We start from the raw sequence: 72,089 nt of genomic DNA, 5'->3' as shown, positions 1-72,089 counted from the left end.
ACAATTAATACTTTGTACAAAGAATTTTTGTTACAGTCTTTATGAAAATATCTGTATGTATATTTTCTTCAGATGTAATACAGATTTAATGAGTTAATAACATATTAAGCTTATTTGATTTTTGGCTTGAATTAGAAATGAATAATCTCCAAAACATTAGAGATTACCTAATCTTCGCGGAGTATTTCACTAATGAAATCAATACTTCATTATTTATTCTTATTGATATTCCTTGGTGAAGGATATTGATGCTCGTGGAATTTTTGCGAACCTTACAAGGCACAGATGACGTTTTCTGGAAAGTTTCGAGTACATCGAAAATGAAAATGTAAAATCAATTATGTAATTGAATAATACACTTGGTTTATTACGAAATGGAATTCATTGAGTTGAAACAGAGATTGTAGTTAACGATTGTTAAGTCATTAACGAAGGATGTATAGCATATTAGTAATATGAATTAACCGAGTAGTACCTACCAGTTAAGATTCACATGTAATAACTTGGTACGAAAAGATTTATTTTGATTTCAAAATTCATATATATTAAATATACATAAAATTCCTTCAGGGGAAATAAGTTAATACTTCATCGGTTATTGTTGCTGGTATTTCTTGGTAACTACGATGCGTATGACGTTGATGTTCAAAGTACATATTGTGATGTTGAGGCTTGCGGTGCTGATGTTGTTGGTGGTGGTAATGGTACTGTTGGTTTTGTTGTCGGTGGTACTGTTGATGCCGGAGATTCTGCTGGTGCTTGTAACCTTTGCACCATATTCTCCAAAGCCACTACCCGAGCGCGAAGCTCGTTGACTTCTTCTACTATATCGGGATGATTGGCGGTTCGGACGAGCGGATGAATAAGATCCAGAATTTGAGAGAGTATATGATCATGACGAGATATTCTGGAGATGAGAGAGAAAATGGTATTACGAATAGGTTCGCCGGTAAGTGCTTCAGGTTCTTCGCCAAGAGGGCAATGTGGTGGATGGAAGGGATCGCCTTCTTCTTGTCTCCAATAATTAAGTAGGCTACGAACCCATCCCCAATTCATCCAGAATAGATGATGGCTAATTGGTTGATCCATTCCGGTTACACTGTCTTCGGAATTCAGGTGAATATCCATATCGGAATAGCTGTCAGAGTTTAAGGAATTTAACTAGATACGGGATCCATCTTGTATAATTAGGGAGATGATTTTTTTTTTATTTATATAAATTAGATTATAGAATGTAGTTTGGTATTCTTCAATACAAAATTTACATATGTATATATAATACCAAATTCCATAAATCACGGAGAAATTTTCGGAAGATGTCAGGAAAAGTTTACGGTAATAGATACGCTAAGATATGAATTTTGTCTATACGCTATTCATGCAATCAATGCAGTAAAACGTGTCTAGACTAGGAATGATAAGCAGGTAATTTCCGACAAAAAATGATAAGCAAAACTTTTGACATGCAGACACGGTCGAAGTCCAGACTTACTAATGCATCCTAACAACTATCAGTTAGACACACTCATGCAAGACCTGGTTCGCTAGGACCAACGCTCTGATACCAACTGTGACGATCGCTCTAAATCCATATGGACGAACACGTCATTCATTGATTTCATTGCGAGGTATTTGACCTATATATGATACATTTTGTAAACATTGCATTCTTTTGAAAAGACACACCATAAATGAATATTTAAATCAAAGGTTTTCGACATCTGATGATTTCTACATATAGACAATCACCATAAATAATAGTTTACAACAGTATTTCCGTTGACAATGCAGTCAAAATAAGATACATGGTGATGATTTGGTGAATGCAACGTCTCCTTGAAAAATATGTCATGTAAGACTCCATGCACATAGCTTGTTTAACATCTAAGCAAACAGCGGAAGACTTCTAGGAAACCTGAGAATAAACATGCTAACAAGTGTCAACACAAAGGTTGGTGAGTTCATAGTTTTAATGTTACGCATAATCTGTATATAAAAGTGGATCACAAGATTTCAGTTGTTCAATCCAGAAACGTTTATCAAAATATTCTACGAAATTGAGCACCCTGGTAACTAAACTTAACGTATATATAATTTGTACCCTTTGTATAATCATCTTAATAATACACGCAAACCAACGTGTACGCTTCTCAAATAGCATACGTCCGTTAAAAGGCTAGTGCTCTAGCTCAGACGGGGATATCAAGCCCTATGGATCCATATACTACTACTTGCGCCCACCAGTTCTTATAACTGGCAGTTAACAGTTACCAAAGCTAAGGGATTTTCGGTTCAAACTCAGTGTAGAATTTAGTATGTACTTGTATCCATTGCGTTTAAAATAAAGTGCATGTATTCTCAGCCTAAAAATATATATTGCAAAAGCAATTAAAAAGGAATCAATGAAACTCACGCATATAAATATTGTAAAACAGTTAATAAAGCATTTGCATGTATTCTCAGCCCAAAAATGTAATGAGTAAAAAGGGAGTAAATGAACTCACCTTAGCAGCATATAAAGTCATTCACCAAAATGTGATCGAAACACGGATTACCAAATAACCGTAGATCTCAACCTAGAGAACATATGTTGGTCAATAAATGTCTATCAAGCTAGGTCAGGTCATAGTGTATCACAATCCTAATGCTCGATATTGACATACAAAAGTTATCCAATGTTGTTTCAAAAAGTCAATTTTGACGATAGTTTAACAAAACGAGACGTACCTTATATAAGGATTCATTTACTCGGTTGGTAATATTCAAAAATCCAATTTATCAATCTCATAAACAAGTTGTTTAAATCTTAATTGTAGATTCAAAAGTAATTTCAATTAACTTCAATCATAATTCAGTTGCTCATATCTTTTAATCCGTTCATCGAAATTATTCGATATCTAAATGAAAAGTTATTGATTTTTCGTCAGCTTTCCAAAAACATGTATATCATATATCTTTTACCAGTAATATATGTATTTAATTCGTGGTACATCATAAACTGTTTAACAAGAAAATTTAGCATACAAGCATGTATAGATATATATACTCGAGCACTAGACATGGATACACAATTATTATATAAAAGATAAAATATAAGTACTTACATATCAATATTGAGATTCAATATTGTAGAAAAGTACGTAGACGTAACGGAAATGATAACACTAGGTTTGACTTGCAAATAATACCCATGAATATTACCCATAACCTCCTTGGCAATAACCCATAATTTCCTTAACTCTGCCCCGCTCGTAAAACCCATTTTTAAATTACTCGAACAGCACTCCGTCGTAGTATTTTATGTATAATACTAATAATAATTAGATTAATAATAATGTTAATCTTAATATTAATTTTAATAATAATAATAATAATAATAATAATATAAATATTAATAAAATAAATAACAGAGGGAGGTATGTGTGTGTGTCAAATGCCAGAACTCGATCGCGTTTTATAATGTTTCCTGAATCTTGATCCCATGCGATCGCATAGGTAATGTGGGTTAGTGCCATGCGATCGCATGGCCAGCTGTTTGGCACCCAATCTGTTTTGTTTTCATTCTGTCGACATATTTATATATATTGTATATAATATATATAATTTAAATAATTAATTATATATTATATTAAATTCACGTGCATAGTTGACTTGTAATTTTCGTCCCGATAATTCGTACGTTGTCACTCGACTTATGCCCCGGTTCCGGTTTCTCGAACGCATTTTCGTATGCTTAGAAAACTATCACTTTACATTTCATGACTCGTACCTTTGTCAAAATATCGTCTTAAATTATCAATAAACTTTACCACTGTAGCAAAGTTACTGTAGCAAAGTCAATTTTTACTGTAGCAATTCACTGTAGCAAATAGTAATTTTCAAAAACACTGTAGCATTTTGGGTACTGTAGCAATTTGAAAATGTTACTATCGTTTACCAAATAACTTGAAATTATATATATGTATATATCTTTTTAATATATATAAATCAGTTTTTAAATACACATTGGAAGTTATTTATAAATAAATTTTAATAATAAATATTTCAACTTATCATATATATTCAAATAGATATTTAAACCAATAAGTTTAATGTACGGTATCAAATAATTAATACATTGTTACCTTTTCAAGTTATAGTATATATGTATCTATTTACATATAGTTGTTCGCGAATCGTCGAAAACAACCGAAGGGTATTTAAATATATAAAAGTAGTTCAAAAATTTTGAGATTCAGTTTTACAGACTTTGCTTATCGTGTCGGAAATGTTAATCATACAAAGATTAAGTTTAAATTTGGTCAGAAATTTCCGGGTCATCACATATCATAATCTCATGTTAACCATATGTATATCCATATATATATCGTCATGTCGTTTTTACAAGTTTTAACGTTCGTGAATCGCCGGTCAACGTGGGTGGTCAATTGTCTATATGAAACATATTTCAATTAATCAAGTCTTAACAAGTTTGATTGCTTAACATGTTGGAAATATTTAATCATGTAAATATCAATCTCAATTAATATATATAAACATGGAAAAGTTCGGGTCACTACACCTTACTTCTCAGACACATGACACACAGTTAGAGGCGTTGAAAGGAGATAACTTTGAAACCGAATCGCTTCGAGGAATTGATAAGAAGTTCATTACTCAAGATGTTGGAACCCGATATTTCATTGACAGAATTTGGGTACCGAAGTTTGGCGGATTAAGGAAACTAGTGCTAGAAGAGGCGCACAAGACAAGGTATTCTATTCACCCTGGATCCAACAAGATGTACCAAGATCTTAATGCACTGTATTGGTGGCCTAATATGAAATCTGATATCGCTACCTATGTTAGTAAGTGTATAACATGTGCTTAAGTAGAAGCAGAGCATCAGAAGCCGTCAGGACTACTAACATATCTAGAGATTCCCCAGTGAAAATGGGAATGTATTACTATAGATTTCATCACTAAGTTACCCAAGAATGTAGGAGGTCATGATACGATTTAGGTTATCGTTGGTCGTCTCACAAAGTCTTCTCATTTCCTACCGATTATGGAAACGAATAAGATGGAGAAGTTGGCACAGGTTTACCTAAAGGAAGTGGTTTCCCGACATGGAGTGCCGATATCTATTATTTTCAACAGAGACAGCAAATTTACCTATAGATTCTGGTAAGCATTGCAAGAGGCAATGGGAATCCGTTTAGACACGAGTACAACATATCACCCATAAACTGATGGTCAAGGCGAGAGAACCATCCAAACACTAGAAGACATGTTAAGGGCATGTGTTATTTATTTCGGAAGTGAAACAACCCAACCCATAACAATGCGGCAATTTTTTTTAAATTAATTAACCATTAGCTCCCAATTATACGGTTACATATAACCCATTTAAACAATATCACAAGTTTAATGTTTACAAACGGCACAAAGGCCCTTAACAAATGTAACACAAGTTCGACCCCTTCAAAATGATAGTTTTAATCCAAACGACACTTGAGCATGGTTTGGGGCTAAACAACCCGTAACACTAGGTCGACTTCCAAAAGCTTCATCCAAAGAATCCCCTATCCAAACAAAGCGGGAGGCCACTAATCCAAACGAATACCCTTGCCTTTATCCAAGCCGGAGCCTAAAAAGGTAAACAATGAGAGGGTAAGGAAAATGCTTAGTGAATGCAATAATTATATACATACATATATAATATACCTACTTGCAAACACTTACACACATACCGCATACATACTAGCAACACAATTAGCTTATCACCTCAATACAAAGCTATTAACCTCCAAAGCCCCAAGCTAGCATAACAATGGCATATATATATATATATATATATATATATATATATATATATATATATATATATATATATATATATATATATATATATATATATATATATATATATATATATATATATATATATATATAACTCGAACAATATAACATGCTTGCGCTACTACACAATAACCTTGGTTAACCAATCGTACAAGGGAATGGTGCTTACGAAAGGCCATCGGTGTTCATAACATCCGTTAGTGTACTTAACACCTCGTATCACTAAACCCTCGGGTGGCATCTTAACACCTCGATGCTTCACCCTTTATCTTACGGAGTGGTACCTTAACACCTCGGTACTTCACTCCTAGGTGGCATCTTAACACCTCGATGCTTCACCCAGAGTGGCATCTTAACACCTCGACGCTTAACTCGTCACGTGAAACGTTGTGTCTTAACACTTCGACACTTCACATCCCACGCTACAACAAATAAATACATTATATACCTACGCATATAATTATTCCACTCACTTTGTCACGCCGGTGGTGATTAAACACTTCCTTAAGCTTCAAAGCAAGTACCTAATACATTAAATACACATTCAACACACAACCTAGTTGGACTAACCACCAACATTTAATACTTGGGCATTTAATGACCCGATTGCATTAAATGACTCATCTATACCAACATTGCCCATTTAAGGTAAAGTCTCACCATAAATCATTAAAAGCTAGTGATTAAGGTCTACTAATCCCAACTAACACACTTTATGGGTATTTCATACTCATCTTACCCAACTAGGTCAACCATTACCCATTTGACCCATTTTAACATTTAGTCTTACAAGTTTTTGTCAAACTTAACCCATTAATAATCTTTCATCATTTTACAAGTGTATTAGTGACTAACAACACAATTAACACTTACAATTCCCAATATTCATGACCAAACCCTAGATTAACACCATTTGGATTTCCTTGCATCTAATTAACCCAAATTCACCTATTAAGTCCCAAAATGTGTAACACCCCATCAAAATCCCTTTGACAGAACGTTAACTCTGGTCCCAGTGCTTGGCTTGACTTCTACGTAACGGCAACAATTTACAGCGGAAGCAATTAATACCTGAGAATAAAACACGCAAAACGGATCAACAATAATGTTGAGTGAATCTACAGGTTTTAGGTAAACAATACGGTATGTTTAAGATATACATTTCAAAAATGTTTAATAGTGGAAGACCACCAAGGTTCAATGTTAAAAGTTTGTAAACAACTCCGTGTCCCGTTTAAAAAGTTTGTTGACACTATCATGTCAAGCTTCAAATATTTGTAGACAATACCATGACAAGTTTCTATCTCAATTATTCGTAAACCACAGTTTTAAATAACGTTGTATAGTATCTGAAAAACAGTTGTCATAAAATAGTTTAAGTTCCCTTGACCACGAGATTTTAACGTTTGCATAATCTGAGCACCTGAATACTTGCAATGACCCGAGTATAGAAGCCACTATACCCGCCTTTACCTCCTAAAATGTTATACACTTGTTTGAATATATTTAATGTTCAAAGTAAATGCACCACAGTTTTTATAGTGGGTGAGTTTGTCAACCTAACGGATCCGTCCATCTAAATTGTGCTTACACCGATGGTATTAAAAGTATTCAAGCTAGAGGCTTTTTGAACAAACTCAAAATGCATATATAGTTCTCATGTCAATACAAAAGCATTTGAAAATGTAAGTATAATAGCATGTATTCTCATCCCTGAAAACATGTAATAAGCGGGACTGTAGACTCACCTTTGAATAAAGCTCGGACTGAAAAGTGGACAATTAACTTGTATGGTTTATAGTCGAGTAATGCAACCTAAGTATACGTATTTAGGTTGGTCAATATATATATCTTAAATAAGTGTGGTTTCATAGTGTACGTTGTCTTATTGCTCGACTCAACGCGTTTCAAAGTAAAAGTCAACATATAGTCAAGTAATTCACACAAGTCAAACAAAGTCGACCGAAGTAAAACGAAATTCAAACTTGGTCAATTTGGTCAAATAAAGTCAACATCAGTAGGTTCATGTCAAATATTGGCCACCATGTCAAACCTAAGTCAAACAACATGTTTTAGGTCATGAATGATCATTTTCACAATTTCAGTTTATCGTTATGCACAAAGTTCATGAACACGTAGCATACTTAGCACATTATCTCATAGTACAAAATTTAAGTAAACATGAAAAACTCCAGATAATAAATATACTTAAAATAGATTCCAAAAAGTCTGGCCAAGGACTCATACGACAATTAAAAGTCAGGAATCAGAAGGGATGCATTTGGGGTTTGCCAAGTCAGTTTCTGACCGCGCACTGATATCATTTTGGCTATAACCGGAGTTAGGAACATGAAATTGATACAAGACCAGTGGCCATAGTTCAAAGACAAATCAAAGTAACACATATCAAAAATCTAGAAACTTTTGTTTAGCCAATTTGTACAGTTTATTCGTTCAAGTTGAACATTCAGTTTTTAGCTCAAATCAGAATTCACATAAAGTATGGCTCTATTGTGCCCAATGCATAAGGTTTCGGAGATTGACATAAACCAACAATAAGTCACATATCATGTTAAGTTTCATTTTCCAGAATCATACATGCTCAAGCAATACACACAACCCACAGAGTACAAAACAGTGAGCAATTTACGGATTCGATTCTCATTTAGTTAGTCACATTCGCACTTGATTATCCGAAGATCTAGATATAATTAGCCTATGATATCTACATGAAAGATGAATTAATTTTTGTCTAATTTTCAAATATGCAAAGATTTAATCACAGAAGTTAACACATTTTATCATACAAGGTTATTTTCATGCAAGTGTTGTATAAAACTACTTTTACACTAATTCAAGCATAACTCGGGCTATACATAAGCAAACAACATGATATCCTAGTCTAAATTGAGTGTTTTTAAATTATCTTTCCAGTGGTATAAGTTTCACATGCCAATTCATTGTCAAACAATACCAGATTTCTGATTAAGTAACAAAAACACAACGATAATTCAAATTGACATAACTTAATCATACGGAACCGAAATCAAGCGAATCCAAAGTCTAAACTCAATAGTTTTTCGCAAAGAATCTGATTATAACATAATATTTAACATTTGGAAAACTTAATTTTTCTGATCAAACAAAAACAAATTCGTTTTTAAACCCTAGGGCATCAAACAATCAAAATAACGATAACGATTAACACGTACTCGTATAGACTTGAGCAATTGACAACATAACTATGAAACTCTTATAAAAATTAGATTTTAAGATTTAGGGTTTATGCAATTATACCTTAGATCGCTAAAAGAATTATACCAACGCGTAGAGGAGATCGAGAATTGCAAGTTTGATGTTCAAGGCTTGAGCAAAAATTGAATTTTTGATGGTGGTATTGGTGGTGAAGGTCGACGGCCAAGAAGGGAGGGAGGAGCCAAAAAAAGTCGACTGGTATGTTGTGTTTGTGAGGGTTACAGTGTTTTAGGTTATCACTTAAGCATCTATATCAAGCCCTAACTCTCCTAATTAACACTTAAGTCCCTAAAGTAGTAAAAATTAACAAAATAAGGCTGGGAGGGGGTGTTCGGCCGTGGCCCACTTGGGATGGGTTCCCGGGCTCGTGTTTTGCAATTTCGTGTAATCGTGGTCCGTTTTAAGTGTCGTTTAGTCGTACCGAAAGCCCGGAACGCTAACCCGATCGTTAAACGCAACCAATCGCTTAATTTATTAAAAACCCAATAAATTAAATATTTTAAAAAGTTAATAATTAATAAAATTAATTATTAAAATAAACCCGAGCGTTTCGTTGCTCAAAAAGCTATTGTCAAAAATCGTATCGTTTTTATCGTATTTCATTATCCGAAATATTTATTTGAATTAATATCAACCCATATTAATTATAGTAACCCTCCGAAGATCAAGTATGTATTTATTATACATAAATGCATAAAAGTTAAATAATCGCCGTTAAATAAATTAACGGAAGGTTAACGGAAGTAACGAAAAAATCAGGGTTGTTACAAAATGGGTCTTACAAGTCTCAATTGACCAAAACCAAGCCATAATTTAGATAAAACTCAAAACATGGAGTTAAGACTTACCAACACTATTAGGTCGTAGCTAAGAACGAGGAGAACAAATTTACTTCTTGCTCCAAAGATCGAATCGCAAGTCTTTACCGTCGAATCTCACTTTTAATCCAATTGGGTTTTATGTTTTGGAAGAGAGAATGGAAAGAAAAGGGAAAAGAAAATGGATTAAATGAGATAAGTGGTTGATATTTGAGCTACAATCTGATCCAAATGCGAAAAGATGAAAATACCCTTGGAACACCCCTTTTAAAATCAGAAAAACGGATCAGCACACCAGTAGGGTCGCGGCACGACCCCCTTTGCCGCGGCGCGGCATTCAACATAAAATTCGAGTTGTTAAATCTGGTTCCTGACTCTTGATTCGCGTTATATGTCGCGGCGCGGAGGTGCCCGCCGCGGCACGGCCCAACGCCTACTTTTAACCAGCTTTTGGTTTACAAACCCAAATGTCATAACCCGACTCATACACCCCATTTTAGCTTCGCATAACCACTTAAACTACACGTATACATCCATACGCGTATATATATATACATTTATATATTTCGTATATATATATATATATATATATATATATATATATATATATATATATATATATGAAATATATATAAATGTATATATATGAAATATATATATATATATATATATATATATATATATATATATATATATATATATATATATATATATATATATATATATATATATATATATATATATCAACTTAACACTATAAATCGTTTAGTCACATAAGCAAACGAACTATAGACTTTCTAACGATCAAATACGTACCTTATGACATGTAAGGAGAAAATGGGATGTTACAACTCTCCCTCACTTGAATCGGAGCGCGTCCTCATGATCCAAGCCGCATGACAAGGCGGAAGGTACACAAATACAAACTCTTCGGGTTCCCATGTAAACTCGGAACCTTTACTACGACTCCATTGAACTTTAAAAGTTCTCAACTCTTTATTTCTCAACCTCTTTACCTTTTCATCGAGTATAGCAATCAGCTTCTCCACATACTCTAATTTATTGTTTAGTTCAATCTCGTCTAATGGCACTCATGAAGAATCATCCACAAGACACTTACGGAGATGGGAAACATGAAATGTATTATGGATCCCCGCAAGCTCTTCGGGTAATTCCAAACGATATGCAACTTCACCAACACGAGCTAAAACCTTAAAAGGACCGATAAACCGAGGAGCTAACTTTTCTCATTTTCGAAACCGAATAACGCCCTTCCATGGCGAAACTTTAAGCATTACCATGTCGCTTTCTAGAAACTCAATCGGTCGCCTTCGTTTATCGGCATACGACCTTTGTCTATCTTGGGCCTTTTTCAAATGAGCCCGATTCATATCAATCTTGCTATTCGTCTCTAAAACCAAACCGGTACTCCCGATTTCTCTCTGACCCACTTCACCCCAACAAATCGAGGTTTGACACCTACGCCCATAAAGCATCTCATACGGTGGCATTCCAATACTAGCATGATAGCTATTGTTGTACGAGAATTCCACCAAGGGTAGGTGCTTATCCCAACTACCACCGAAATCAATAATACACGCCTGTAACATATCCTCCAATGTTTGATTCGTACATTCAGTTTGACCGTCCGTTTGAGGATGGTACGCCGTGCTCAATTTCAATTGTGTACCCATATCTTCATGAAACTTTTCCCAAAACCGAGATGTGAAACGGGTATCTCGATCCAAAATAATAGATATAGGAACCCCATGCCTCGATATCACTTCCTTGATAAACAATTTGGTCAAGGTCTCTGATGATATCGCTTCCTGAATAGGAAGAAACAAAGCACTTTTCGTCAATCGGTCAACTATCACCCAAATCGAATCAAATTGGGTCCTCGCCGTCTTTGGTAGTTTTGTAATGAAATCCATGGTAATGTGCTCCCATTTCCATTTTGGGATTTCTAACGGTTGTAACATACCATACGGCTTTTGTTGTTTGGCCTTAACTTGCGAACACGTGACGCATTGTTCAACATACTTAACAACATCACGTTTCATGCCCGACCACCAATACTCCTTCCTTAAATCAAGATACATTTTTGTCGCGCCCGGATGAATGGAATACTTTGACTTATGTGCTTCATCAAGTAGCACTCGTCGATAATCACCCATTTTAGGCACCCACACTCGTCCTTGAAAGGATAACAAACCATGCGGGCCTAAGGTAATAGACTCCGTTTGCCCCACGATTCGTTCTTCATGCTTATTAATAAGCTTCAATTTGAATCTCACCAAGCTTTACAAGGAAATCGTTCGTAATAATCATGCGTAACGATCCTACTCGTATTGCCGGATGTTGACTCTTTCGACTCAATGCATCCGCGACCACATTCGCCTTGCCCAGATGGTAAAGTATTTCACAATCATCGTTCTTTACCACATCCATATCTACGTTGACGATAATTCAAATATCGTTGATCAAAAAGATGTTTCAAATTCTTATGGTCGGAATAAATCGTACACTTGACACCATACAAGTAATGACGCCAAATTTTCAACGCATGAACAACCGCCGCCAACTCAAGATCATGAGTCGGATATCTTGTTTCGTTTTCCTTTAATTGTCGAGAGGCATACGCTATGACTTTGCCTCGTTGCATTAGAACACAACCGATCCCATTTAAAGAAGCATCACAATATACCGTCATGTCTTCTACACCTTCCGGCAACACTAACATCGGAGCTTGACACAACTTCTCTTTTAATAATTGGAAAGCAATTTCTTGCTCGTTTTCCCAATTAAATCTAGCGTTCTTCCTCGTCAATTTCGTCAATGGAGAAGCAATCTTAGAAAAGTCTTGGATAAACAGACGATAATAACCGGCCAATCCGAGAAAGCTTCGAATTTCTGTAGGCATAGTCGGTTGCCCCAACTCTTCACCGTCTCTATCTTCCCCAGATCTACTTGAATACCTTCTTTATTCACAATATGACCAAGGAATTGAACTTCCCTTAGCCAAAACTCACACTTGGAGAGCTTAGCATACAACTTCTCCTTCTGCAACGTCTTTAACACACCGCGCAAATGATGTTCATGTTCCTTCATACTCTTCGAATAGACAAGTATGTCGTCAATGAACACGATTATCAACTTGTCCAACATAGGTTGGCACACTCGGTTCATAAGATCCATGAATGCCGCTGGTGCATTCGTAAGACCAAAAGGCATAACTACAAACTCAAAATGCCCGTAACGCGTTCGGAAAGCCTTTTTCTCAATGTCTTCCTCACGGACCCGCATTTGGTGATAGCCGGACCATAGGTCAATCTTAGAGAAATATGTTGCACCTTGGAGTTGGTCAAACAAATCGTTAATCTGAGGCAATGGATAACGATTCTTGATCGTCACTTTGTTCAACTCCCGATAACCGATGCACATCCACATACTACCATCCTTCTTCTTCACGAATAAAACCGGAGCACCCCATGGCGAAGCACTCGGTCGAATAAAACCATTCTCGAGTAACTCTTGGGTTTGATTTAACAATTCTTGCATTTCGGTCGGCGCTAAACGATAAGGAGTTTTAGCAATGGGAGTAGCACCCGGAATCAATTCAATGCGAAATTCAACTTTGCTTTCCAACGGAACACCCGGCAACTCATCCGGAAAAACGTCTTCGAACTCATTAACCACCGGAATTTCACGAATTGATGGTGGCTCTTCACGATTATCAACTACATGTGCAAGAAAAGCCATACCACCACTATTAAGAAAGCGACGTGCCCGTGCAAGAGTGCATAACAGCACAAGTCTCTTCCGTCTCTCGCCATGAATAATTAGTTCTCCCCCACTCGGGGTCTTTACCCGAATAGACTTTTCATGGCATGCAATATCGGCTCTATAACGATCAAGCCAATCCATACCAACGACAATATCAAACTCACCCAAAGTCATTGGAATGAGATCAATTTTAAAGGTTTTGGAACCAAACACAATATCACAATCATTACAAACATCAACCCCTAGCACCGTCTTACCATCCGCTATTTCTACTTCTACTGGATGACTTAACTTAGCTAGTGGTTTATCAAGCTTAGACACAAATCGCGGAGACACAAACGATAAATTTGCACCGCTATCAAATAGTATCCTTGTCGGATTAGAGTTAACCATGAAAGTACCTGAGACAACTTCGTTGGATTGTTTGGCCTCATCATTGGTCATTAAGTAGTTGGACCCCTAGCCGTACCAGCCGCCTTCTCTAGCCGCTTAACATTATCATTGCGCAAATCGGGACACTCCCACTTTCGATGCCCTTCTTTATTACAATTGAAACAAGTGGGCTTGTTTCCGGAAGATGGGTTCGGGCAATCACGAGCCATATGACCCGTTTGTCCACAATTGTAACACGTATAAGAAAAACCCCCAGAAGCGCCCTTCTTCACGCTATTAACACTTTCGGACCCCTTCTTGTTCATGTTCTTTTTGTTTGAAAAGTTAGAATGACTAGAACCTTCAAACTTTCTCTTGGAAAAAAAGAAATCACTTTGCTTTGGGACTTCCGGTTCGAAGCCCCAGGCTAACTCAAATAATTCCTCAAAAGACTTAGCCATTCCCTGACTAATCTTACGCTTTAACTCATCGCTTAGTGTACGATAAAAATCTAGCATCAACTTGTGATCATCGCCAACATACTCCGGGCAAAAACGAGTCTTTGCCAAAAAGGTCGACTTGAGGGTAACCAAGTCCATTGAACCTTGTCACAAATTATGAAACTCGTCCCGAATTTAATCAAGGTCAGAAGGAGTTCGGTATTCTTTGAAAAATTCATTTTTAAACTCTTCCCACGACAAGTCCATGCATTGTTCTTCACCATAAAACTTAATTTTATCATCCCGCCACAACTTAGCCTCCTCACGTAACATACTAGAACCGTATCTCGTCTTCTTCTCGGGAGGACACTCTGCGGTACGGAAAGCCCCCTCGATGTCGGAGATCCAACATGTGCTTTTCAACGGATCCCTTACTCCATTAAACATAGGAGGTTGAGCATCCTTGAAATTTTTGTAATGGAAGTCTCGCCTTCCATATCCACTATTACCATCACCCCCTTCACCATGAGGATAAACATTTCTAGCTTCTAATGCCTCTTCGATCGCGGCATTCATTCGTTCGTTTATTAACTCGGTTACTTGCCCATCAACCGATTCTTGGAAAACCTTTCGGACATCCTCAAGGAATTCCGCTCTTTGCTTTTTAATGATGGCCTCAACCTTGGCCGTGAATTCGGAGTCCTCGCTCGGGCCTCCATTTTCGGTATCATGACCATTTCTCATCTTCATTCTACAAAACAGAATAGATTAAACAACGAAACGAAGGACAAGTCATAAATATACCACACTGCTCCATCTAGCTCAACAATCGTAGTACATCGCTTGCGTGACACGACTTAAACCCGTAACAATGGTAGCTAATCATTGTTACGTGAGCACGGCGCATTAACTCGCTAGTACAACGTCAATCTCGCTTGATGATTTCAAAACACAACATAAAACAATTAGTAAAAGGTTAGATCACGTAACCTAGGCACTAACCACACCCGGTTCGACCCGTCTCCTACAAGTCCCGCATAAAACGCATACACAATAAAGTCTAAGTCTAGGCACCTATCTCAAGTCACCTAAATCCCTTAGACCATGCTCTGATACCACTTGAAACAACCCAACCCGTAACAATGCGGCATTTTTTTTTTAAATTAATTAACCATTGGCGCCCAATTAAACGGTTACATATAACCCATTTAAACAATATCACAAGTTTAATGTTTACAAATGGCACAAAGGCCCTTAACAAATGTAACACAAGTTCGACCCCTTCAAAATGATAGTTTTAATCCAAACGACACTTGAGCATGGTTTGGGGCTAAACTACTGATGTTATGCGAGGTGTATATGAAATAGCTTATATTTTACTAGGAAAAACTATTAAATACGTTACAATTTTATACAAGATATTTATTATTTATTTACAGATGGGATATACCTAAACCTTGCTACAACACTATAGGCAGTGTACCTAATCGTAGAGTAGTATAGTTGTTAGTAAGTCCGGTTCGTTCCACAGGGAGCGGGCTTATTGTACACTATATTTTAATTAACTATATTTGTACAAAATATTTATAATTATATATAATAATATATAAAAGGGGGTTTACCGTTTAATGACCGGTTTGTCGATTTTAAAACTTTAGTCGCAGTTAAAACCTAATGTAAAATATTAAATAAATAAAAGACTTAATTTAAAGCGTAAAATAAATAACGATAATGAAATTGCAATAAATAAAAGTGCGATGAAATAAAATTGCGATAATTAAAAATGTTATAATTAGAAGTGCAATTGAATATGAAAATAAAGGAATTATGCTTATTTAAACTTCTGTAATAATGATGTTTGACGTGTTGATTTTATTTTATTCCCATGGGTTAATTGTTCTTTGTCCTGGATTATTCAATATGTCCGTCTGGTTTTTGTCCATAACAGTCCATCAGTCATAAATATAAAGTGCGAGTGTCCTCGTCAAATTATCCTTATACCCGAAGTCAAATATTCCAACTAATTGGGGACTTAAACTGTAACAAGGTCTTAATACTTTATTTAATAATTACACCAGGATATCGACTGCGTGTAACCCAAGGTTTTAATACTTTGTTATCAATTATGCCAAGTGTCCTTGTACATAATTTCACCCCTGTTTTAATAATTCCATAGACTATTAATCCATTCCCGTGTCCGGTTAAATGAACGATTATTCGTACATATAAATATAACGCCCATCGTGTCCGATCGAGTGTATATGGTTATTTATAGGTATGTCCAATTGTAAATCTTTATATTAAAATTAACAAACTATCATTTAGTTAAACAAATATAAAGCCCATTAATAGCCCATAGTCTAATTTCCACAAATGTCGTTCTTTTGTCCAAACCCCGATTATGGTAAAAAGCCCAATTACCCAATTTTAATTATTTTTAGTCCAACATCATGATTACTTCGTCTTAAATAAGCATAATAATAACTTAAGTACGAGACATCAATTTAAAAAGGAGAACATAGCTTACATTGATTATTTATCGCGTAGTGTTACACGGACAGAGCTTCGACTTTAAAACCCGTAAAATAACCTTTACATAACCCAAAATAATCTAATATAAAACTACCCTATACTATAATATATATATATATATATATATATATATATATATATATATATATATATATATATATATATATATATATATATATATTTATTATTAGAGGAGTATTATTATTATTATGTTTAAAACTCGCCGAATAAGCTGGCTATTTATAGGACCTGACCAACTTTTTTGGGCCATGCGATCGCATGGGATATGTGCCTTCTGGCCATGCGATCGCATGGTGTCTGGCACCAGCTCACATTCATTTGTTTTTTAGTCTGCCGACACTATTTAATATAATATAAAATATATAAATAATTTATATAATTATTTAAATATTATATTATATTCTTGTGTATAGTAGACTTGTAATTTTTGGTCCGTTGCGTCGGGCGTTGATAGTTGGATCAGGTCCCGGTTTCGGATTTTTGAACGTCCTTTCATATAATTTAATATCTTGTACTTTGCGTTTTGCAACTTGTACTTTTGTCATTTTTAGACATTTCTCATCAATAAATTGAACCACTTGGATTGTATCTTGTACATTTGAGCTTTTTGGTCATTTGCGTCTTCAAATCGTCGTTTTCGCCTTTTGTCTTCGCACTTATTTAATATAAACGATTACAACTTAAAATAGGACAATTACAACTAAATAATTTACATATTGGGAGGATATTGCTACTAAATATATGTTCATTTGGAGCACTATCAAATATCCCCACACTTGAACGTTGCTTGTCCTCAAGCAATACAGAACTTGAAATTAAATCACACGAATCACTTCTTTATTCTTCACACTTTATACATTAGTGATTTTGATACGGCGGTATAAACAATGATAGTAACGATATGGTTTACAGTCCCACATGACTATAAAAATTTTGATCCTTAAGGAAATTGGATCTTTATGAAAACATTTGATCTTTTGAAAATTCATTCTAGCTTTTACCCTAGATAAGTTTTCCGGAAAACCCCTTCACCGGTGTTTGCAAAATGTTTTTGTGGGTTTTGTGGGTTTCAGATTTGAAAATTTTAGCTCAAAACTTATGGTTTTGTGTCACCCACTTACTAACCTTGTATTGGGAAAGCAACACGTCCAGTATACTTGTCCCGTATATTACCTTTCGGCAAACTACCGTCCCGTTGTAAAGGAAAGCGATGAACAAGAAACTGTTAAGGCAATGTCTAATGACATGCATTTGTTCATGGTCTAAAACGTGTCGGATGCAATTACTATCCTTTGTAGGAGCAATAGTAAAGATCGCCCTATAATTTATTTTTGGTCTGGCACAAGGTCCTGTCTTCGACCATGCTATTCAACCACCGTTCTTACGGTTGACACCCGAATTGGTTCAGGTGACCTAATGAATTCTAGGTGAATTCCTAGGATTTTACGTTCAATGGTAATGAACGCATTAAAAATGGATTTTCAGAAAACAAATCGGTTTTAATTTGATCAAAATATTTTCTCGTTCAAGCTCGAGTTTAGATATCATCGAATTCCATGAGTTTGTAATTCTCAATCTTTAAGGTCAATCTCTAGGATTGAGTAATATCAGTCTTAAAAGCTGATTTTTAATCTTTAAGGAGATTATCCTTTCTGGGAATCTGATTCATTAGTCTTATCAAGCTAATTTGCATGGCGTCCTCCCCATTTTACAAGACAGATCCTCTCATGGTTAGGATAAGTCTGACCACTTTGCGACCCTGTTTGATGCTGAGGTCCGTGGATTTCCTGCTGATTTTAGTGATGACTTTTCTAGATTTTTCGTCAACCTACAGCTGGTCTGAACGACAACTTCATGACCTAAATCAAGAAGCGCGTTTCTTTTTTGGAAGACTTTACTTCCATTTAATGATGGAATTGATTCATCGTGTAGATCCATCTTTTCTTTTATCTTTATTATAATATTGCGGGTAAAACAGTCAATTTAGTCCAAAACAAAAGCACCTGCAATAACTTTACAGAAACATGTGATAGATAGTTTTTTTTTAATTGAATAATTTGGTACATTCTCCCCACACTTAGTTTCTTTCTTTGCCTTTTTATTCTCCTTTATTCCATTTTAAATGAATTCAAGTGTTTTAGGGTGTTTCTCAATTTTATGTCCTTTCCGAGGTAACGATAATTTCGGTATTAACACCTAGTTTTCATCGTTCATAAATATGTATAAACATGATTTTGAATTCATTTAGTTGAAAATTTTTTAAATTTTCACAAAATTTGGCAATTAAACCAAGTGTAAACCTGAGAGAATTTATAACCCTTCCCCACACTTGAGATCATGCAATGCCCTCATTTGCATGAAATCAGACTCTAATTATAAATTCATGAGGGTGATTAGTGCAGAAAAGTAGTTAAAGATACCCAGTTTTGTAATTACAAAGCTCGTCGAATGATAGATGGCGCGCCTCATCGTTCATCCCTTCTTGTTTTATCACACATGTTTTTTTCTTCAAAAATGGCTGATTTTCTGAGCTGTTTGTTAATATTTGAAAATTCGTCTTTTACCCTTACTTATTATGCATGTTTATTAACGAGTTATGCACTAACCCGAACCCCTAATTTAACGTTAAGTGGGGTTAGACTTCCCCACACTTAGCTGATGATATGTGAAGTCGGTAGAATAAGTTTCACGAATTAGAATAGTGAGCCAGTTATTTACATCTCGGGTGGTGTATAATATATCAATGGGTTTAAAGTTTATTGTCACTACTTAATTCTTTTTTAAGTGTAGCTTTTAGTAAATGGATATGTCTCTTTTTTGGTTCTTGGTCAAATGGATTGATATACACCGACATACATATTTCTATAGGGTGGACAATTCTTAACATTTCCTTTCGTTCATTACCCAATTGGGTGAAATTCGAGGTGTCAATATCTATTACAGCTTGTAGTTCATCTTTGGTAGATGACTCGTCTATTGAGAATATTGGGTTGGAAGGTTGTGGAATGGTGAATTTCGGGATCGAAGCAAATTCTTCTTCATTAATGGTACTTATTGGTCTCACCATTTTGGTCTCGGGGGTAAAATTTTCAACGTTATCGTTTTCCCAAGAGTACCAATTTGTCACCCTTACTTCTTCTTCATTCATTGATGGATCGATGATTTTGTCGGTAGAGGCTAATGTGTCGATATGTTTTGAAATTGGTAAAACTGAATAAAAAGTATCATCGGGATAATTGGTGATTTCGGAGCTCTCGAATTCATCAAAATTCGATGATATGAGATTTTCTTGTACATGACTCCTCAGATCAACAGGTGCGTAATCTGATAGAGTTTCAGCTTGCCTATTTACAAACTCTCTCATTTGTTCATTTTGAGCATCAAGTTCTTCGAGTTTGATTTTCATATAATCTAAAGAATTTTCAGACACATAATTTTCCTCATCTTCTGGTTGTGGAGTTTGGAAATATTCTTGGGAATAATCCCAATTTGAATTGTATTCTTCATAATCGTTCCCTTCAGGTTCCATGGGTTCATAATTTTCCATAGGAACGTAATAATACATTCCCATGTTGAGTGATAATCTCCACATATTTCACAACCAGTTATTGTTTCGTCATTCGTGATCCAAGATTGACCGAACGAATTTTCATCAACACCCGTTTGAGAGTATTGATTAAATTGATTTCGGATGTCATAAAGAGTTTCCAAATATTCTCGAGATTTTCCATAATGCGCTTATTACCAAATTTTAGCTACAATGTGGTGCATTTACTTAATTATCCTATTAGTTATAAAAATAAAAATTATATAAGTTATCAAATTAATAGACTTTTCTGCTTTTGCCCACGTTTCGAATAGCCAATAGATGCAGCAAGGAGCCAGAACCCTTTAAATCGGAAGATCACAACTCAGCCACTAACAAATCCAACTATTACTACGAAGCAGAAAATTTGGATGTCTATCAATTTAACCGCTTAAAATAATTTTTAGTTTTTGAAATTTTAGAGAAGAAATAGAAAATTCTATGTCCTAAAAACTAGATCGTCGAGAAATAAGAAAGAAAAAGAAGTGCGTCGAAAAACGTCGAAAAATAAAAATGTCGAAAAATAATAGGCGTCGAAAATAAAAATAAGAAAGTAGCGCGTCGAAACTTAAAAAGGAACTAAAAATTAAGAATTAAAAGTTGCGTCTAAAAATATTAAAGCTTAAAAGGAAAACTATATCCCAAAATGGCAATAATTTAAAAAGGTACTAAAATTTATAAACAGCGTCGCAAAATTCTAAAGCACATAAGTCTTAGTCTAAAGAAAAAGCACTTCAGGGATTTTACGGCAAAGCCTAAAAATCTAGAAATAAAAATAACTATGGTAAAAACTATATTAAAACTAAATACGAGCAAAAAAATACAAATATTACACTAAAACAAATAAAAAGATACAAAATATAAAAATAAACTTAAAGTTGTAAAAAGTACAATTTTTATAAAAATATTATTTTTATATTATTTATCTTATAAAAGTATTAGTTTTATAATTTATTAAAACTAATTAAACTAAAAATAAAAATTAATTAAATAAAACTAAAACTAATAATTAAATAAACTAACCTAATTAGGGTTATAATAATAATAATTATAAATTAATTAAAACCCTAAACTGTCGGCTGAGGTTACCAGGCCTGTCAACTCAAGCCATGCGATCGCATGGTTTGGAAGTTAAAATCTCATGCGATCGCATGAGGTAGGGTTTCGGGCCAAGAGCTGGGCTGCTACAGTGTTCGGGCCCGAGAGTTTTTATTTAATTTTTTTTTTATATTATTTTTCTAAAAATGATATACAAATATATTTATAAAATATAGTGTTTCGCCGAATCCCCGGCAGCAGCGCCAAAAATACTTGATGTTATGCGAGGTGTATATGAAATAGCTTATATTTTACTAGGAAAAACTATTAAATACATTACAATTTTATACAAGATATTTATTATTTATTTACAGATGGGATATACCTAAACCTTGCTACAACACTATAGGCAGTGTACCTAATCGTAGAGTAGTATAGTTTTTAGTAAGTCCGGTTCGTTCCACAGGGAGCGGGCTTATTGTACACTATATTTTAATTAACTATATTTGTACAAAATATTTATAATTATATATAATAATATATAAAAGGGGATTTACCCTTTAATGACCGGTTTGTCAATTTTAAAACTTTAGTCGCAGTTAAAACCTAATGTAAAATATTAAATAAATAAAAGACTTAATTTAAAGCGTAAAATAAATAACGATAATGAAATTGCAATAAATAAAAGTGCGATGAAATAAAATTGCGATAATTAAAAATGTGATAATTAGAAGTGCAATTAAATATGAAAATAAAGGAATTATGCTTATTTAAACTTCCGTAATAATGATGTTTGACGTGTTGATTTTATTTTATTCCCATGGGTTAATTGTTCTTTGTCCTGGATTATTCAATATGTCCGTCTGGTTTTTGTCCATAACAGTCCATCAGTCATAACTATAAAGTGCGAGTGTCCTCGTCAAATTATTCTTATACCCGAAGTCAAATATTCCAACTAATTAGGGACTTAAACTGTAACAAGGTCTTAATACTTTGTTTAATAATTACACCAGGATATCGACTGCGTGTAACTCAATGTTTTAATACTTTGTTATCAATTATGCCAAGCATCCTTGTACATAATTTCACCCCTGTTTTAATAATTCCATAGACTATTAATCCATTCCCGTGTCCGGTTAAATGAACGATTATTCGTACATATAAATATTCCGCCCATCGTGTCCGATCGAGTGTATATGGTTATTTATAGGTATGTCCAATTGTAAATCTTTATATTAAAATTAACAAACTATCATTTAGTTAAACAAATATAAAGCCCATTAATAGCCCATAGTCTAATTTCCACAAATGTCGTTCTTTTGTCCAAACCTCAATTATGGTAAAAAGCGCAATTACCCAATTTTAATTATTTTTAGTCCAAGATCATGATTACTTCGTCTTAAATAAGCATAATAATAACTTAAGTATGAGACATCAATTTAAAAAGGAGAACATAGCTTACATTGTTTATTTATCGCGTAGTGTTACACGGACAGAGCTTCGACTTTAAACCCATAAAATAACCTTTACATAACCCAAAATAATATAATATAAAACTACCCTATACTATAATATATATATATATATATATATATATATATATATATATATATATATATATATATATATTATTAGAGGAGTATTATTATTATTATGTTTAAAACTCGTCGAATAAGCTGGCTATTTATAGGACCTGACCAACTTTTTCGGGCCATGCGATCGCATGGGATATGTGCCTTCTGGCCATGCGATCGCATGGTGTCTGGCACCAGCTCACATTCATTTGTTTTTTAGCCTGCCGACACTATATAATATAATATAAAATATATAAATAATTTATATAATTATTTAAATATTATATTATATTCTTGTGCATAGTAGACTTGTAATTTTTGGTCCGTTGCGTCGGGCGTTGATAGTTGGCTCAGGTCCCGGTTTCGGATTTTTGAACGTCCTTTCGTATAATTTAATATCTTGTACTTTGCGTTCCGCAACTTGTACTTTTGTCATTTTTAGACGTTTCTCATCAATAAATTGAACCACTTGGATTGTATCTTGTACATTTGAGCTTTTTGGTCATTTGCGTCTTCAAATCGTCGTTTTCGCCTTTTGTCTTCGCACTTATTTAATATAAACGATTACAACTTAAAATAGGACAATTACAACTAAATAATTTACATATTGGGAGGATATTGCTACTAAATATATGTTCATTTGGAGCACTATCAACTACCCGTAACACTAGGTCGACTTCCAAAAGATTCATCCAAAGCATCCCCTATCCAAACAAAGCGGGAGGCCACTAATCCAAACGAATACCCTTGCCTTTATCCAAGCCGGAGCCTAAAAAGGTAAACAACGGGAGGGTAAGCAAAACGCTTAGTGAATGCGATAATTATACACATACATATATAATATACCTACTTGCAAACACACTTACACACATACCGCATACATACTAGCAACACAATTAGCTTATCACCTCAATACAAAGCTATTAACCTCCAAAGCCCCAAGCTAGCATAACAATGGCATATATATATATATATATATATATATATATATATATATATATATATATATATATATATATATATATATATATATATATATATATATATATATATATATATATATATATATATATATAACTCGAACAATATAACATGCTTGCGCTACTACACAATAACCTTGGTTAACCAATCGTACAAGGGAATGGTGCTTGCGAAAGGCCATCGGTGTTCATATCATCTGTTAGTGTACTTAACACCTCGTATTACTAAACCCTCGGGTGGCATCTTAACACCTCGATGTTTCACCCTTTATCTTACGGAGTGGTGCCTTAACACCTCGGCACTTCACTCCTAGGTGGCATCTTAACACCTCGATGCTTCACCCCGAGTGGCGTCTTAACACCTCGACGCTTCACTCGTCACGTGAAACGTGGTGTCTTAACACTTCGACACTTTACATCCCACACTACAACAAATAAATACATTATATACCTACGCATATAATTATTCCACTCACTTTGTCACGCCGGTGGTGATTAAACACTTCCTTAAGCTTCAAAGCAAGTACCTAATACATTAAATACACATTCAATACACAACCTAGTTGGACTAACCACCAACATTTAACACTTGGGCATTTAATGACCCGATTGCATTAAATGACTCATCTATACCAACATTGCCCATTTAAGGTCAAGTCTCACCATAAATCATTAAAAACTAGTGATTAAGGTCTACTAATCCCAACTAACACACTTTATGGGTATTTCATACTCATCTTACCCAACTAGGTCAACCATTACCCATTTAACCCATTTTAACATTTAGTCTTACAAGTTTTGGTCAAACTTAACCCATTAATAATCGTTCATCATTTTACAAGTGTATTAGTGACTAACAACACAATTAACACTTACAATTCCCAATATTCATGACCAAACCCTATATTAACACCATTTGGGTTTCCTTGCATCTAATTAACCCAAATTCACCCATTAAGTCCCTAAATGGGTCTTACAAGTCTCAATTGTCCAAACCCTAGCCATAATTTAGCTAAAATTCAAAACATGGAGTTAAGACTTACCAACACTATTAGGTCGTAGCTAAGAACGAGGAGAAAAAATTTACTTCTTGCTCCAAAGATCGAATCGCAAGTCTTTACCTTCGAATCTCACTTTTAATCTAATTGGGTTTTATGTTTTGGAAGAGAGAATGGAAATAAAAGGGAAAAGAAAATGGATTAAATGAGATAAGTGGTTGATATTTGAGCTAAAATCTAATTCAAATGCGAAAAGACGAAAATACCTTTGGAACACCCCTTTTAAAATCGGAAAAACGGATCAGCACACCAGTAGGGTCGCGGCGCGACCCCCTTTGCCGCGGTGCAGCATTTAACATAAAATTCGAGTTGTTTAATCTGGTTCCTGACTCTTGATTCGCGTTATATGTCGCGGCGCGGAGGTGCCCGCCGTGGCGCGGCCCTACGCCCACTTTTGACCAGCTTTTGGTTTACAAACCCAAATGTCATAACCCGACTCATACACCCCATTTTAGCTTCACATAACCACTTAAAATACACGTATACATCCATACACGTATATATATATATATATATATATATATATATATATATATATATATATATATATATATATATATATATCAACTTAACACTATAAATCGTTTAGTCACATAAGTAAATGAACTATAGACGTTCTAACGATCAAATACTTACCTTAAGACATGTAAGGCGAAAACGGGATGTTACAGGAAGTGGATGGGAAAGACATCTACCACTAGTAGAATTCTCGTACAACAACAGTTACCATGCGAGCATCAAGGCCACATTTTTTGAAGCACTGTATGGCAGAAAGTGCATATCACCCGTATGTTGGACTGAGTTAGGAGATAGTAAATTGACTGTTCCTGAGATCATACACTAAACAACTATGAAGATCGTGCAGATACAAGAGAGACTGAAAACGGCGCGAAGTCGTCAAAAGAGTTACGCCGACATTAGAAGGAAAGATTTGGAATTTCAGGTTGGAGATAAAGTTATACTCAAAGTATCACCCTGGAAGGGTGTAGTGCCTTTTGGTAAAAGAGGCAAGCTGAGTCTGAGATATATTGGACCATTTGAGATTACCGAGAGAATTGGACCGGTAGCGTACAGGCTAAAACTACAGCAAGAACTCCGCTAAGTTCACGACACTTTTCACATTTCTAACTTGAAGAAATGCTTATCAGACGAAAGTTTGGTAATTCCTTTAGAAGAGATACAAGTTGATCCCAAGCTTCATTTTATTGAAGAACCTATTGAGATCTTGGACCACGAGGTCCAGCGGTTAAAGCAAAGTAGAATCCCGATAATTAAAGTTCGATGGAACACACACAGAGGACCAGAATTCACGTGGGAGCGTGAAGACCAGATGAGACAAAAGTATCCGTAACTGTTTTTCGAGGAGACGGCTACGGTGGATGTGCACTAAAATTTCGGGACGAAATTTTTCATAACAGGTGGGTAATGTAACAACCCGACTTTTTCCGTTACTATCGTTACTTGTCCGTTAAATATTTAACGGTGATTACTTAGAATCTTATGTGTTTAACAGAATTAAATGCATATTTGATCCTAGTGGATTACTTGAATTAATATATTATATTAATTGATGAACTTGTTTCGGATAACGAAATACCTAGAAAACGACACGATTAAGTTAATCGTCTAGAAAGCTTTTCAGTTTACGGAACTCAGAAAAATGATAAAATAATTATTTCTAATAATTATTGACTTTATGAAAAACTTATTTAATTTATTATTTATTTAGTAAATTAAACTCGGTGAATTCGTTTCAACGACTAGTTAACGTTTCGGAGACCCAGTATGGTTAACGGCACTCGAAACGGACCGAGCGCATACAAGAAAATAACGAAACGAATTGTATTTCACTTTTAATAATTATTTTATATAATTATTATGTTTTAAGAATACTTTTAATTTATTAGAAGTTTTATAAATTTAAAATGCGTAGAATTCGTTAAAACGCTCGGTTAACGTTCTGGTAACGTTTTCGGTTAACAGCACATAGAACCAAACCATAAGACTTACTATAGCAATAAAATTTGATCCCAAGGGAATTATTATGTCATCCTAATTCATAATTATTACTTGTAATAATTAATTCATCTTTGTGCTATTTTAAGTACACCATTCGCAATTTTAATCGTTATCACGTACCGTAAGAGTCACCGAAACTCGCAGGGTTGCATTTAATCTTTTAGTGGCCAAAATATGAGAAACTAAACTTTCGGGAACCCCTTTTTGGCTCCTAAAATTCGTGGCCCTAGTGGAGGGGTGTTAGGGGCATATTTATGGAAACTTAAATTAATTAGGTATGATATAATCCCTAACCCACAAAAAGATATACCACATATTTTCTCCCTCTGCTCTCCTTGGAGATCGTATGCAGCCCTAAAACCATCACCATCGCCATCTTCATCATCATTTAGCTCTCTCATCTCTTGCCCGATCGGAAAATAAATCGTATATCCTTCATCTACGCGAGAAGGGCTATCTAATACAACTTGCAATTGTTTGATTTAGGTAAAATCATAAACCCTAATTATTTTAGATCTGATTTTAGTTCAATTACATAGTGTAATCAAGTCTAGTGCTCAATTAATGATGTCTTACGTTATCGTTTATCGTTTAATTGCTCGATTGACGTTGTTTGCATGAAAAATGAATTTGTATTTTAATGATTTGATAAAATTGACTTATGAACTGATCTTGGATGATTATCTAGATGGATATATATCGAAAAACTATTGAGTTTGGACTTTGATTTTGCATGATTTCGTTATCGTATGCTCAAGATATGCTTAATCGAAGTTTTCGTTAGGGTTTGCATGATATACGAATTTTCTGAGTTGCATGCTTTGTGTTTTAGCTTATATAAAGTGTACTACTATATTCCTTGTGAAAATTTATGCAATTTAGACTTAGTATTTGCATCAAAAGGTTATGTAATGCTCCCGTTATGTCAAAACGAATATTTGGTTTTTAAAGTGAGCTGAATCGTTTTTCAAAGTTACATAAAAATTGCTAGAGTGAACTAGGAGTTGATTTAGAATTTTTTTTATTCTGGAATATTTTAGTTGAAGTGTTCCTTGACATGTTTCATTTGTATGGGAACTTGTGAGAACGTGATTTTCCATGAGATATAAGCTCGTCTACGTGGTGTGTCCGGTTGATGATTAAAAACTGATGAGTCTGTAAAGATTTGCAAAACTGTACGAATTGGCTAAAGCAATGTTTCTGATTATTTTATCACTAAAACTTTGAGATGTTTTGAGATGACTAAAATTGGCCGTTTGTCAGAATCTATTTTCTATATTTTATGAAAAATGTTTAAAAACTGACGCGCGGGCAGAAATTTCTGTAATGAACTATGAATAGACCCTTTCTGATATTGGACTTTTATTTATCGTATGAGGCTTTGGCTGGACTTTTTGGAATCAATTTTAAGTGTAGTTATTATCTGGAGTTGTTCATGATTTAATGATTTATGTGCTATGAGCTATAGTTGGATCTTTCTACGACTTACGAATTTCTAAGGTATGCTTTAAGGTGCAAAAGTGCAATATGCTTTATTATAACTTGTAAAGTGATACTTGACCTAGGTTTGACTTATTGATCATGTTTGTATGACCTAATGAGATGTTTGACTTTAGTTGGCCACTTTGACCGAGTTGACTTTAGGGTTGACTTTGGTTGACTATTGTTGACTTACTTGGATTAGTTGACTTTTACTTGTTCGTTGAGTCTGTCTGAGCACCAGGACTTTGCGTACACTATGGGTTGACTTGGTTTGACCTATATGTATATACTTAAGATGACTTACATGGTTAGATTGCGTTGTTCGGTCGAGATTGTTCGATTACAGTACGGTTTGCTAAGATATTCAAGTGCTTTTGCTAAGGTGAGTCTACAGTCCCATTTTCACTACTATTTTTGGGATGAGATACATGCTACTTTCGAAACTGTTTCTTAAACTATTTTTCAAATTTTTTATGCACTAGGCATGAGTAACTTACCAAGAATATACATATGAGTTCAGATCAAAAATCCCTTAGCTTGATTATATTAGTTACTTTGTAAGCTCGACTTATAGGACGGTACCGTTAGGTTTGACAAACCTCACCGCAACATAAACAGGTGCTTATGTAGTTGTTACTCGTACACTTGATCAGTGTATCGCCATGATAGGGTAAACTGAAGACGTGGGCTCGGCCTACGCAAAGGTTAAAGCTTTATAATCAAGTGCTCATGATAAGTGTATATTATTACGAAGCTTTTCAGAAATCTCGTGGCCTAACTTACGATGAATGTTATTTAAACATGATGTTTAAAAACTTGAATTAGACATGTTAATGTCTACAAACAGATGAAACGAAAAGAACTTTTTGATGTCACTCACAGTTGAAACTTGACATCTTACAAACAGTTTATTAGTTAGCATTTGCTATATGCAAACTTTTGAGATTAAACCTTAGCGGTTTATTCAGATATACATTTTTAAGAAATGATTTTCGACAAACGATTTATGGAAACTGTTTTATGAAACATACAAGAACTATTTACTCAAACCTGTAGATTCACTCAACTTTATGTTGATCCGTTTTGCATGTTTTATCTCAGGTATCAGTTGCTTCCGCTGTAGAACACTGCTGTTATGTAGAAGTCAAGCCAAGTATTGGGACCAGAGTTAATACGCCGTTAGTGGATTCTGATGGGGTATTACAACAAGTGACCTTAGGGTCGTTCCAGTTAAAAAAATTTGTTGTCCCACACTCTCTTTTCACATTATAAAATTTCACCACACCCCCTCAAAGAATTTAACTTATACACTTATTCAAGGGTAAAAACTATAAATTTTAATTTTTAATTTAATTCAAAAAACAACACCCACCATAACTTTCCACAGCTCTTATCTCCCTACTCGACGGAAGTTAAATTTCACCGCTACCACCATTAAATTTGAAATAATTTTACGAGCAAAAGGAGGCTAACTACGTTCGAAACGGACACTTTTTCAAAAACGCTAAGAACACCGACATCTAAAACGGGTCTTAACACATGGGTCGTTTCCTCCTTTGTACGTACACAACGCTACGTTAAATATGTATATGCAGACTGAAATGCCCTGCTGCAGCGTGCAAATATGTGTCATCTGACACAACCAACAGACCAAAACAAGGGATAAAACGACAACCAACCAAAATCAATTCAAAAAACTCCAAAACACCCCCTTCAACTATAACCAACTTATAAAACCTACACCAAACTCCAGGGGGTAAAACATAAATTCTCTTACTTAAAATAAAAACTCCACCCAAACACTTCGACCGTCTGTATCTTCCTGCTCGCCGCGAGTTAAATTCCACCGATCACACCGTTAAACTCGAAATATTTTTATGAACAAAACAAAACTAACTATGTTCGAAACGGACACTTTTTAAAAAATGCTAAACACAACGACAGCTCGTATCTTCCTGCTTGCCGCGAGTTAAATTTTTACGACAGCACTGTCAGACTCGAAATAATTTTATGAACAAAACGAAACTAACTACGTTCGAAACGGACACTTTTTAAAAAACGCTAAACACAACGACAACCCGTATCTTCCTGCTCGCCACGAGTTAAAATTTTTTGTCAGCAACGTTAGACTCGAAATAATTTTATGAACAAAACGAAACTAACTATGTTCGAAACGAACACTTTTTAAAAAATGCTAAAGACAACGACATCTACAACGGCACTTAACACATGTGCCATTTCCTTTCTGTAAATACCAGTGTTGTAAAAGTCGGCCGACTTGGCCGACGCGTCGGCCGATGCGCCGTTTTTTTGAGTTCTCCGTCCCGTTTTTTCTGAAAACGACTCAAAAGACGGTCAAAGCTAAAAGTTCGGTCAAAGTATGTCATAGACGGTCAAAGTTGGTCAAAAACGGTTAAAATCAGTCAAATTTTCATCAAGATGTGATATGTTTTAAAATTAGGGTTTGTTTTCATTTTTTGCGCCGCTCTTTTCTCTGTGTCCTTACTGATTATGTACTCGGTAACATTAATTGAGTTTGAAGTTTGATTGTATTTAAATTCAAGTTCTTATTTAAGAAACTTATGGTACATAATCAACTATTTTATACATATATAAATATATATTTAAGAAATTATTAATAAAGTCAACGTTGGTCAACGACCGATGCGTCACCGACGCGTCCCCGACTCGGCCGACACGTCCTTTTTAGGTCTCGACCGATGCGTCCCCGACTCGCGACTTTTACAACCTTGGTAAATACATAAAGCTATGTTAAAAGTGAATACGCGGGCCGAAAGCCCTCGCCGCATCGCGCGGGCCGGATCCGGACTAGTTACTACTAATATAGTTTCCAAATTACATGTTTTTTTACACTCCGTATATATTTATCCAAAACATCCATTTCGTTATGCCTATGTCAACTATGTCGTAAAATTAATATTGTAATTACATATGTTTAAATATGTATCAAGAATATATATTAATAACGTGTAAAGTTACCATGTAACAAATGATACGTACTTCACTTATATTTGAGATATAACAGAGATGACGGCTAACGTAGCAGCCGCTATTGCGGTCTTCCTGTAACTCCTCGAAAAGGGAATCGAAGGATGAACCATATTTGACGATGAAGATGATCGGTGAACAAAATAGCGACCCCGAATCTTCGAGAGCGTTGGTTGTTGGAAGAAAAATGGGAGCGCCAGAACCTTTTGATGTAAGGAAGAAGAAGCAAATGGGGAGTATATAAATGGATGATGGAAAAGACGAAAATACCCTTTAATGATAAAATAATAGAGTGAATAGTAAATTCATACTTTCTACAGTATATATTGATAATTATCTCATAATATATGCCTATCTATAGTATTATATAAAATCTCTAAAATGATGTTGTTGTTAGGGGAGAATGTGGGTTAACATGGGTTTATGCTTAATGACTATACTAACCTTAACCCATAACAATAAGTGTTTTGATGATGACATATGCACATAGCTAAAGGTGATGGTAGACATCTTGACATAAATAAACAAGTTCACTAATTCACATTTGATCTAGCAAAAGAACAAAAATCAAAGATAGCCTAAAATGTGAAACATGGTACATGGCTGAACCAGGGTCGACCATAGGTCAGACCATGGAAACCTGCACCCAGATTTGGGAAATCAGGGATGCACGGTCGACTCCACGACTGACCGTGGGTCGACCGCAAAAACCTCTGTCCGAATTTTGATCGAAAAATGTTTGACCACTTTCGGGCATCTATAATTTATGAAACCTGTTCAAACTACTTAGGAAAGTTGCCTCCTTCATTCCCAAAGGAGTTTTGATAACTAGAACACTAATCTTGGTTAATCACGCCTAATGACACCTTAATAACGATTAAGCCTAGATTAAGGAAAACGCATAAGTGTTTTAGGAAAACATGTACATCTAAAATATATCTAGACATTCTTAGGATGGACACCAAGTCTCAACCAAGAATTGCTCTTTCCTTGTACCTGTGCTGATATTAATGTATGCTTATACATTAATCTTACAAATGCCACTTTGAAATTAAAACTTACTTAGTCTTAGTTTAATGCTATGTTATCACTATATGCTTAATTCTAAGATTACTTACTTATCTATTTCTAGTCATTATATGAATATTACTTGACTACTTGTTATTAGTACATGTGTATTACTTGACTAAGTGTTAAGTGCTAAATTATAAGTAGTAAGTTAATATGCATATTGTGATGACCCGGGAATTTTCGACCAAATTTAAACTTAAATCTTTATATGTTTCCAACACGATAAGCAAAATTTGTAATGTTGAGCCTCGAAAGTTTTAAAATCTATATTCATGTAATCAATTACCCTTTGACCATGCCTAACGATTCACGAACAATTAATTATAATTAGATATGTGTGTATGTATATATAAATAATAATTCACAATATAATTTGAAGTATTATATGTTGTTGTTATTAAAAATTAATAAAATAAAAATATAATATTATAACAATTATTATTTAAAATATATCTCTATATATATAAATAAAGTATATAAAAAAAAATATTAAATGATTGTAATACTCGTTTGATGTTTCGATTGATATTAAGCAAGTTAAATTTAAACTTATGTAATTTTAAAATAAACGGTGATTCGAAAATGAATTCTATAAATTTTAGGCTTACTAAGGATGTATTTAGGATCTAGTTATTTAATTTTAACACTTTTTATATTTTACCCAAAAATGAGAGGGACAGTTGATGTAATTTTTATTTAATAATTAATGACCAAATTTTATATCATAATGACTAAAATAAATAAATATAGTTAATTTAAAAATATGGGATTTTTCTGAAGGCTTTTTATTCGCCACTGAGTGAACAACGGGGCACGATATAATAGTCTGTGAAAAGTGTCGGTAATTAAAATCCAAAGATTCGATGGCTTCACTATTCAAGATTGATATTATGATTGAATTCCTTAATTAAAATATATTTACTGTTTAAATGTTGTCTTTTATTTCCCCACTATCTCAAACGTTCACGGAGTAAAATAATAAATATACATTTTATATCCATCTTATCCCACCACTTGAAGTAATCTTCTCCTTTATAGATTTTTGTGGAACTCCACATACTAGCCTTACTCCTTCTTCTTTTCTTTTTATGTGAACAATCGAACACCCCTAAACAATCTATCACCCTTCCCTTTATTGAACGCCATGTACAACCACCGGATCACCACCATGGTTCCATCATCACCACCATGGTCATTCATCTTTCCTGTTGCAACTAAGATCAAACACAACCGCCGGATACCGTTAGACAACCACTACAACTTGCAAGGTTCCTACTCCTATCCTATATATCTCTATTCGTAATTCATCATGATCATCACCATCATTTTTAATTTACTACAACTTCTGCGTGTCTGTCGATGTAAGCCACCACCACACCCATTACCACTACCCTTTTTCTCTATATTTAATATATACGTACCCGATTTACAAATACATATGCATATGACATTCATCAACCAAAACCAATATCTCACTATCTTTATCATGGTAAATTACCATCCATTTTGATCACCACCGAGACCCCACCATAAATCACCATTGTTGTAACTACCTCTTTCTCTTCGATCGTGAACCCAAACAATTACCATCTTCGTGTTATGTCTCTATTTCGGTTTAACTCTAAAAATCACTGCAAACCACCATGATCAAGACTAACCGCCACCAAAATTTATTTCTTTCTTCTTTCTATCTCGTTCACGGTTGTTTCCGCTTCCTAGTTCGAAACTTACTGTACTCGTTAAATAACCTTATTTCTATTTAGGGTGACAAGAACATACACTTGCCAACTTGTGTATATAAGTAATATTACATGGTGTATTGTAATTCACTTGTGGGACAAATGGAGTTGTATGGCCGACATCCTTGGCCCCCTAAAAGGGACGTCATTTTTTTTCCCCCTTTTCTTTAATGTAGCTAGAATGAAAATGATACTTGTAGTGATTCAATGATCGAAATTTTAAATAAGGTTAGACAGTGACTTTTATCATTTTTCACATATTATTTATATTGCTAGTTGTTGATTAATAGATGATGAGTGAGTAAAGATGATGATAAATAATACCGAGGAAAATGAGATGAAAATAAGGATAAATGATGATGATGATAGTTTGAGAATGATCATAGTGTTTATGATGAAATTTGATTAAATGAAATAGGATGACCAGTTAGATTAGTTGGTATTAAGAAAATGATGATGAGATAATGATGTGTGGCTGCCGTAATTTTTTTGTTGTTTTAATGCCGCCGTTCGAAGTCACCTGGTACCAAACCAAACTAATCCCTCTAATTATGAACATGGGCTTTAACAAGTTAAATTAGTGATTTGGAACGTGTGGGCTTGTGTTATGATGGGCCGGAGTAAATTTTCTATGCTTGTTGGGCTGAGAAATATGAGTTAAATGGGTTTTACATAGAGAGTAGTGAATAAACGGGGTATATATTATTGGGTGATGTTAATTACAGAAAAACATAAGTGGAGTGATGGTTTAGGGGTGTTGTTGCTTAATGAGAGGTCAAGGGTTCGAGTCTCGGCTTGGGCGATTCATTATACTTTTTGAGCCTTTGAAGGTAGCCATTTATCAACTTATTATTATTATTATTATTATTATTATTATTATTATTATTATTATTATTATTATTATTATTATTATTATTATTATTACAACTATATTATTATTATTATCAATATTACTATTAATATTATTATTATAATAAAAGTTAGTTATATAAAAATATACTTAAAAAAAAAAAACTACAATTTATAAATTATTTATTTAAAATGTATAAAGTAAATATATTTAAGTTAATCACGAAACATATGAATTACTAAAAATATCAGTTATATCAATAATAATACATAAACTTATTTGACTTCAATTATATGTGTTAATATATATATACAAATGATATAGGTTCGTGAATCCGAGGCCAACCCTACACTTGTTCATTGTCGTCATATGTATTTTTACTACAAAATGCAATATGGTGAGTTCATTTGCTCCCCTTTTTACTCATTACATTTTTGGGCTGAGAATACATGCAAATGCTTTATTAACTATTTTAAAATATTTATATGTGTGAGTTTCATTTACCTTTTTACCCTTTATATTTTTGGGCTGAGAATACATGCGCAATTTTTATAAATGTTTTTACGAAATAGACACAAATAATCAAAACTACATTATATGGTTGAATGATCAAAATCGAATATGCCCCTTTGTATTAAGTCTGGTAATCTAAGAATTAGGGAACAGACACCCTAATTGACGTGAACTCTAAAGATAGATCTATCGGGCCCAACAAGCCCCATCCAAAGTACCGGATGCTTTAGTACTTCGAAATTTATATCATGTTCGAAGGAGGATCCCGGAATGATGGGGATATTCTTATATGCATATTGTGAATGTCGGTTACCAGGTGTTCAATCCATATGAATGATATTTTTGTCTTTATGCATGGGACGTATGTTTATGAGAAATGAAAATATGAAATCTTGTGGTCTATTTAAAAATATGAAATGATTATTTATGCTAAACTAATGAACTCACCAACCTTTTGGTTGACACTTGAAAGCATGTTTATTCTCAGGTATAAAGGAAGTCTTCCGCTGTGCAATTGCTCATTTAAAAGATATTACTTTGAGTCATTCATGACATATTTCAAAAGATGTTGCATTCGATTCGTCGGGTTCATCAAGATTATTATTTAGACAATTATAGTTGAATATATTATGAAATGATTTGCATGTCATCAATTTTCGATATAAATCAAGTTTGTCTTTTAAAAACGAATGCAATGTTTGTAAAATGTATCATATAGAGGTCAAGTACCTCGCGATGTAACCAACTATTATGAATCGTTTGTAATCGATATGGACTTTGTCCGGATAGATTAGGACGGGTCCTTTCACATATGTATCAAACTTGTCTTGCTATTTGTTACAAGATGAAACTAGTATTTGAACTACTTCATTATATGCATGTGTTACTTGGATAAATTGTAAAATGTCATAATCTAGTGAACTTAAAAGACAATGAAACATTAACACACATATGTTTGTTTAAGTCTAAAATTAAGTTTATGAATATGTTTAAACTTGATTAACTTGATGTTTTGCAACATGCTTAATTGTTACTACATGCTTAATTTGTCAAGACATCATTAACACACTTAATTAATTACAAACAAGTTCAAATTTGAATACTAGCATGCTTTGTGATTAAAGTGGGTGTGTGTCATCAATAACATGTTGACCAACCAATAGAGATTTAGCAATTGTGTTAATTACAAATAAAGGATTAGTATCCAAGAATGTTAGACTTTTCACTTTGGACATGATAAGTCACTATCAAAGCAATCCATCCAAGGTAAATGGATATTTAATGCATATAGTACTTGTATAGGATGTTGGTTATCTTTTGCAGGTGTTAAATGAAGTAAAGTGTCCAAAGAGTGATGTCCAAAACTGATTCAAACGGCTATACAACGGATATATGTTTTCGACTGAAGCACGTACGGTCGACCGTGAGTCAAGCCGCAGGCAGGGCTGATCTTTTATCTCTCCATATAAATAGCAAGACTTGGAGAACTTTGAAGACTTGGACCTCTTGCATGCTACAACATAAATCCATCAGAGAATCACAAGAACACAACATTCATATATATGTTTGTGATTAGCAAGAGAAGTTTTATAATATCATAGATTATAAAAGGGGTGTTTGTAAACTTACTTAGAAATTCTAATCTTTGTAAGTTTGCATAGTGGTATAATAATTCTAAGAATTGTCTTAGGATTATCATCACTAGAAAAGGGTGAGTCCTTATACTTTGTAATTAGAGGCATATGCTAGCTTAGCTATCATCTTCCTTAAAGGAAACTAGGGAGTTGATTAATCTCATTGGAGATTAATACTTGTTCAAGTTGAAGACAAGTTGCTCTAAATTGGAGGTAATCCTTCAAAGGGATAGAGGGATTAGGTTTGTTGTCTAAGGAGAAGTACAAGGCTTGTAAATCGAATTCTCCATCGAATTTGGAGAAAGGTGCTTAGTGAAGCAACAAATCCCGATTAGTGAATCGGGAAGTGGATTAAGGTGGATTAGTTAACATCCACCCGAACCACTATAAATCCTTGTGTTTATGTTCTTTACTTTACTTTTCGCATCATTACAAACATAAACACACCATACATTAGTTTGAGTTGACTAACATGATAAATTATTGTTCATATCGTATTGATCATCGAAAAAGTTTCAAAAATCGTAGCAAGTAATTATTCAACCCCCCCCCCCCCCCCTCCCCTCTCTCTCTCAAGTTACTTATAGATATCATAAATAAAGATTATTCAAGCTTAAAAAAATTTAAAAAATATATAAAAAAATATAAACCCTCAATGATGATGCATTAAAATAATTAATTGTATTTAATAAAAATATTAAGATGTTAATTGTATAATAGATGAAGCATTATGTACAACCTTGTAATAAAACACCTCATGACCATATGTACGTATTTGAAGCATTATGTACAACCTTGTGGTAAAACAACACCATAACCATATTTACAATATTTGAAATATTATGTAGTATGTACAACCTTATAATAAAACACCGCTATGGCAATATGTACAAACTTAAAAACAAATTGTACATTTTTTTACAAAACACCTCATGAACACATGTACAAACTTTGAAACATATTTTACAGCTTTTATATAATAATTATATTTTATTTTTTAAAAAAAATTTAAGGGTCATTTGTTATTACTAATAATTATTATTAAAAATTTAAATATTCATTTTTAAAGCAAACTTTATTATTATAATTATAATTATTATATTATTAGTATTATTATTAAAAAATATGGATTCTCTTTACGGGACTAATTACGTTACATATGTATGCGAAATACATGTCTCAATAAAAAGGTTGTAATGTGAGCTTTTATAACAAGAAAAATAGTGTTTGTGATGAAAATTGGAAGATGGTGGTAAGAGAATGAATGTAGTTCATTTATTCTGACCAAATTAAGTATATCAATATGTTTGTAAAAATAAACACAAGTTTCTTAGTCAGAATCTTTGGTTCCATGGTTCATTAAACTAATAGACTTTAGTATTTACATTCACTTTATACCTAAAACATATCATTAAAATGTTCCTTTTAAACAAACCCGTGATTTCACGGTTCTTTCACTAGTTATATATTATATTTCTACAATTTAGATTATTTTATAAACATGGACTAAATATCTTAGTTATTCGATATGATAATTGATTTTATTCTATAGATAATCTATTCTATATCTAGATAATTCTATAGATAATTTCGTGGTTATATTATCAAATGTTTAATTATTTGAATATTATTTATTTTAGGGAATTATTATTATTTAATTGAGTTTAATTGAGAAATTGATACGTATGTAAATTGAAATACACGTATGCAAATTTATTCAGATTAATTGAGAAAATGACATGTAAGATTATTGTCACGCGCTTTATATAATGTATAGATATAGATTAAAAAACTTTCACTCAAATAAATTAACATTAATTAAATAATCCTTTGTCTAAATCATTATTAGCTCAAATTAATAATAATAATAATAATAATAATAATAATAATAATAATAATAATAATAATAATAATAATAATAATAATAATAATAATAATAATAATAATAATAATAATAATAATAGTAACACACCTATATTAATTTATTGTATTTTTATTAACACACCTATATTAATTTATTTATAATAATAATACTTCATTCAACATTATACAAAAGCAATTACTTTAAAAAATGATATGATTTACAAGATATTGTAAACATATATATAAATATAATCATAGCTGTACGTACATATATAAATAAATGTATTTATATCTGTGCATATACAAAAGACAAGAAAAGTAGACGATACATACCGGTATTTTCACTAATATATATTTATATTTGATATTTAAGTAATAATATATTAATTAATTAATATTAATATATGATGATGATGGTACATGTCAACTTCGTTACAAAGGACGTGTGACCAATAGATTGATGACCTTGCAATAATGGTCCGACTCAGCACTGAGCCACTGATCTTGATCATTTGACTTTATCTATGTTATTGGCATTTTGTTATGTTGAACATATAACATATATACAAGATTTAAAGCCCAATAAACTTACCATTATCATATAAGCATGGTCATTATGGATCTTAGTTTACACTATTTCGATATTAGGTTTGTGGAAAGATTTCATACAGTATCTACTTGTTGAATAATTCTAAAAGTTACTATCTGAGTTTTTTAAGTTCAAACTTTATTAGCAGATTAACATTGTTACATTTTATATGTTGGCCGTGAGATTGGTCGGTAGCGAATACTGAGTGGTCGGTTTTACTTTATGGTATATAGATTAACCCAGATGTCTACATGATTAGGGTTAAGGTTCTACTTAAATTAAAGTTACACCTAATCCACTTAAGACGATCGACTAAAGAATCTAACAATTAACAAACTATAGAAAGGATATCAACCATTATGAAAAGAACTTCAAAAAATTATTGTTGACTTGTTGAGTCAATGAAATTAGATGTTAGAGTTACAGGTTACTAGCAACCTCATCTGAGTTAAATTTATCTGATCCCCAATTGTGAATATACAGAGTCATATGCACCGATAGCACTATACAACCTTAAGTTTGTGGATTTTAAGTCATCGAATAAAGTATTTAATGTGAAGTTCTTAAAGAAGCGAAGAACAGATCATCTTTGTCCTATCGAATCAAACACCTGATAACAAATATTCATGATACACTACACCATATGCTAAATGAATTTGAATCGAAAATAGATGGATAGTACTCACGTAGCAGCAGCAGTTGCTGAAGACATTGTTTGTACAAGTTGATTTTTAGAACTGGGAAATTAAAAAACAAATCATGGCAGAGGACATAAGCACGTGAAAAACTTGACAAAAATAAATTGTCCACAAAATCCCTTTTTTCATTAGAATTAGGAATTTTTTGGTCTGATGAACCAAAAAAAAAAAATATCAACTTTTCCTGTAGCATCAGCAATCTAGTAAACCATCAAGTGATATCGGTTTTGTGCAAATAATAAAACAAATAGTTAATTGGTCTAAGGTAAAAACTTATTGTTTCAGATTTAGCAACAAATAGTATCTACTAAGGATAGCAATATCGATTCGATCAAGTAGTAAAAAGAATGATCAAGTACATATACTACCACCAAAATGATGAGTAGAAAATAATATTGTAACAATCTACCAAGTACCATCAAATTACCACTCTTGCTTGCCGATGGTTGCAGCTCATTAAATCATTAAATATCAACCGTAATAATTTTATACAAGTTTTATATCAGCAGCCACTTATTTTATATCTGCACAATTATTTGCTCCCACAGGTTCTCTTAAGCAATTAGATATTTTGCCATAACAGCAGCTTCGACAGGTGCATCGTCTCCCTCTTCCTTTTCAAAGATTCAAATATTATTATTCAATTATTGATTTATACGTGACATAAAAAGTCGCGACAGAATGTAGATATAAATTCGATAGAAATAGTTTACCTTTTCTTTCCAGTAAAACAAATTTCCATATTCACCATTTGAAAGAAACGATGGGTGGAAGATACGGCAGATGAGATTTTTACCGAAAGTAGGGTCAGCAACAAAAACGATGGTTCTGTCATCCACTTGCCAGAAATCTTTAATTGCTAACCCTGCAGAAGCTCAATAAATTGCACAAAGCTCTAAAGACAATTACTAGATGTAGCTCAATGGATGGGTTGGGTAACATGTCAAAATGGGCTATTCTATAGTTAGTTCAGAAACAGGTCAGGGCTGGATTGACCAGGTACTCTTTTGTCCTAAATTTATTTTATAAATAATTTGGAGTAAATGATACCATACAGGGCCGGTCCCGAGAAATTGAGTGCCATGTGCGAGGCGAAAAAAAGGCCCTAATGCCTTAACGAATAATATAAGTCATTTAGAAAAAAGATAATTAACGTCATATCAATAAAGATAAAGAATTTAGCATTAGAATTACATACCGTAACAGTTAACCAATGATTTTTGAAGTTCTCCTCGCATTTTTGAAGCTCTCCTTGCATTTTCTCTTACGTTTTGCATAACCACATAACTGTTTAGGAGCCATCTTTAATCCTATTCACCAAATCAATAACCATAGTCAAAGATCATATATCAAACTTAACTTATGTACCATAACTAATTAGTAATTACCTATAAATGGATCTTAGTTTTTTTTGTTTAGATACATGATTGAAACAAATAATGAATCAATTAGTCAATTACCACAATACTACAATTATGTTAACTTCAAATTAATACAACCAAATAAGCAATTCAGTGATTCACCAATCACCACCACCAATTACCCCAACTGACTGAATACGGAGTACTTTAAATACATGAGATTATGTTTAATTTTAGTGAATGTACTCTACTACTCCATATGCATATCAATTTACAGATTTACTGAATACGGAGTACTATAACTAAATCTCTATATGACTATATTCTGTAACAATTAACAAAAACTCAAAAAGAATTACATATTGAATAATTAAAATATTACTCCGTAATATTCATAGATCATTAGTCAAGAACAAAAAAGAATTACCGAATATCGATTAGTCTTAGAGATTGTTGTCTGTACCCTGTTGAATCCGAATACACGAAGTCACGAATAAAATCCCTCGTTTTTTTTTTTTTTTTGTCGACGTTTCAAGTTTCAATTCCTAAAAATTGGATGAATTCAACCGCTCTGTATTTGATATATGGATTAGTAGATTACTAACAGCCTTTTTTTTGGGCTTAAAAAGATAAGAAAAAGACCCAAAATTATATAGACACTAAACATTGAGTAAAATATTTGGGCCCCTTGAAATATTGGGCCCTGTGCAGTTGAACTACTTGCACCCTTATTGGGCCGCCCCTGATACCATATTACAGGAGGTTGTATGCATTGGAAATACACTTAAGACGACTCTCACATGTTCGAACTGTATTCTTTTAGCCAACTTTATATAAGTTGTTTGACGCATTAGATAAAACAAACCGGATCAACCCATTATAGTAAGTGCCTAAGTGGGTCAAAATTTCCACCTCTAACATACAACGTACCTGGTGTATCAGGATAATTCTGAGCTACAACTTGTAGCTTATATCCTGTTTTTTTATCGATAGAATTAATCTCCTTTGCAAGTCTTTTCTCCTGATAAATAAGTGACCAGTATAACGTGTCTCTTATAACTTTGAAAAGTCGTCATACTTATTAGGTATACATTCATATCAATACAAAAACGGAAGAGGTTTCCTGTTAAGGTTAGCCTAAGAGGACGATATTTTTACTTAGAATTGTGCGGCTTAATTGGGTATCATCACAATCATTTTCGACCCTTTACTTCACCACATCAGAATGTAGACGCAAACCACTAGGCCAGCTTGGTAATGGTTATTTGACTGATTAAAAGAAAAAATGATATCTTTCAGGTTGACATGTTATGTACGAATATAAAGAAATAAGTGCGCGCACACACACACAAATTCTTCTTATCGACCCTTAATATATTGTTATATCCTTTGAAGGAATTTTAATAATCAAATAACATACGAGGGTTCATATCGAAATAAAAGATAGTATCCAATACAAGTTTGTTCTTTTTTATGCTCTGCGCTCTGATTCAACAAACAAAAATATACCGAACAAAAAAAGAACACTACAAGTCCTAACAAATCACAAAACTAATAATGTATTTATCAATATCCATATCATTATAGAGTATATGTTGATGAATATATTATACATACCTGAAAGAATTACTCTAAGAACTAGGCTTGCAGAAAGTGGAAATTTCAAAGTAAGTGGATTTAAATTCGAAATCAGTTGTGTAAAGTCTGGTGATTTAGGAATTGGATATGATTTATGTGAAGATACGGATGATGGTAATGATGCTCTAGTTGTAAATATATGAGTGAAATTTGTTGAAGTTTTTTGAAATTGTAATGGAGAATGTAGTAGTTGAAGAACAGCCATTGTCTTTAGCAATATCAATAATCAGCTTATTAACTTTAATTTTTTTGTTACGTTGATATATGATTTAAACTCAATAAGTTATATATAAGTATAAAAGTGTTCTTTTAGAGTAATGTTTTTTCATTTCACAATATTGTTTATGAACCAAGCACTATCAAAGGTAAATGATATTGTTCATTACATTCCTATAATATTCCTAGTCTCATTCTCTTTCCTATTCCTTTATACAAACCAACCCCATCAGTTTTATATCAAGTTGTATACTGTATTGCGTATAGCATTGTGTTTAGTAACATAACTAATCTTTGCTATTTTTGTTATATATGACCATAATACTTGTTATCAAGTATCATTGTTCTACTGCTCTAATTAGAATATTCTGAATATTTTTCTTCTTTCATTGTTTAACCTATTTTTAGTTGTATGTTTATAACATGATCAACTTTATATTGCTATCAACCTTAAATGGTGTATGCAACCAAATATGTCTCAACTTATGGTACTTCTGAACAATGTAATAATTTGACATCTAAAAACTTTTTTACACTTGTGGTCCTTGCATAACAGCATAAGCATAAGCACCATATATCAAAGACTTGCTCCAAATATATAGCCCAAGGGTGGAAGTGTCAGGTCTGACTGTTGGAGAAAACCGAATTTAAAAACCCTAGTCAAAATTTGACCTACATATGACTCTACAGCCAATGATGTATTGGTGCTGATTAAAGGGTTATTTGTCCACTTCAGTTATACTCCGTAGTAGTTTAACCTGAAGTTGCTGACCGCTGAATGCTGATATACGAAAGAATATATATAGGGGTACCAGATAGGAACTCGAAACACTACCAAAATTCCACCAAATTGATATTCATAAATGTGCATCTCTTCTTTACTTTGAAGTGATGAAGTAGTGATAAGGGAGTGATGAAGTTCTTTATTTAAAACTAGTTCAGTTTTGAACTGAACAGTTGCCTAGCGCACACCCAAAATTTCGAACCAAAGAGCTAGATTTTATCATAGCACATTTTAAATTAAGCATAACCCATTAAGATTCCCTTGCTGCTTCTTCAATCGAAGAGAAGCTATCGTTATTCAGTAAATCAGTCAGTGGCTCGCAGATAACCACATAACCGTATACGCAATACAACAGTATTACAAACTGATACACATCTGCTGTATGTATGTATGTGTGTATGCTCACACACACGCACACATGGAGGGGGAGAGAGGGAGGGAGGGAGGGGGAGAGAGAGAGAGAGAGAGAGAGAGAGAGAGAGAGAGAGAGATTGCAAATAAGAGAAAACCATGATTTTATAACTCAGGAAGAAAGGTTCAAGCCAGAGCAGTCTCACCATAACAGAATCCACAACAACATAAATACTTAACATTTTTAAACATGTTTTGTTATTAAAGATGAAGCCTTAAGGGAAGTAAACCGGCCAGTTGAGGTAGTATGAATCACGTGCCTCTTTGCTCCAGTTCTCATTCCACTATAATAACCAACCAAAACACAATCAAATTAATCTTGTTTTTACAATAGATTTATCTTAAATTACACATATATACATACATACATACATAGATAAAAAAATTATATATGAAATGATATTAAGATGTCAAGACATACCGAGAATTTGTATTTCTGTTTCTTCTGCAGTGCCTTCTTCCAATGATATTGCTCATACAGCATTGCGTGATCATGCCAACTAAACATCAAAGCAAAAAACAAAAAATGTCACAACTAAATGTGCAATGTAATGAGAAAAACTTTTTTTCTACACCTAACCCGCATACATACAAACATCGATTGATAAAGTATTTACATGTTAAAGAATCATCTTCCGTTGAAGTAAAAAAGTACTGGTACATATAAGAATCTCCATGTGCTCATTCTATTCAAATAATAATCAAAGTAACTTGAATTTTTTTAAAGAAGGTTGGAGAACTCGTTACTCGGGAGTACTCAGTTGGCGCTTTTTTGAGAGAACTCGGCAACTCGGGAAGTACTCGGTTGTTGACCAAGTTTGACTTTGACCGAATTTTAACCGATTTACCGAGTAATCTCGAGTTTTAACTGCGTACTTGGACCAAATACTCAGACCACGAACTCGGCGAGTACCGAGTCTTACAACCCTGAAGTAACAGCATATAGTTCCGTTACTCAAGTCTTTCAGTTGCAGGTAACTGCTATTATCAATAAAATTTATTCATAATACATGTTAAACAAATTCATAACAATTAGCTGCAAAATACATACATAACTTAACTTATAAGCAGACACACGCACAGATAATTTCTAAAAATAAATAAAAATGGCTCACAATCACCGATTAAATGGCTCACAACTCTTAGGTTAAATGTACAATTAGATTCATAAATCATGAAATTATGAAAATTTAAATAAAAATTGATTATACTTGTGACGATTGGAGAGTTGCCAAATGTAAGGATGAGACCAAGTGATGGCGGAGAAGGCAATTGAACCGATCCAAATGCTCAGAAATTTCTCTTGACCTGAATGTGGAACCCCTGGGTCTCCTCTGTAAGCGTTCCCGAAATATTTCTCCATTTTTTAAAATTCTAATTCTGTGTTTGATTGCTTGCTAGGGTTTGGTGAAGATGAAAGTGTGCTTGTTTCTCGAGTTATCCGTTTCTATTATCTTCCAAAATATTTTACACTTTTCTCCCTTGTTTTTTAGTTGTTTTCATTTTACTCCCATCAAATATCATACTGCTTCCACTTATAGGATTTGTTTGGTTTTATAAGAAAGGTAATTCTATAAATTGTTTATAGTTTTACTAATTTTTTTTTTTTTTTTTGAAAAGCAAGAAAGACTTATATTAAACAATCACGAATAGTACATGGTTGACTGGGCACCCTTAACAGCACGATACATCACGAAAGAAATAAGGATAACAAATTACATCGCCCTAAGCTAATTGCAAAGATTGCAACTAACAAAAGGAGTTAAAACTAAGGGTGTGAGAACCATTGTAGCCAATCCATAATATGACCCTTGAAACGTCGTGAAATCCAATCATATGAAAAAACTTGAACCTCGCTAAATAAAGATGGGACCGTCTCGAGCTTATTCTTGAACACCTTTGCATTTCTATTCTTCCATAAAATGTAACAAACCACCCAACAAACCGCTTGCCATTGATTCTTTTTATGATCATGTGCTACACCACCGAAAGTACCATTAAAAATATCCTCAAACCCGAATATAGCCGAATTATACCCCCACCATTTAAGAACTTTAGCCCAAATGTCTTTTGCCACTTGACAGGAAAAAAGTATATGCTCCACCGTCTCAATGTCATAATCACAAATCGGGCATCTCACACTATTCAAGTCGATGCCCCGTTTATCTAACTCGAATCTTACCGGTATACGTCCTAATCTCGCCCGCCAAATAAACACCTCCACCTTTTTTGGAACCAAACCATTTCGCAACGACTCAATAGAATTAACCGCCCGTGGTAGAATGACTTTCTCGACAAGAACCGAACAGTCCTTGACCGTATAAATGCCCTTCGAATTAAGATTCCAGCTCCAACAGTCTTTTTTACCTTCGGTCAGCTGCAAGTTCCGAACAGTATCACGCAACTCATTTAGTTCACTATTCGTTCGGCCCATCGGTGGATAGGCCCAATTGCCGAGCCCATCTCCCTTAAATTCTTCGATTTTGCTACTGATGTTGATATCTTTGTCAATCTCTAGCCTGTGTAGTCTTTTGAATCTGTCCTTAAACCTTGCGTTCCCCACCCAAATGTCATCCCAAAAAGAAGTGCTTTTCCCGTCCCCGATTGAGCGTATGAAAGAATTAGAGAAAGAAATCCCTAACCCGTCCACATGTTTTCTTGCATAACAAATAGAATTCCAAAGGCTAGCGTTTGGATTCCGGGCACGCCCATTACCAAGCACAAGACCTCCATTAGAACCATAAATGCTACGAATAACGGTGACCCACAAAGTGTTAGTTTCGGTTTTAAACCTCCACCACCACTTACAAATAAGAGCCAAATTTTTACTTTTTAAGGACATGATATTTAAACCTCCTTCTTCGTGAGGAAGAATGATTTTTTCCCACTTGACCCATGACATTTAGAATTAGAACCCGTCCCGCCCCAAAAAAAAATTCGTCTCACACTCTCTAGAGAATTAAGCACACAAGTAGGGGCACGAAGGAGCGAGAAGTAATAGAGAGGTAGGCTAGAGAGAACCGACTTAACTAAAAGTTAACCGTCCACCGAAAGAAATCATTTTTGCTCTCCAATCCGCTAACCTGTTGTTAAATTTCTCGATCACCGGGGACCAATCATTCAATTTCTTCATCCTATTACCCACGTGAATACCCAAATACATGAAAGGCAATCGACCGCCGAGACACGAACACCAAGACGCAAGAACTTCCACGTTATCATTACTAATGCCTTTCCCAAATAATTGACTTTTATTATAATTAACCTTCAACCCCGAAGCCCGTTCAAAACATTCCAACAAGTATATTAAATTTCGCGCATTACGTCTACTCCAATCGCCAAAAAAAATCGTATCATCCGCATATTGCAAATGGGAGATGACGACTTTATCATTACCTACCTCCACCCCTTTATACATTCCTCTCTCAACTGCCACTTTCGTTAGGATATTAAGTCCCTCCGCTGCAATAATAAAAAGAAAAGGCGATAAAGGATCACCTTGGCGAACGCCCCTTTTAAGATTAAACTCACTTGTCGGAGACCCGTTTATGAGTATGGAGATTGTAGCCGATTTAAGACACGAGGAAATCCACTTGCACCATTTGGTACCGAACCCCATACATTTCATCACTACAAGAAGATAATCACAATTAAGCGAATCAAAGGCTTTCTCGAAGTCTACCTTAAAAATTAGGCCGTGCTTTTTGTTTCGTTTAAGATCTTCGACCACTTCATTAGCAACTAACGCACCATCAAGAATATATCTACCCCCAAGAAACGCACTTTGTTCCATCCCTACAAGACGAGGTACCACTTTACGAATTCTCAAGGACAACATTTTCGCGATAATTTTATAATAGCTGCATATAAGACTAATCGGACGATAATCACTAAAACTCAGCGGATCCGATTTCTTCGGAATAAGGGAAACAAAAGAAGCATTGCAACCCTTTGAAAACTCACCAAAAACCCAAAACCAGTTGATTGCACCTACCAAATCATCTTTGATTATGGACCAAAACTTTTTTGAAAAAACCAAAGTTGAACCCATTCGGTCCCGGGGCCTTCGAACTACCACAACATTTGACCGATTCCCAAATTTCCTCTTCCGTGAAGGGAGCTTCTAAGAGCTCATTATCCGCTGATGTAATCGATTCAGAAAATAGCCCTTCAAGGCTTGGTCCATCCGAATTATGCTCCTCGAAAATGCTCTTAAAATGGTTGAAAGCAACTTCTTTGATTGTGTTAGGATTTTCACACCAAGACCCGTTAACATTAATCCCCCGGATGTTGTTTTTATTATATTTTCTCTTTAAGGAATTATGGAAATATTTTGAGTTTTCGTCTCCATCAATCATCCATCGAACACGGGCTTTCTGCTTTAGCATCCCTGTCTTAATTTTTTCCTTTTCCATCCATGTTTTTCTCGAGTTTAGCCATTTAGCTCGCTCTTCATCATTTAAACAACCTACTTCAGCTTTCAATTCAAGATCCGTTACTACCTTTTTAACCGTCTCAATCTCACTATCAAGCTTACCAAAGTGAACTTTACTCCATTCTTTAAGGTCACCTTTTAATCTTTTTAATTTGTTACGGAAAACGCAATCCTTCTGGTTACCCCCCATTGGACCAGACCAAGAATCGGCAATAACCTTGTCAATACCCACAACCACGAACCAATCATCAAAGATTTTGAACGGTTTAGGCCCATAATCCACCTCACCATCCGACAACGAAATAGGACAATGGTCCGATACACTTCTATCTAAAGCCACCACTTTTAGATCAGTCCAAAGGTTAAGAAAGTCGTCCGAAACCAAGAATCTATCTAGCTTACTCATTTTCATCCCATCATCACTAACCCTAGTAAATTTCCTCCCACCCAAAGGAATGTCCACTAAACTATTTCTGTCAATGAACTCGTTAAACCTCTTAGCCCGATTATCAAAAAATTCACAATTCAATCTTTCCGACTTATCTCTAACCTCGTTAAAGTCCCCACAAATGACCCACGACACACCATCAATACACAAAATTTTGTCAAGCGAATCCCAAAATTTACATTTGTTAGCGTCATCATGCGGACCGTACACATTGACAATAATCGATTCATTACCCGACTTTTTCCATTTTTCCCGTATAGCAATAAAAAAGTCACCAATTAACTCACTAGAAACCTCGAAGATGTTTTTATCCCAAATTAATAATTGTCCGCCCGACTTACCAACCATTTCTTTTTGAACATACCCACAATCACTAGAACCCCAAAGCCCGAATAACCAATTGTCGACTAGGTTATGACATTTCGTTTCTTGCAACGCTAGAATAGAGGGCCTTTCTACGAAACATAAGCTTTTAACATCACCAAATTTACTTTCTTTCCCGGACCCGAACCCACGAATGTTTAAGGCGATAATCTTCATTAATAAAAAGGAGATACGAACAGAGAAAAAAGACACTTACATATCTTTCTTGGTCCATTTTAGACCAAGATTGATGCTGAATTCCTCTACTCCAATACTGTTTTCCATAAATTTTAACTCTAGTAATTCCATAAAATGTTCATGTTATAATTTTCACTCGTCCTTAACTACTTACTACTCCGGTTAATAATTATTACGCTTTGAAGATGATTACATTAGAATATATTTAACATACAATAAACTTAAAAGCATTTACCTTTTCAATATAAAGTTAAGGATGATTATAATTTGCAAATAGGAGTATAGATATTTTTATGATTTACTTTTAATAAATTCATTTAGTATCATTTCTGTATAAATTGAAAGCACTTAATACATAATCATATTGAGTTTATTAAAATCAGTGATGGAAATAACATTGAGTTGCAGCTCAACTGACAGTGGCCTGCCTCTCTTAGCAAGAGGTCAGGAGTTCGACTCCGCTGGGGTGTAACATTGCACTCAATGTTATCCCATGATCTGAAGTATCCACTCAGGTCGCATTTCGCTTCGCGCGGGGGCAGCGGGGAGGGGGTTTTACCGGGCATGTCCTCGGATTGTCCGGGTTTCCTCTAGGTTAGTAGTTGGAGGCGGGTTATACAACTACGGAAAATGAACGCGTGAGTGGTTAAGTCTCCCTGAGTGATCTCAAACTGATGTCCAAAAAAAAAAAAAAAAGTGATGGAAATATTAACATCCTTCTAGCATTTTTCTAAGTTAAATCTGCATAATAGTCGATCATAAATCTATATATTTTTATTTTATAAATTTAAATAAATCATAAATAAACTATATTACATTATAAATTTATAAATAAACTATATTCAATTTACCTAATATAATGTAGAGAAGTAGAAAAAAAATATAAATAAGCGTGAGGGTAGTATTGTCTTTGCGTAATTCATACCCTTACTCGTAATTTTCTCCCCATCTATAAATACACCCAATCTCCGGGTACACATCTAACAATCTCGGGTCATTTCTAGGGTTCATCAAGTTCATTCAAAATCATATACATCGGACCGTACCAAATCGGTTGTTCTAAGATCTCAAGCATTCCAATTCCAATTCCACTTTCCAATCTTCAAATTTCATTCGATATTTGAACAAAATCACTTCCAAATTCAATTTCAACGGAGCAAACGGTACGCTGTAACATTCAATTTTTGTTTTGTGCATAACAGATCGTTATATTGTTATATAATCAGTTAATCTGCATAAGTAGGGTTTTAAATGAGTTCAATTTTGTAACTAAGAAGTTATTAATGATACTAGTGTTTGAATATGAACAATGGAGGTAGAGTAGATGATAACGATTCATACCAAAAGAGAAATCGAGTAGCTTCGGATGAATTCGGTAGAGCTATAGCGAAAATAGCGGTCACTCAAATATGCGAGCGTTTAGGTTTTGATAGTTTTAATGATTCTGCTATAGACGCTCTTGCTGATATTGCGATTAGGTATGTTAGAGATTTAGGTAATACTGCAAAGTTTTACGCTAATGTGGCAAATAGAACTGAGTGCAATGTGTTTGATATAATTCAAAGTTTGGAGGATTTGGGGTCTTCGACTGGGTTCCCGGGCGGGTCGGAGCTTTGTACTAGTTTGGTTGGGTCGGGTGCAATAAAGGAGATTATGAAGTTTGTTGAAGTGAGTGAAGAAGTTCCTTTTGCACAACCTGTTCATAGCTTTCCAATTGTTAAAGATAGGAAATTGACACCGAGTTTTGTTCAAATGGGCGAGACACCTGAGTTTAAACATGTACCAGAATGGTTACCTGCGTTTCCAGATCCGCATACATATATTCAAACACCTGTTTGGAATGAGCGGACATCAGATCCCAGATCGGATAAAGTTGAGCTTACTAGACAGAGGAGAAAAGCAGAAAGCTCGTTACTGAGTCTGCAAAAACGATTGTTGTCTGGTAGTTCAGCTGTAACTTCGACGTCAGAAGTTGCAAATGGGAGTAAAAAGACCCGGTTTCTTATGATTTCTGAAAATGAGAAACCGGTTAATCCAGTTGTCTTGCCGAATGAACGTGTGAATGATGATGAATCTAATATGGAGAATCATGTTTCTATAATGGAGACATTTGCACCTGTAATAGAAGCGATGAATGTAAGGGTATCTGAGTCGAGTGAGAATGGAGAAAGTGATTTTCCAGATAAGAGGCCTGCAGTTCGTTTGAATTTTAATATTGGTAAGAAAAAGATAGGCGATTCGTTGGATTTGCGACTATGGAATAGGGGTACGGGAAGAATTTCGTCTTGGTTTGGACGAGATGATGTGATGGATGATAAGAAGAGGAGAGCTGAGTTGATTCTAAGACAATCGATAAAGAATCCGTTAGATCTTCCACAATTATAGATGAATTTACGGTATTGCCCTTGACGACATGTCTACTAGCTAATTCTTTCAGAAAGTAAGAATCTATACTGGAAATTAGTTCAGTGTAGGTACTTGGTTTGAGTCTTAGTTGTAGGTTTTTACAGTTCCAGCCTTTCAATTTTCAGCCAGGTTATCTTTTATCGTAGCTTTTATATTGCAAAGAAATCATCATTTCATTTTGACAATTAAAACGAGGTAATTTTCTTATGGCTTAGTTTGAAAGACACATTGTATGTAAATTTGATTGTTGTGAAGTTTGATTATGGAAATCAGTGGACACTTACACGAGCTGTGCATGAAATTCTCACAGCTTTGTATAATTGTGTAACTTTGCATCTTGATGTCGAGTTTCGGATAGTATTAAATTGATTATTATGTGCTAGCACTTATGTTAATATATGAAGTTGTATAATTGCACTGAGACCTGAAATTTTATAGATGACCTTGCAATGCACATAAGCATTCTAACCCATATTTCTAGTCAAGCAGGTGAAGCTGATAGCCTATTTCTACGTTGTCTAGACTAGGCTATATGAGCTAGAATGTTTATGTGCATTGAGTGGATTTATCAAAAACATTGTTGGATTTAGCATTGATAGCCTATTAGCCTGATGATTCAACATTTAGTACTTGGGTTGAAAGTAGGCATTGATAGCCTATTAGCCTGACGATTCAACATTTAATACTTGAAACTGGAGAGACGGTTAATGATAAGTTGAAAAGAGCAGGACCTACAGGCCTAGAGGCTAGTTGGTCAGGCTCGTTTTGTCTTATTCGTTTGGCATGATTCCTTTTTATCGTGTTGTAATCGATTTTGTTTGGTTAGTGTGTTTTTATGTTTTTCCGGATTGTTAAGGAGACTCGTTTATAGATAGTTTTCGTTTAAATAGTTGCTTTCTAGGTACGAGCTTTCCCATTTCTCCCGTCTTTTTGGATTCCTTGTTGATGGCGTTTTCCAAAGAAAAACGACCTCGGTTCTATATAAGTATTCTTTATTTTTGCCAAAAAAAGGTACTTTTTAAGTAACTCTTGATGGTTTTCCCAGGTAAAGAAATCCAGAATTGGATGATCGAAACCTGGTATAGCGAAGATTACTCTATACTATATCCTGAAGACTTTGAAAAACGGAGTAAGAAAGTACTTACTGACTTGGTATTAAGGATCACTGCTCTTGTTAGTCTCTTTCTACCCATCACTATATACAAAACTCGTAGTCTCTTACTACCCATCACTATATACAGAGTCAATATAGAATTACTACCCATCACTATATACAAAGTCAAATAATTCGTATAGAATGATATTTTCGGCATCATTTTTAATAAATTCATCAAATTTGTTCATTAAGAGTGTGTATCTATAAACACAGACCGAAACTTTTGTGGCTTCAGGTTAACGTATGCCGTGTGCTTACTATTCCATACAAAACAATCTATCAAAATGTGTATCTTGAAGACTTGACGAAATTAACCAAAACGGATAACCCAAATAATGTAAAAAGTAGTAAAGAACAAGTAACTTTGCAGCAACGATCGGCATAACAACCTACTCAAATCCAAGATTGGTGCTTTTAAGATCCCATAGAATGAAGGCTACAAAATTACAAACGATGGACTTCGTGAATGTGATTAAAGGATATCTGGTCCTTTCAGTTAAGTTTCAACCCAATTTCTGTGGGGAACGCCTTTCCACGATGATTGAAGATCATGAAGTTCATATTGGAGGGTAAAGACACCACCCTGCATTTTAAACAAGTTATATTAAACTATCAGTTTGTTAGTGACACAGTATTTAATCTCAAGTAATGAGTTTTACACCATATATAAGTTGCTTTACAAACACACTCCTATATCATAAGACAGATTCAAAGACATAGTTTAGCAAGTTCTTTACATTGCTACAATGTTTAGGTCACCTATAAACCCTATTAAAAGGTCTAGAGTTCTACGGCTCATTCACTTTGATAATGCTTTCTTTTGAGTAAGCTCATAATCCTTCTTAAGACAAAAGATGCAGTTAACTCCAGATTTTAAAATAAAATGTGCACACTGCAACTTTCTGGACACTCCATTTTAGTCCCTAAGGGTCCCTTCTAGACAAATATGAAAAAGATATAAAGTGCAAAGAAAAAACATAAAGTAAATCTTGCCACCTCTGTTTAGTACACTTAATGTAAGAATACTAGTTAATGGTTTGTTTGTGTGTGTGAAAATCCTGTATACACGAATGATGTCCAAAAGGCGCATCATTAGTAGGATACCTAGAAAAGGAAGAGCAACTATCTTTTTTTTTGCTAGATGTGTGCGTGTGTGTTTGTGTGGCGTTAACTATACAACTCAAGTTATAAATTTAGTAGTTTACCTTGCTTATCTTCACATAAGGGGCATTTTATCGACGTGATTTAGAAGTTGAACATATAAAAGAGAGAAGGATAGACAAAAAATTAACATATACAAGTCACTTCAAATTCATAGCCAATAATCCTGTCCAAGTCTTAATATATTTTAGAACATCATAACTATTACTTCCACGAAAGTTTAAAGAATGTGATTGGCTTACAATAATGCACATTGAAAACATCTTTATCTTCAGCATTGATTGATCTTCTTCTTATTTATAATTATTCATGTTAAATTGATCAAAGCCTTAAAGAACGAATCTGGAGAAGTGAAGACGCTAACAAATGCTAGTCAAAACTTAATAGTTAATACACAATTATAACTCACCAAAAGGGCAAATGTAAGTATCACTACAGATGTTTCTAAAACAAATCAAAGCTAAATTGAATCCCAATACCTAAAGAAAGTAACGTTTTGACAAAAGATGTTTCAATACAAATCAAGGCTAAACTGAATCCCGATACCTAATGAAAGTAACGTTTTAACAAAAGATGTTTCATTTCAGATTATTCATCGCATCTTCCCCAAAATAAAACAAACAATTCTAGAGTCGTATTCATCAATATAAAGTTAAGAGTACAAGTAGCACTTTTTTCGAATGTAGATGCATGTTTTCTCAAATGTGCAGCTTACAAACTCTGTTTTACCTGGGCGGTTACTAGGTTTAAAGCTATCTTCTATGGAGATACTAGTAAGCTTAACTAGTAATAGTTTAAAAACTCGAAAGTGTGCAATGTTATATTACTTCTTTTAAACGTTTCCAAACAGAGTCCAAAACTCCAATCTTTTTCTAGCATGCTCCCTACATGTGACAGCATTTAATCTACTACTGTATTCATATAGATTGCATTATTAGTCCTATATTCATTGACCACAAAATGCTAACAATACAGAAGGCTATTTCACACACATAGAACCTAATAACATATATTACATATTAACATACTCGCATTCGAAAATAACCAAGAATCAATCACAATAACATAAAAAAAAGTATTAATAAATTGAAATTAAAAAATACACAATTTCTGAAATTATGCACCTGTTCTCATCTGAATCTGGAAGAATTGAACGGAAATTGCCTGGCACAGTTAATCCAGCAAACAGACTCAAAATCAAAACTAATATCAACTCAACTATCACCTGCAAATTACACACACACTATTAGATTCACAAAAACCCTAATTGTACATACACGTATTAATCGCAGATAAACAGATAAAAATTACTTCAAATGGAGGTCCGGTAAACTCATCTTCAGTGATCTTAAGCAACGACCTATCTAATAATTTAAAAAAAAAAAAAAATCAGTACTTAATTACTTTATAATTTAAAATTGAAATTAATTTAAGATAGATAAATACATTGAATAGTAGAGTAAGCGGCGTGGAAGAGCATAAGAACTGCGATTACGCCGACGGCGAAGTTCATACTCATCGTCATCGCTGAAGCTGATCGCCGGCGTGTTATTGAAAATTCGAGATTTGCCGATTTGGGGGATTTTATTTAGTTCTGAATTGATTGGATGAATTGTTAATAAAAAGCATTATTAACAAAGTTCTCCCTGTATTTGTAACCCGTTGATAGTTTTCACCCCTCTAAAAAAGAGTGGTTGAGTGTGCCGTGTGATTACCATTGATTGCAAGTTTAATTCTGGGCTACGCCTTTTAACTACGCAGGCTTGTCTGAGTGACCAACATATTACCTGGGTTCAATTTTTGCCAATGCCATATCGTTCAGGAGCAGTATGACCATAGAGTGCGCATAATGCGCAATTCACTCGGTACTAGGTTTCTCGCTCGGTGCACTTGATTACCCTAGGTTTGACCACTATGAAGAAACCAATGTGCTAGTGGGGATTTCCTCGCTAATTGTGATGACCCGGAAAACAACAATAGTTGAGTGTGTTGTGTGATCACCATTGGTTGCAAGTTCAATTCTTGGTTAGACCTTTTAACCAAGCAGACATTCCTGAGTGGCTAGCACACCGTCCGGTACTAAGTTTCGCGCTCGAAGAGTTTGATTACCCGGGGTTATGTCTCTATGGAGGAGTCATTGTATTCGTTCATAGAGGAACTTACTCGTTAATTCAATAAAAAAAAATTCTTTATTTTAATATATTTGAATTAATAACCATCAAATCAATAGTTAGTTTAAATTCAAGATAATTATTGATAATCAAATCAATGTTCATTTAGAGACGGATATATCATCCATAAATCCAAATTAATGGTAGTTATAAACTAATTTAAAGGTTAATATATTTAATTTTGATTTTAATCCATTGATAAAAGATGACATTATATAAGTTTTCTTTTTATAAATATAAGAATAAAAATTTATATTAGTACTCCTTGTCATTTGCAAATATCAGGTAGATCGCCTTTTAATGTTAGTATGATTAGAGGTGTTTATCGATTTAGTTTATATTTTTTTCAGGTTTGTTCGATTCAGTTTCTTCGGTTTTGAAATTTTTGCAAACAAAACCGAATGCAAAACCAAAATCGAAGCCGAATTCAAGTTCGGGTTGGGTTTCGTTAAAACTAAAAAACTGAAGTAAATATAATGTAATCAAAATAATGATTAAATGTCAATTTTAAGTTCGACTTTGATTTTAGAATTAGTTTGTGGTCTATATATATTAAATATTACTCCCTCCGTCTCAAAATAATTGTCGTGTTTTGACTTTTTGAGTCTTTTTTCTTCAAGTTTGACTTCGAACATCTTTCTTTGTGTTATATAATATCGAATGAAAGTTATACCAAATGAAAACACATTCAAAAATAAATCTATTGATATAAATTTAATCAAATATTCTATAACATACACCAGCAAATATTTAAAGTCAAAACTTAATAAATTAACTTCGAAAAGTCCAACAGGACAATTATTTTTAGACGGAGGGAGACTATGGTTTTTAGTTTAACCAAATTTGGAAAAGTAAAACAAGAATCTAACCGAAAACTAAATTTAAATTTGTAAACCTAACCTGAATTCACATTTAGATTATTTTTCTTTTTTCCTATTTTCATTTGATTTGATTTTAAGGTTATATGTTTTGAAACCAAATATTAACAAAATCAAGTCTCAGAGAGGTTGTGACTTCTGAGACCACATAACTGTAACCCTTTTGCTAGTAGATAAAATTCCACGTGTCATCAACCCATTTGAGCTGTCCATACATTTTAGATAAGCATATGGATCACATATCATCAAAGTCACACTTTCAGCTAAAAAACCAAACCAACATACACTTGTACAGTTGTTCCTAACCAAATCACAAATTTTAGCCCAAACACTTCTAACCACAACAAATGGCATCCATGACAATAACATCCTCATTCCTAGGCGGCTCAGCCGCCATCGCCGTCACAAAACAACCCTCAACCGCCACCAGCCGACCTGGTTTAGTGATGATGGCCAATGCTTCAAAAATGTCCAAAGTTGAAAAGGTTATATTAGATGAAAACAAGGAAGAAAACAACACAAATGGAAGAAGGAATATGATGTTTGCTGTTGCGGCTGCAGCCGCATTGTCGTTGGCTAATGTTGCATTGGCTGCTGATGAAGAACCGAAACGTGGGACCGAAGCTGCGAAAAAGAAGTATGCGCAGGTGTGTGTGACCATGCCCACTGCGCGCATTTGTCGTAACTAGTTAAATGATTATTGGGTGCATACATGTGTTATATTTTTAGCAAGTTAAATTTGTGTATTGAGCATATGTAAAATTGATGATGATTTTTAATTTACTTGTTTAATTTATGGTTGTTTAAAATAACAACTGTATATTGCCTGTATTTTGTTAGCATATCCGAATAAAAATACTCGTTCCCTAGATAGTCTAAACAGGGAAAACCTACTCTGTTTACCCATTAGCATTTGATCATACAACAATTTATATTTTTGTTTAGCCCCAAATTATTGCTGACAATTTTTTTTACTTTTCTATGCTTATGTTAATTTGCTATTATAATAATCCAGTAGTTAACATGCCAACCAAGTAACACAAAAGAAAGAACACAAATTGATGTTATTTAGGTTAATATAACTCATTATCAACTTATACAAACACTGTAAAGATATTTTTAACGAAAAATATTAGCATGAAATGCTCATAATTAAGGATGATGAGACCTACAAATAATGTTTCTCCTTCAAGCTTTCAATGGTCTCTTTGATGCCTTGTTTAAGAAGAGTATAGTTAATGCCTAAGCTTTTCGCTTTTTCATTGGAGAACTGGTACCTTGTGATTGGAGCATCATCCGCACACCTGCAGGCATCCAATGTACCCAATATTTGTTTCAGAAGTTATAATCTTTCTATGAAAACTCGTTTACCGTTTAACTCGATGATTTATTCATCATAAGTGTTCAACATTCTTGATAGATGTGGCAACATGGGCGACTCATGTGGTTAGGTAACACGCCAGGATGGAGCTTTGTTGAAAGGACTCAACTTTAATTAAGCACGGAAGTGGTCTAACATTGACTTGTGTTGACCCGCAAACACTAGTTTAAGTCAGGTTTTAAAAACCATTTATAGATACATAAGCCTAGAAAGTTATTATTTCATCAGTAAACTAAGGGTGCATTCATAACACATAATGATTAAGCGCTGAATGATTCAAATTTGAATGATTCAAAGGTTCTGACTGAATTTGTTTTAACTTCAGAACTCTATGAATGATGTAAAATCAATGCATTAACATTGTTAATGTATATTAAAAGAATATATTTTAATATTTGTTTGATAAGTGTTCTAGATATTACTTAAGGAGAATATTATATGAAATTGAGGTGGTGAATGGTTAAGAGAGTATTTCAACTCTGAATTATTTGTTGAACGATTCAACATCATTTGTTTTTCAGATGTTTGAACAAAATGCAGAAGCATCAGAACCATTAGAAAAATCTTTCAATTAAACAATCTAGTAGGTTTTTATGCATTCAGAATATACTTTAATCTATGTTCAACCCATTTGACCCGTTTCCTATTAAGCTACTTGTTTTGGTTGAACCATTTGAGCTGGGGTACAACCAAGATCGACCCTTCAATAAGTAAACGGCCAAGTTTGACACGTTAAATCATTGGTTTCAAATTGTGTGTGTACTTGTAGGCTACATAAATGAAGAACTTACTTTTCAGGAAGGTTAAATGAAGGATAAAGCTCGCGTAGTATTTGGACTATGTCCGAAAAATGGACGACACTCTCAGACAAACAGTATCTTCCATTTGCAGATGGCATCTCAAATGCAGCAATATGCGCGTTTGCAACGTCCTTCACATGAACACACCCAACAGTGATATTGTTGTATGTTGGGGCTGCATGTTAATAAACATATTAGCAACTGAAAATAAAACTTCAAAGTGTAATAATTGCAGAAAACGACCATGAAACTAGGGTGACAATTGGCTACTCATTAATTTATGATTAGGTTGATTTGGGTTGTATTTGTATCTCAAAGGGGTCAAATGGGTTATTATTGTTCAAATATTTGATTATTGTTGTAATCATGTTATCTTTGTAATTACTATAACTTTGTGTTAATGTGTTTGTGGGTCAACTAAATCTGACCCCACTCATTTCAATCTGCATAAAAACTGACTAGTTACCTAACCAGAACCAACCCGCTCATCTTGACACCTACAATGAAAACATGGAGTCCATATGAAAGGATGAATGTATATGCATACCATTGATCAAGCTTAAAATGGCCTTGGCACTTGTATTAAGGGTTGGTTGCAGGAGAGGCCCGATAACCAGTCCAGGGTTAATGGTGACCATGTCTATCGATTTCTCCTTTACATATTTCCATGCAGCTTCTTCGGCTAAAGTCTTTGATAGCGGATACCACATCTGAAAATACCAATCAAAAAATTAAAATTTATCATTTCTAAGTATGGGTAGAAACAGAACAGATCGATTGGGTCGGCCCGTTCACACTTTTAGTCCATATTTTTTGTGTGGTTTCTAACCAGTTTGACCCACTTGGCTTGTTTCCCTTTTAGTTTCAAACATTTTCACCCGCTGAAAAACTCAATTCAGTAGTCAGACCGACCCACTCAGTAAATGGGTCATGATTGCCACCTATGGAAAAAATCACTCTTGTTCTTTTTGGTTGGTTACACTTTTGGTCTATATTTTTGTGTGGATTTTAACCAGTTTGAACCAATTGACTTGTTTCCCTTTTAGCTAAAAACATTTTCATCAGTTGAAAAAACACAACTCAGATAATCAAATCGACCCATTCAGTAAATGGGTCAAAATTGCCACCTTTGGAAAATCGCTCTTGTTCCTTTCACTCAATTTCTACCTACCTTTGTTTCCCTGCAAAACTGTTGATTAGAAAACCAGGTTTCATCAACCACAACTTCGGGTGTCAACGGCAACCCATTATACAAAAGTGCAGCAACGGATGAAGTCAAAACGACCCGCTTAATCGACGGAACCTTAGAACACGAACTCAAAACGTTCAGTGTTCCCTTCACTGCTGGATCAATCAAATCCTCCTAAAAACACAACAAAAAAGCTATCAACTTGTAGTCCTATAAATCCAAAAGATAAACCCTAAACAAATGATCAAGACGTACACACCTGTGGGTGATCACTATGAATAAAGAACGGTGATGCGGTATGAAAAACGCCATCACAACCTTCAACACCACCATCAAAGGAACCATCTTTTAATAAGTCTGCTTGAAACAGGTGTAACCTTTCTTTAGCTCCATCCAGTTCAAGCAAATGTTGAGTTTTTTTCTGGTCATCTGATATTAACAACTTTGAATAATTAATCTAATATAAACAACTTTTTACAAATAGTTTTGAATAATTAATACCAAGGTCACGAACTGTGGCATTCACAATGTAGCCGCGTTGAAGCAAGAGTTTAACGAGCCATGAAGCTATGTAACCAGACGCTCCGGTTACACAAACCACTGCATTTTTCTCCTCCTGCTTGTTCATCCTATTTTTCTCTTTTATAGTGTTTGTACACAATACAAGTGTTGGTTGAAATCTTTAGATATGTATAGAGGATACCATAATTATAATTATTATAATTATAATTATATATAAAGAATGAAGATTGCAATTAAGGACTATTTTATTAAGATAATCCAATAATGGCAAAATAAACATATCAATGCTCTTGATATGGATGTATTAATGGTGCACACAAATACCTGATCAGGCTATTGCTTGCGCCGCAAATTAATATTTGGTGGATTTTTCACGCACTAAACTTGAGCGTGCAAAATTCACTAAAAATATATCTACGGTCTAAGCAACATCCAGATTAGGAAATGTAATAACTATAATTGTACATTGATTAACGACTATTTATAGTTTTTTGTTTTAAATGTTTACATTTTTATAACTATGTTTAAAACTAATGCTGATGGCTGGTGAAATAAGTTATTTGCCGAGGGAAACTACATTAAAATTGGTGGAGTACAAGTATTTACAGGAAAAATATAAAAGTTATTGATTTATAGCTTAGTGTCATGACCACCATGTGTTAGTGATATAGAGTTGGTAAACACTCATAATCATAGTAAAACCACATTGTAAACAAAAATCATCATCTTTTTAAACCACTAAGAAAACAATCATAGATTTTCATCCAAGCCTTTACTTACACTTGCATTTCCACTTTCATATCTTAAATTTTAATTTAGTTAGAAAGACTAAACTATGTGAAAATAGTAATTTTTTGAGTTTAGTCAACACCACGAATTTTGTATATTATTATTATATATATATATATATATATATATATATATATATATATATATATATATATATATATATATATATATATATATATATATATATATATATTAATGACAATATTTTTTTATAAATAAAATAAAGAGTTAATTACATCATTAGTCCTTGTGGTTTACTCCAAACTATACTGATAGTCCTTTTTCTTTATAAAATTATACCGCTAGTCCCTGTGGTTTCATAAATAAATGGCGTTGGTCCTGAACATAACACCGTGTAATTAGTTAACGAGACAAATTAATTAGCGTTAAATTTAGGACAAGCACCGTGCATTTATCAAAGCACAATGACTACGAATATAATTCTCTTCTTTTCCTCACCTTCATCTTCACGATCTCAAAATTATAAACCCTAACTGTATAAACCTTCATCTTCATTATCCCAATTACAATAACCCTAATTTTATAAACTTCATCTTCAACTTCAGCTTTGGTGGCAATAATTATTTTGAACAAGGCATACATTTAAACGATCCTTACAACTTTTTAGAATCAAAATTACGATTAACAAAATCTTTTCTTTCTAAACAATTTAATAGCTGATCTCTTGTGTAAGTACATCTTCCTTAGCTTTATAACAAATAACCATGCCTTGCATCTCTTGTTTAAGTATAACTTGACATCCTAGCATTTAGTATAACACGTATCGTTCATCTATAATATGAAGGACGATCGGGATAAAAATAAAATAAGGTGATCGAGATAAGAGGGATATCAATTGTGAGTAACAGAATTCGTAATTACATGTTGACGAAAATAGTAACGAATGCCTCCACCTTGTTTTCTTCATATATGTAACTATCCGAGACTGCCTCCTCGTTACGAAGGTGGTGGATGAGGCGGTGATGAACTGTTTGGATGCAGCGGTGGTGAACGATTTGAAGAGATCCACTTGAACTTTAATTAAATCAAATTGGACATACACTTGGTGATACTGTTTTACTTACGATCATGCAGGGCGGAATCAGACCAGCGACGGCGACCCGTCAAACACGAATTAAGCAGAAATAATTAAACAGTGAGCTTTCAAAATGGATCAAAATAATCTTCTCTTTATAAACATTAATAAAATTAGTGCTATTGTAATTGGAATGATGAAAATGGAGGTTTATAAAATGAAGGTTATTATAATTGGGATAATGAAGAAGAAAGTTTATAAAATTAAAGTTTATAGTTTTGAGATGATGAAGATGAAGGTGAAAAAATAGGAGAAAATTATACCTGTAGTCCATGTGGGTTGATAAATGCACGATGATAATCCTAAACTTAACACTAGTTAATTTGTCCCGTTAACTAATTGCACGAGGTTAGGTTTGGGAAACTAATTACACGAGGTTAGGTTTGGGACCAACGCCATGCATTTATCAAACCATAGGGACTACCAATGTAATTTTAAAAAGAAAAGGACTATCGGTATAATTTGAAGTAAAACACATGGACCAATGATATAATTAACTCTAAAATAAAACTAGCAAAAAGCTAGTAGTTAAGACAATCCTTACACACGATTCTACAATCTACCGAACTCGAAAACATACAATAAATAAAACTACAATCTAGGGATTATAGCCAAAATGTTCATTCCCAAACAGTTTCTTGCGCTGGAGCCCAAAAAAAAATTGCCAGGTTGCCCTCGCAAGACGCAAGGAGACTTGCGTCTTGCCCTCGCAAGGCGCAAGCTTGCGTCCTTGCGTCTTGCGAGCTTGCGACCTTATCTGATCAGATGTTGGATTTTCGGATAAGATTTAGTAAGATTTCTTAGATTTTTGTCGGATAAGATTTTTACCCTATTTATAGTATGACCCTGGAACTTTGATTTCACAGTCTCATAACAATTCCAACCTTGTGCAATTCATTGATTAAAGGCACTTTAAGGTACTAATTTAAGCATTTTCTTCACTAATTTTAGTATTTATTATTTGTGTTAATGATGATTATTTTTAATTATTTTGTTATTTACAGTTAATCTCAGTTAATATCCATGGACAGAAGAGCTAGAGCTTCACACCGAGTTTCACAAGGAGAGTCAGAACAACAAGTTGCTGAAAGACGACGACTATTAGCCGAACGTCCCATTCTTACTGGTCTTTACGTTGCTGCTCAAGGTAGTTTTTCTGCGTACTGGCAGGGAATAGATGCTGGAGCTTTTCTCTATCGAGTTAATGAGTACTATCCCAAACTTGTTAGGGAATTTTATGCAAACTATATGTTTGATCCACGTAAATTGAAATGTGTTCACGTGAACATGTTTGGTTATTCCTACGATTGGACGTTGGAGGAGTTTGCTGAGAATCTGGGTATTCCAGATGGAGATTTCAAGTTTTTCAGTCTAAGCAAAGATGTGAAAAATTCCCCGAGGAGGTCAGCTACAGGAAATTCATTCTCACCTTCAGGTTTTGTTTCGGGACTATGTAAACCTGGTTTTGACATGCCAAACAGTGGTCCTGCCATTATCAGGGAAGAACATATTCAGGACCAGTATCAACAGATGATGACGGTCATCAAGAGGAATGTCATGTTTCGAGATGATGCTAATGTGGAGCTATATGTAATTGAAGTTTTGATTTTGATGTGTTTGCTCGAACAAATCCCAATTAATCTGGCATATGTAGTTGCTAATCGGATGGCGGGATTGCCTGCAGCTGATGGGAGAGGATTGCCCTATGGCATGTTGTTGAACAACTTCTTTGCTGATGAAGATGAGTTGGTGTATCCTTCTGATCGAGAGGTGTTGAATGCTGAGATTATGTATGCTGCTTAAATTTTATAATTGGGTTGATCATGTAATAAACTAGGTTGTAGGGCCTTTTGTACTACTTTGTTTGTGTATTTGGAGTATGTCATTCGGGTTAATGAAATGGTATTTTAATTTTAGCCTATCTGTTTTATTACTCCTTTTAATCATACTATACGCAAAGACGCAAATCTTACCTTGCGAATGGACGCAAGACGCAAAGTATTGATTTCTTGCGACCTTGCGTCTTTGCGTCCTTGCGGTTGGTAATATTAGGTTATAAACCTATTTTCAGCATTCACTTGACACACACACACACACACACACACACACACATCCCCACACGCAGAGAAGCAAAATACGGCAAATCAATCCAAACGCAAATACGCAAAGCTCCATCACCTTCTCTCTCGTTCGAACACTATATCGTAACCACCATCACCACCTCCACTACCACCAGTTGATCGTTTTCACCACCACCACCACCTACCATCGTCTTCGAAATACATTAAGATGATCCTCAAAATCCGACGCACGATAAGCTTTGATCATTTTTCAATAATGCCATTCAAAATATTTGAATTTATTGGATTTACTTTTAATGCTTGCAAACAAATGACGAGCGCAGAAACAGTGAAACGCTTCGGGGAACACGGTTGAAACACCATGTGTTATTGGCAAACCTCGATCAGAAATAAAAGTAAGCTCTGACATACGATCACCCATTCCACAAGTCATTAAATGGTCTCGTAGGTTGCCCAAAAACCAATCCAAAGACTCGTTTGTCTCGCCGCTAGCAATTCCATAAGCCAATGGCAAAATTCCATTATTGCCATCCATCGCAACAGTAATTAAATTTGTACCCAAATATCCTGCCTTCAAATGCGCTCCATCGACGATGATTATCGGGCGACAATGTTGAACAAATGATCGAACCTGCAGGAATGAACAATGTTAAAACAAATATGTTTTTAATAGATACGCAAGGAACGCAAGGACGCAAACAAAAGTTTTGCGTCTTGCGTACGATTGATTTGCGAGGCGCAAGAAACGTCTTGCGTCTTTGCGTCTGGTAAAGGAAGACGCAAAATCGTATTTCTGATCAGATAAGGTCGCAAGCTCGCAAGACGCAAGGACGCAAGCTTGCGCCTTGCGAGAGCAACCTGGCAAAAAAAAATTTTGGGCTCCAGCGCAAGAAACTGTTTGAGAATGGGCATTTTGGCTATAATCCCTACAATCTAACAATCTAAATTTCTAATCGCCGTCTAAATCAACATCACACAACATTAAGTAGTATAAATATCAAAAAAGAAAGACTAAACCTAAGATTTTTTATCTTTAAAAAAAAAAGAACTCTCGTAACATCTAAAGTGCTTTTTAACATTAACTACGATGAATCGATGATATTATCCCTTTAAATTATAACTTACGTCTAATTATCTGATGTGTGTTATGATACTAAAAGTTAAAAAACATGTGGCTGACAATTTAATAATTCATACGCATGCATATGAATAGAACTTTGCATAGTAAAATTTGTAATATAAATATATCATCTGTGTTAGCTTGTAAGATACACTGATATAGAAAATTTTATTCTTCTCTCTTTTATCTCTGCTCATATATATTTATAAGAAGGCTTGTTGCTAAGATCAGCCATAAAGGTAGTTATAAGCCTACTGAATTATAACACGTTATCAGCACGAAGTGCTCCGTATAATCAAGGTTTATCTAAGCAAGCACAAGTTACTAATCAAGGTAAGAAATTCTTTAACGATATCTTCTATTATTTATTAGTAAGGTAAATATTATTATCATCATAACTAACATTTATATTTATGTTATTTAAGTTATATTTGGTCGGTTATACCGTCTGAATTATATTTCTGTAATCTAACTATTATTAACTTCACTAACATTTATATTTATGTTATATATGGTCGGTTATACCGCCTGAATTATATTTCTGTAATCTAACTATTATTAACTTCACTAACATTTATATTTATGTTATATATGGTCGGTTATACCGCCTGAATTATATTTCTGTAATCTAACTATTATTAACTTCACTAACATTTATATTTATGTTATATATGGTCGGTTATACCGTCTGAATTATATTTCTGTAATCTAACTCTTATTAACTTCACTAACATTTATATTTATGTTATATAACATTTATGATTACTTATGCAAATAATCATTATTTATTTTATGCATACTAACGTTTATTCTTAAATTTATTATTTATGCATAATATGTTTATTCTCTTAAACTTCGTATTTATACTAAACGTATTTATACTAAATGTATTTTATAGTAATCATATTTATACTAATAAAATTCTTTTATTAAAATTATTATTAATATAACGAGTACATAACAGTCGTTAACATCAACTGACGACGTTACAACGACTATATTTTTCAAATATAAAATAAACATATCCGTTTTTCACATTTTCACAAATCAATCTTCATTTTCTCAGATTACCACTCTCAAAAAGTTTTTGTAAAGATGATTCACACAAGGATGATTTTTCCTATTGTATTGGTCATATTAACTATCATCATTGTTGCTAATATACCACCGGGTGAACCTGTATTCTATCATACCCTTGTGATTTTATTATTTGTAATCATACCATTATTCTGTTGTTTGCTACTTATGAATTTAAAATGATTCTAATTTCATGTTGTTAGAAATTGATTATGATTATAATTTATGTTGTTCATCTTTTTGAAAATAGAAAATGTCAAACTTATCAAAGCTTGAGTTTGATGCCCTAGACGTATCGGGAACAAACTACACATCATGGGTCATGGATGTAGAAATAAATCTTGGATCATTGGGTATTCTAGAAACTTTAAAAGAAAATAATACTTGTTCTGATCAAGATAAATTAAAATCAATTGCTTTTATTCGCAAACATATTGATATCACCTTAAAACATATGTATCTCACTATCAAAGATCCACATGTTTTATGGGAAAGTATCAAGAGTAGATTCGATAATCAAAAGGAAATATTACTCCCAGCTGCGAGGGAAGAATGGAGAAATATAAGGTTCCAAGATTTTAAAAAGGTAAGTGAATACAGCTGAGCCATGTTCAAGATCCGTTCAAAGCTTCAATTATGTGGTCAAGAAATAAGTGATGCTGATATGATGGAGAAAACTTTCTCCACAATGCATTCTGTAAATATAACTATACAAGAAAATTTAAGATTGTAGAATTACAAAACTTTTTCCAAACTTCAAACTTATATCTTAGTTGCAGAAGTGAATAAAGAATTACTGATGAAGAATCAAGAATCTCGTCCTACCGATACGCTAGCATTCCCTGAAGCTAATGCTATTAACAATAATAATAATAGAAAAAGAAATACATCTGGACGAGGACGTGGGCGAGGTCGTGGTCATATTAGCCAAAACCATCATCATGAAAATTACCATAACAATAATAAAAATCATAACTATGTTCGAAATCACCCTTATGGTAATGGTCGTGGTGGTGGTCGTGGTCGTAATGGTTACGGTGGTCGTGGTCGTGGACAAAGAAATAATAATCCACAAAATTATAAATTTCAACTACCATACAATCCCACAAATCATAATGTTGAAGGAAGCTCTTCAAAGAATATTGAAGATTCTTGTTGTTGATGTGGTAAAATTGGACACTGGTCTAAGAACTGTCGAACAAATCAATATTCTGTTAATCAATATCAAGAATCCCTAAAGGAAAAAGGACAAGAGGCAAACCTTGTCGTTGACCTTGATACAAAAATCATTGAGCCAACAAGTGACTACTTTAATGAATAAATTTTCTATTATATGTCCATATCAAATAAATGGATGTAGATTTACGATCTATACCATATCTACTTTACTATATGTTTCCTTATTATGTACTTTCGTTTATAACATATTTTGAATGTAATATATTGATGAATTATGTACTCATTATTTGTTTCTCATATTTTGAAGTTCATGATGTACACTACTGGAGTGCAAAATCAGTCAAATGATGGGGATCTTTGTATTGCAGACAGTGGTACCACACATACTGTACTCAAATCTAAAAAATATTTCACTGATTTTAAAGCAACAGAAGGAACGGTACATACTATGTCAGGTCCTGCGGATTTTATAAAAGGAATGGGAAAGGCAAAATTCATGTTACCAAATGGTACAAATTTTCTGATAAAAAATGCCTTATTTTCTCCCATGTCAAAGGAAAATTTATTAAGCTTCTCTGACATATACCAAAATGGATATGATTATGAGTCAGTGACTACAGAAAATGATAAATACTTAAGTATCACTAACAAGAAGCATGTGATTGAAAAACTACCAAGACTAAGTTCTGGTTTACATTATACATATATAAATGTACCAGAAGCACACATGGTAGTTAATGAAAAGGCATGTGATCCTGTAATGATCAATCTGTGGCATGAAAGATTAGGCCACCCAGGATCAACAATGATGAAAAGAATAATTCAAAATACACATGGACATTCATTGACGGATCAAAAGATCCCTCATGATGCACTTATCCTATGTACATCATGCTCACTTGGAAAATTGATAATAAGACCATCACCTCTTAAGGTTGAAAAAGAATCACCATTATTTCTTGAAAGAATTCAAGGTGATATATGTGGACCAATTCATCCACCATGTGGACCATTTAGATATTTCATGGTTCTAATAGACGCATCTAGTAGATGGTCTCATGTGTGTCTATTATCAAGTTTTAACATGGTATTTGCAAAATTTCTTGCTCAAATTATTAAATTGAGAGCACATTTCCCTGATTATACTATTAAAAGGGTGAGATTGGATAATACTGGTGAGTTTACATCTCAAGAATTTAATGATTTTTGCATGTCTATTGGGATTGTTGTTGAACATCCTGTTGCCCATGTACATACACAAAATAGTTTAGCCGAATCACTAATCAAACGATTGCAATTAATAGCTAGACCATTGATAATGAGAACAAAACTCCCAGTATCTGTATGGGTCATGCAATTTTACATGCTGCATCATTAATTCGCATTAGACCAAGTGCAAGTCATACATATTCTCCCTTGCAACTTGCTTTTGGCCATCAGCCAAATATTTCCCACCTTAAAACATTTGGTTATGCAGTTTATGTTCCTATCGTACCACTACAATGCACTAAAATGGGTCCTCAAAGAAGGATGGGAATATATGTTGGATATGAAACATCTTCAATCATAAGATATATTGAACCCATGACGGGTGATGTTTTTACAGCACGTTTTGCTGATTGTCACTTTAATGAAACATTGTTCCATAGATTAGGGGGAGAAATAAAAAATAAAGAAAATGATGTTTCATGGTATGAACCTCAATTAATGTATCTTGATCCTCGCACAAAAGAATGCGAGATCGAAGTTCAAAAAATAATGCATATGCAAGAACTTGCGATTAAATTGCCTGATGCATTTACAGATACAAAAAGAGTGACTAAATCATATATACCAGCAGCAAATGTTTCAGCTTGAATTGAAATTCCAAAAGCTGGCAATAATGTCACTCTTGAGTCTTTGCCACTCTAGAAACGTGGGAGACCAATTGGTTTCAAAGATAAAAATCATCGAAAAAGAAAATCAACTGATAATAAGGTAAAAGAAAGTGTTCAAGAAGAACTACAAATCAATACTCCTTCTGCAGAAGAGATTGATGATGTCAATAAGGAAATTTCAATTAATTATGTACATTCAAAAATATTATGGAATCGAAATGAAATGAAAAATCTTGATGAGATATTTTCATATAATGTTGCATATGACATCATGAATGATGATGATGACCCAGAACCAAAATCTGTCATGGAATGTCAAAATAGACATGATTGGGATCATTGGAAATGAGCAATACGAGCTGAATATGAATCGCTCAATAAAAGAAAAGTTTTCGGATCTATCGTTCTCACACCTAAAGATGTGAAACCTGTGGGATATAGATGGGTTTTTGTGTGAAAAAGAAATGAGAAAAATGAAGTTACATGGTATAAAGCTAGACTTGTAGCTCAAGGTTTTTCTCAAAGACAGGGAATTGATTATGATGAAACTTATTCACCTGTTATGGATGCAATTACTTTTAGAT

General features: G+C 34.0%; 7 protein-coding genes across 7 annotated transcripts; 2 read left to right on the top strand and 5 right to left on the bottom strand.

Moving 5' to 3' along the window:
• Window positions 1-41,322: 41,322 nt before the first annotated feature.
• LOC139888998 (thylakoid lumenal 15.0 kDa protein 2, chloroplastic-like) lies at window positions 41,323-43,972 on the bottom strand. Its single transcript, XM_071871976.1, has 5 exons — window positions 43,747-43,972; window positions 43,639-43,664; window positions 43,060-43,150; window positions 41,482-41,633; window positions 41,323-41,376 (listed from the first exon to the last, which is right to left on the bottom strand). Exons 1-5 carry the CDS (start codon window positions 43,970-43,972, stop codon window positions 41,323-41,325), a joined length of 549 nt encoding a protein of 182 aa, XP_071728077.1.
• Window positions 43,973-45,265: 1,293 nt separating this feature from the next.
• On the bottom strand, window positions 45,266-46,607 carry LOC139864770 (uncharacterized). The gene is made up of 3 exons (XM_071853339.1): window positions 46,390-46,607; window positions 45,600-45,678; window positions 45,266-45,462 (listed from the first exon to the last, which is right to left on the bottom strand). Exons 1-3 carry the CDS (start codon window positions 46,539-46,541, stop codon window positions 45,394-45,396), a joined length of 300 nt encoding a protein of 99 aa, XP_071709440.1. The 5' UTR covers window positions 46,542-46,607; the 3' UTR covers window positions 45,266-45,393.
• Window positions 46,608-49,176: 2,569 nt separating this feature from the next.
• On the bottom strand, window positions 49,177-50,601 carry LOC139888982 (uncharacterized). Its single transcript, XM_071871960.1, has one exon. It carries the CDS (start codon window positions 50,599-50,601, stop codon window positions 49,177-49,179), a length of 1,425 nt encoding a protein of 474 aa, XP_071728061.1.
• Window positions 50,602-51,639: 1,038 nt separating this feature from the next.
• LOC139864764 (transcription initiation factor TFIID subunit 8-like) lies at window positions 51,640-53,307 on the top strand. Its single transcript, XM_071853333.1, has one exon. The coding sequence runs from the start codon at window positions 51,925-51,927 to the stop codon at window positions 53,005-53,007; it is 1,083 nt and encodes a 360-aa protein (XP_071709434.1). The 5' UTR covers window positions 51,640-51,924; the 3' UTR covers window positions 53,008-53,307.
• Window positions 53,308-54,287: 980 nt separating this feature from the next.
• Window positions 54,288-56,971, bottom strand: LOC139864759 (membrane magnesium transporter-like). Its single transcript, XM_071853329.1, has 4 exons — window positions 56,792-56,971; window positions 56,657-56,709; window positions 56,470-56,570; window positions 54,288-54,767 (listed from the first exon to the last, which is right to left on the bottom strand). The coding sequence occupies exons 1-4, from the start codon at window positions 56,868-56,870 to the stop codon at window positions 54,677-54,679; spliced, it is 324 nt and encodes a 107-aa protein (XP_071709430.1). The 5' UTR covers window positions 56,871-56,971; the 3' UTR covers window positions 54,288-54,676.
• A 1,676-nt stretch (window positions 56,972-58,647) lies between these two features.
• On the top strand, window positions 58,648-59,173 carry LOC139864749 (photosystem II 5 kDa protein, chloroplastic-like). The gene has a single exon (XM_071853321.1). It carries the CDS (start codon window positions 58,742-58,744, stop codon window positions 59,081-59,083), a length of 342 nt encoding a protein of 113 aa, XP_071709422.1. The 5' UTR covers window positions 58,648-58,741; the 3' UTR covers window positions 59,084-59,173.
• Window positions 59,174-59,562: 389 nt separating this feature from the next.
• LOC139864741 (phenylacetaldehyde reductase-like) lies at window positions 59,563-62,392 on the bottom strand. The gene is made up of 6 exons (XM_071853315.1): window positions 62,266-62,392; window positions 62,024-62,193; window positions 61,747-61,938; window positions 61,123-61,285; window positions 60,567-60,750; window positions 59,563-59,698 (listed from the first exon to the last, which is right to left on the bottom strand). The coding sequence occupies exons 1-6, from the start codon at window positions 62,390-62,392 to the stop codon at window positions 59,563-59,565; spliced, it is 972 nt and encodes a 323-aa protein (XP_071709416.1).
• Window positions 62,393-72,089: the final 9,697 nt, after the last annotated feature.

Source organism: Rutidosis leptorrhynchoides, chromosome 1 (genome assembly GCF_046630445.1).
Source record: "Rutidosis leptorrhynchoides isolate AG116_Rl617_1_P2 chromosome 1, CSIRO_AGI_Rlap_v1, whole genome shotgun sequence".
Classification (NCBI taxonomy): domain Eukaryota; kingdom Viridiplantae; phylum Streptophyta; class Magnoliopsida; order Asterales; family Asteraceae; genus Rutidosis; species Rutidosis leptorrhynchoides.
The sequence above is the reverse complement of the archived record's forward strand: the minus strand, read 5'-3'. Positions and strand labels throughout refer to the sequence as shown.

Excerpts from the sequence above, each read along its gene's own strand:
- LOC139888998 (XM_071871976.1), bottom strand. The coding sequence starts at position 43,972 with ATGGCTGTTCTTCAACTACTACATTCTCCATTACAATTTCAAAAAACT. Across the intron at positions 43,151-43,638 it reads TAGTGTTCTTTTTTTGTTCG|GAGAAAAGACTTGCAAAGGA; the intron begins GTATATTTTTGT and ends CTTATTTATCAG. Across the intron at positions 41,634-43,059 it reads GAATTATCCTGATACACCAG|GGTTAGCAATTAAAGATTTC; the intron begins GTACGTTGTATG and ends GAGCTTCTGCAG.
- LOC139864770 (XM_071853339.1), bottom strand. The coding sequence starts at position 46,541 with ATGGAGAAATATTTCGGGAACGCTTACAGAGGAGACCCAGGGGTTCCA. Across the intron at positions 45,679-46,389 it reads CAACTCTCCAATCGTCACAA|TTGGCATGATCACGCAATGC; the intron begins GTATAATCAATT and ends TTTGATGTTTAG. Across the intron at positions 45,463-45,599 it reads AACAGAAATACAAATTCTCG|TGGAATGAGAACTGGAGCAA; the intron begins GTATGTCTTGAC and ends TGGTTATTATAG.
- LOC139888982 (XM_071871960.1), bottom strand. The coding sequence starts at position 50,601 with ATGAAGATTATCGCCTTAAACATTCGTGGGTTCGGGTCCGGGAAAGAA.
- LOC139864764 (XM_071853333.1), top strand. The coding sequence starts at position 51,925 with ATGAACAATGGAGGTAGAGTAGATGATAACGATTCATACCAAAAGAGA.
- LOC139864759 (XM_071853329.1), bottom strand. The coding sequence starts at position 56,870 with ATGACGATGAGTATGAACTTCGCCGTCGGCGTAATCGCAGTTCTTATG. Across the intron at positions 56,710-56,791 it reads CGCTTACTCTACTATTCAAT|ATAGGTCGTTGCTTAAGATC; the intron begins GTATTTATCTAT and ends TTAAATTATTAG. Across the intron at positions 54,768-56,469 it reads CCAGATTCAGATGAGAACAG|GGTGGTGTCTTTACCCTCCA; the intron begins GTGCATAATTTC and ends TTTAAAATGCAG.
- LOC139864749 (XM_071853321.1), top strand. The coding sequence starts at position 58,742 with ATGGCATCCATGACAATAACATCCTCATTCCTAGGCGGCTCAGCCGCC.
- LOC139864741 (XM_071853315.1), bottom strand. The coding sequence starts at position 62,392 with ATGAACAAGCAGGAGGAGAAAAATGCAGTGGTTTGTGTAACCGGAGCG. Across the intron at positions 61,939-62,023 it reads TTCATAGTGATCACCCACAG|GAGGATTTGATTGATCCAGC; the intron begins GTGTGTACGTCT and ends TTGTGTTTTTAG. Across the intron at positions 61,286-61,746 it reads AGTTTTGCAGGGAAACAAAG|ATGTGGTATCCGCTATCAAA; the intron begins GTAGGTAGAAAT and ends TGGTATTTTCAG.